The 72,089-nt window shown below is 46.6% G+C and overlaps 2 protein-coding genes and 3 pseudogenes across 2 annotated transcripts; 3 read left to right on the forward strand and 2 right to left on the reverse strand.

Annotated features, from left to right (window-relative positions):
- Positions 1-14,552: 14,552 nt before the first annotated feature.
- LOC135887988 (olfactory receptor 14A16-like) lies at positions 14,553-15,467 on the reverse strand (annotated as a pseudogene).
- A 9,982-nt stretch (positions 15,468-25,449) lies between these two features.
- LOC135887471 (olfactory receptor 14A16-like) lies at positions 25,450-26,273 on the forward strand. Its single transcript, XM_065415220.1, has 2 exons — positions 25,450-25,480; positions 25,648-26,273. The coding sequence occupies exons 1-2, from the start codon at positions 25,450-25,452 to the stop codon at positions 26,271-26,273; spliced, it is 657 nt and encodes a 218-aa protein (XP_065271292.1).
- A 6,219-nt stretch (positions 26,274-32,492) lies between these two features.
- LOC135887472 (olfactory receptor 14A16-like) lies at positions 32,493-33,073 on the forward strand (annotated as a pseudogene).
- A 5,587-nt stretch (positions 33,074-38,660) lies between these two features.
- Positions 38,661-39,604, reverse strand: LOC135887473 (olfactory receptor 14A16-like; annotated as a pseudogene).
- A 371-nt stretch (positions 39,605-39,975) lies between these two features.
- Positions 39,976-40,902, forward strand: LOC135888311 (olfactory receptor 6M1-like). Its single transcript, XM_065416123.1, has one exon. It carries the CDS (start codon positions 39,976-39,978, stop codon positions 40,900-40,902), a length of 927 nt encoding a protein of 308 aa, XP_065272195.1.
- The last annotated feature ends 31,187 nt before the right edge of the window (positions 40,903-72,089 follow it).

Raw genomic sequence — 72,089 nt, forward strand, 5'->3', positions numbered from 1 at the left:
GGAATCTGATAATGGAACACACTTCACATCTCAAGTGGTTCAAAAGATATCAAGTGCTCTGCATTCGTGCTCTCCCTAAGGGTAGGATAGGGCTTAGTCCCTTCGAGATTATGTTTGGAAGAGCATGGCCTATGAATGGTACCCCAGTTCTGGCAGGGGAATGGGAAGTGGGGTATGGTTTCTTGTCTCAGTACATGTGCCCTCTGTCTGCTGTTCTTTCTTTTCTTCACAGGTACACCAAAGATTCACAGCCTCTTCTGCTGGATACTCGGGTCCACTCCCTGCAGCCTGGTGACTCCGTTCTCGTGCGGACCTGGAAGGACGAGCCTCTCCAAGAGAAGTGGAAGGGACCCCACACCGTCCTGCTTGTCACCCATACAGCGGCAAAGGTCGAAGGACACAAGAACTGGATTCATCACTCTCGACTGAAAGCAGTGCCCATTCCTAAACAGTGGACTGTCCAGCCTGCGGAGAAGACTGCTAACGACGATTTGGGACTTAAGCTGCTATTCAAAAGACAGTAAGGATCGCTGGGAATGCGTTGTGATCTTTCTGAACAGTCACAGCATACTCCCCGCGAAAACCCTGAGCATTGGTTTTATTTTCTCACAGAAGGCCGACCTGGCCTATGTATTTGGTCTTGTTATTTTTTGACTTACTTGTTTAGTGTCAATAATTCTTTTTGTCTTTTGGGTATTTGGGTTTGTGGTACTAGTGCCTACAAATGGCTTCCTAATGGTTGGCATGGTAGCTGTTACAAAGGCTATCTTGCTCCTCCCCTCCGCATTCTACCCAAGGCTCCCTCAGGTCGTCCCAGGTACTATCGGTCCTTGAGAGCTACCTTAGAACCCATCAGTGAAGGAGACAGGTTTGGGATGATAGCCCTCCCTTCCTATGGGGTGGGACGACTAGCCCAACTCTACAGAACACTGTCTAAATTTCTCACCCAGTTTGCCAATGATACCCTGGCCATAGAGAAAAGCATAAGTTCTGAGCTGTACCAGCTTCGACTGCTGGCTTTGCAGAACCGACAGGCCCTAGATTATGTGTTAGCCTCACGAGGCGGGGTCTGTGCCCTTATTGGAGAAGAGTGTTGTACCTATGTCCCAGAGTTTTCACAGGACATTAACCAGCACATCTTGTCAGCTGAACGGGCCTTTAACCAGTGGAAGGCCCAGGAAGGGGAACCCACTATTTTGGATTCCCTTTGGGGTTGGATACCTGGTTTAGGGGAACTAGGGGATATAGGGGGAAGCATTGTTCGCATCTTGCTCACAGGTGTGGTGATATGTTTTATTCTTGTTCTTTTGCTCATTTGCTGTAAGGTGCTCATATGTAAGATTTGTACCTCCCCCTCCCCAGAGGTTCCTTTATACCCTCTTATTGATAATCCTGATTGTATGGAGCTTAATCACATTTTGTCTTTAGAGTATGAGAAAACTCTGACAAAGGTTTGTTGAGTGTTCTCAAAGGGGGGATTGTTGGGGGCCACTAGGCATAGCTACCAGGTAACTCAGGAGAGTGGAAGACCAAAGTGTCGATGAAGCTCTTTTGCTCTGGGCCTATCTGAACCCCCAGACCCCATCTTGTGAACTCTCACCTACTTCTGTGCTCACTGCTTACAGGCTCTGTAGCAGGCCAAAACAGAAATGTATTGGTCAGCTTTTCTAGCAGGCAGACTGCTGTAAACAGGCCTTGCAAGGCCACAAGATAAGCAGGCGTATGGGAACTTTCCTAATTGTAACTGCTAGAGAAGGGAGGGGTGGGAGGTGTAAGAGGGAGTAACAGACAAAGGCTTACACAGAAACAGTTTGGGGTATAAAAGGTAAAAGTTATTTGTATTTGTTGCACTGGATTTGAGACATGCTGGTCTCCTAGTGCCATTTCAGAGCTCTGAAATAAACTTGGCTTGCTTTCTCCCCTCGGTGTCTTTATTGGTGCCAAGCACACCGGGCGACGGACCATTTGAAGTCCGCCTCGAGCACTTGGGCGGTAACAGAAGGACAATGGCCTTTGGCTCACCGCCCCTGGAGGATGTAGTGCCAGCAAGCCATGGTCACATCACAGCTGAAAATACAGCAGGAATGCTCTCCCACCACCCTCAGGGCTCTGAGCAGAAATGTCCCAAGTCAGCTCTGCCTGTGGACGGATTTCCTGTCTCTGTGTGTGGGCCCTGGAGAGCCATACAATGAACCGGCAGGGTCTGAGCTTGGTGGCGACCAGGACACTCAAGATAGAAACTTTAAAACCAATTAAATGTCTTGATAATGGGCCAAATGCTCAGCTGATGTAAATTAGTGCAACTCCATTGCCTTCAATGGAGCTAAGGTGATTTACATCATCTGGGGATCTGGCCCCATTGACTCCTATGGAGCTAAGACCTATTCACAACAGCTGGGGATCTGGCCCCATTGGTTTCAGTGAAGCAATGGCTATTTAAACTAGCTGGGAATCTGGTCCATTGCCTTCAGTAAAATGACACCAATTGACACCATGTAGGAGGCTGACCCTTCACAGCTATTCACTCTCTCTGACATACCTGCAACCAAAGGGAATTCAACCTGCTAAAAACACCATGCAGCATTGCATCTGCAGCCAAAGGAGTCTTTTGATTTACTATTGTCTACTGTCAGAAAAAAAAGAAAAAAAATTGCAGAGAAAGGAAGGAAGAAAGGAAGGAAGAAAAGTTGGGCCATTCATCCCATTCATAGGAGCTGAAGATCAGATTGAGAAAATCTTAGCAATGGTGATTTCCTCCCAAGCTCTGTCCCCAGTGGGAATGAATCGCTCCATCACCATTAGAAGTTACACTTGTAATTAATCCTCAAGGACAAAGAGCTAGGAATGTGCAGACTGGTTAGGAACTTTTGACTCATCTTCAGATCAGTTACACAGGCAAAGAATATGAATTTGAACCTGTGTAATGGGCCAGATCCTCACGTGATGTAAATTGAAGTAACTCCATGGATGTCAATTGGTCAGATACACCATTGATGTAAATAGCGCTAGCTTGCTGAACTCAACGAAACTGTATCAATTTACACCAGCTCAGGACTTGGCCCTTAGTTTTTAGTCGTTGCTTCTGGGTACCAACTTCAAGCAGCCGGAGCAGCCTGAGCTGTGGGTTCCTCTCATGGCTGCATCCCAGGAGCTGCTGCTGCAAAGCAGGAGAAAAAGAATCTCTGCTCCCCCAGAGCTAATTGTGTGATTTGTTAATGAAGGAACAGGCTATTCCAGGCCAGCTGAGGTTCTGGTGCCACTGGGCTCTTAGCTATTGTAGGTCACATGTCTGTGCTACAAACACATATTTATTTCTACAAACCCCTGGGGACGCCCATTGGGCATCAGCTGTAGATAGCAGTGGATATGGATGACGAGAGAAGCAAAAGGCTCTTTTCAGAACCACCATGTTTTTTTCTGGACAGGAGCTGTATTCTATGCCTGTCTGGGTTCCCCTCACATCCACCCCCAGAACCTCTCCATAAGTGCAGCACAAAGCCGAACTCGTCCATCTGCCACATAGGAGGCTCAGTGAAGTGGCCTGTCCATCTTAATGAGCTATTCTGAGCTGAGTGAGAATCCCTCCAGGAGATGGTACAGCCTGAAACAAGTGCTCAGAGAGGTGTGAACTGTTTCACTCGTACCAGCCACGCCAGTGCCAGCAGGGTTTCATGGTGTTGTCGGTGCACGCTCCACATGTGCCTCTTCTCAGCTTCACACTCCAAGGGGTGGCGCTTCCCTAGACCCGGCACACATGGGGAAGGGTTTAGGGAGATGGGTTCAGCCCCCAAGAAGGGCAAGGACAAAGCCCCCAAGATCATATGAAGGGAGCAGGGAGGGTTGGACCCCCATAGATGGGTGAATGAACTTGTGAGTGGCGAGGTCCTGACACCCAATCACACCCCTGCCACAATGGGGCGGTGTGGTACCAAGCCCGCCACATCCCCCCTCCCATGTCCCAGAGTCAATTCCCCACCCGGAGTTCCTGACTCAGCTTCCTCAGAGATCCCTGCTGAACCCCTCTGCCCACCAGTCCCCTCCTCTGCTCAGCTCCACTCCTCTGACATGACCCCAGTCCCAGGAGAAAAAACCCCATCCCTGCTTCCTTCTGTCCCACCTCCAAACACCAGACATTCTCTCCTGCTTCTCTCCTTTGGCCAGCCCTGGCCACCACTTCATTCCCACCCCACTCTCCTCCTTCCTCTGTCTGGCCCTCTCTGGAGCTGAGAGGGGCAGAGGAGGGCTTTCAGTCTCTCATCCCATTTAGTTCATCACCTCTCAGCCAAGCCTTCCCAAGGAGGGGAGCAGGGAGCGCCCATCTGTGGAGTAGATCCCTGTCTGCTAGGAACTGCAGAGAGATCCAGCAACTCAGAACATGCAGAGAAGGGACACAACAATGACCGCTGGATAATACGGTGATGGGGGCATGAGAGAGAGAGAGAGAAAAAACCAAGCAATCCTGGCAATGGGTGCATAGGTAGATAGATGAACAATGATTGCTAACACTGGAGACTCGAATGCATTGCAAGCTGGGAAAAATTCCTCAAAGACCAGCACAGTACGTTTGCCATTTCAATTAAATATGTTAGAATATTAATATACAGGGCTAATTTAAGAACATAAATTTGAATTATGTTTGGAACTCTTTAAGACCTTTGCTATCAAGTCAACCAAACATTTAGAGCCTATCAGATTTTTTTTTATCAAAAAAAAAATTGGGCTTCCATAGAATTCCCAAAAATCTCTGATTGTTCATGTTTTAGCAAGTGAGAAACAAACATTTTCAGCTAAAAATTGCAGAAAACTGATTTTTTTCTGCCTAAATCAACCCCAAAAAACATGGGTTTTCAGTTCTCCTATGTATATATATGACGTATCAGTGTGTTGCCGTCATTAGGCCTATGTGAACCAAAGTTCTTCCATGTTTAAACTCTGTCCTTCCATGTTTAACTCTAATCGACCTCAAAAGCCAAGGACAGAAATTGGAATGTGTAAACAGCCAGTTATCAATTACGACCTTGTTCATACCAGGTACCAAGCGATAATGATGAGGTTTGCATGTTTCTAGCTGGAGAAGGGGTAATAAACTAACGGTAAACAGGACCAAATAACTGTTTAGAGGAGTGTTACTAACAAGCTAGATTTATAGCCCTAGAATGATTTAATTGCTTAAATGTATAAACATGCCTTCGGTAGAGAGGGGGAGAGAGGGGGGGCTCAGTTGTAAAATGTATAAGAAGAGAGAAACTGTTTTTGCTGGTGTGCTTGATTTGAGACTTGCCTGTCTCCTTGCACCACTTTGAGATCTCAAATAAACTTTGATTGTTTCTCCACCCCGGTATGTTTATTGGCGCGAAGCACACCGGGCAACGAACCCCGCTGTTGCTGTCCTCGGGCCTCTGTGCCGGCAACAGTCTTGGCGTCCCTGGGTGGGCTTGAGGCTGAAATTTAGCCTTGCCCGGACCCCTCTCGGAGGTCGACGGATTGCGGCGATGACCGACGCCCAGCGCGCACCGGTGACTTCATCGGGGGCCTCGGCGGAGACGTGGTTTGGTCGATCCCGGAGGGTACAACGGTGCAACGCGCTCGAGTAGTGGAGAAGCAGCTGCGGGCGACAGTGCAGAACCGGACCCTTGGATAAGGTAGGAACAGTCCAGTGGGGACTTTACCTGTTTTGACCTGGGGACGCCCAGTGTCTCCCTAGAGTATGGGGCAGGGGCAGAGTACTGCAGGCAGGGCAAGGTGTACGCCCTTAGAATGCATTCTGGTGAACTGGAAAGTCTTTGGATCCGTTGATTAAAAGTAAACTGAAAAGATTCTGTACAGTAGACTGGCCTCAATATCAGCTAGAGGACCAGGAAAGGTGGCCACCGGAGGGATCACTTAATTATAATACGATCCTTCAATTGCTTTTGTTTTGTCAGCGTACGGGTAAATGGAATGAACATATGTATGTACAGTTGTTTATGTTGTTAAGAGATAGGTCAGATCTTTTGCAAAAGTGTAATTTGACTCCGACAGGTTTGGTAGTAACTACTGTTAGTCCCCAGAACCCTCCCCTGGTTGTGATGGCAGAGTCGGTGTCCCCTTCGGCTCCAACACCCCCACCATATAAAGACAGGGTGCCTCAGGTCCCAGAGATTGCCCACTCGGTGCGATTCTATCCATTGATTACTGAGACTCGGATAGCCCATACTGGAACAGAAAATCGCCCAGCCACTACAATGCAGGTTTATACCCATGTGCCTTTTAACCCAGTGGACCTAGCAGCCTTTAAGGCACAGGCAGGGGAATTTTCTACGAATCCAAGCAAGTTTATCTCGGTCTTTGAAGGGTGTCTGGCTAGCCATAAGCCTGACTGGGATGACTGTAATGTCCTTATGCGGACCCTGCTGTCTGAGGCGGAGCGTAATCAGGTTGTGTCTAAAGCACGGGAGGAGGCACAGCTTAGACATGAGGCAGACGCAGCAAACGTCCCTGTTGCTGCAGTCCAGTTCCCTACAGCAGACCCCCGGTGGAATCCCAACATGCCGGCGGATCTCACCCGTCTTACTGTATACAAGGACCTCCTATTACATGGTCTCCGACACTCAGCTGTCTGACATAACAATTGGGCTAAGCCATATGAGCTAGTACAGGAACCAAAAGAGAGTCCGGTTGCTTTTCTGCAGCGTATTCGGGATACCATCAGCCAAACTACTAATGCAAACCCCGATGATCAGGCAACTGAGGCAATTATAAAGGGTATCTTTACCAGCCGTGCTGCCCCTGATATTAAAAGGAAACTGCAGAAAAAGGAGGATTTGATGGGCATGACAATGGCACAGATTCTGGAAACTGCAAACAGGGCTTACAGCCTTAGGGAGGGAGAAAAGGAAAAGAGGCAAGTGAAAATGATGGTTGCAGCAGTACAGGCTGGTGGCAGGGGAAAATTTCAGGAAGGTGGAAGGGGCCGGGGAATGAGAGGACGTGGGCGCCCTGGCACACAGGAAAGGCGTCTGGGTCGCAACCAGTGTGCCATATGCCGAAAGGAGGGACATTAGAAAAATGAGTGCCCCGAAAGGGAAGGTACCCCTATGATGGTAGCAGAGGATCAAGAATAGGGGTGTCAGGGGAGACGGACTATCCTGCCCCCGGAACCCCGAGTAAACATGCGGGTGGGAGATTTGGACATAGACTTTTTAATAGACTCTGGAACTGCACGAACTGCTGTAAACCAACCCCTTCAGCTGCCTGTGGCAGATTCCCTCACTGTGGTGGGAGCCACAGGGAAAGGAACTAAGTGCCCAGTATATGCCCCAGTGGAATGTGCTTTGGGAAACAGAACTCTATCTCACAGACTGGTTTACTTCCCCGATTGTCCAACGCCACTATTAGGACGGGATCTGCTTTGTCGCTTAGGTGCCACCCTGCATTTCACTCAAGATGAAATAAGCCTCACCTTACCCCCAGAGAATGCCTGGATAATGACACTTGCAATTGAGCCCTCAGCTATGCAAGCCCCAGAGTGGAGTCAGTGGGAGAAGCGGGTTTTTCCTCTGATATGGGCATCAGGGATCCCAGGAAAGGCAGCCCATCATACTCCTATTACTGTTCAGCTCTTGCCAGGAAAAGGTCCGGTGCGAATCAAGCAGTATCCGATCAAAAGGGAAGCCAGAGAGGGATTGCAGGAAACTATAGACCAGTTCCTAAAGTGCGGGGTACTTCAAGAATGCCAGTCAGCTTGGAACACTCCTATCTTGCCTGTACAAAAGCCCAATGGCACATACCGGCTGGTCCAGGCCCTGAGGGCAGTTAATGAGCGGGTTAAGACTCTACACCCCCTTGTTCCAAATCCGTATACATTGTTGGCCTCTATAGGGGGGCAGTACACCCATTTTTCAGTCCTGGATTTAAAGGATGCTTTCTTCACGATTCCGGTTGACCCCCAGTCTCAGGAGATTTTCTCCTTCGAGTGGGAGGACAAAAGGAGGGTTAGAAAGCAGCTTTGCTGGACAGTGCTGGCTCAGGGATTTAAAAATTCCCCCACCCTTTTCAGCCAGGCCCTGGCTAGAGACTTGGAGGAGTGGGACAACGAGGACAAAGTCCTCCTCCTGCAATATGTGGATGATTTGTTAATTGCTGCTGTGGGTCTAACCTCTTGCCTTAAAGCCACTGTGAGCCTCCTGAACTTTGTTGGACTCGGAGGATATCGAGTAGCACAGAGTAAGGCTCAGATTGCTCCCCCAGTGGATAGAATCTGACAATGGAACACACTTCACATACCAAGTCGTTCAAAAGATATCGGATGCCCTACAGATCCCCTGGAAGCTTCACACGCCATGGCGACCGCAGGCCAGTGGGGTAGTGGAGCATACAAATCAGACACTTAAGCGGCACCTCTCAAAGGTTTGCCAAGAGGCTTCCCTTAAGTGGCCTGATGCTTTGCCCCTTGTTTTGCTCCGCATTCGTGCTCTCTCTAAGGGCAGGTTAGGGCTCAGTCCCTTCGAGATTATGTTTGGAAGGGCATGGCCTATGAATGGTACACCGGTTCTGGCAGGGGAGTGGGAAATGGGGTGTGGCTTCTTATCTCAGTACATGTGCTATCTGTCTGCTGTTCTCTGTTCTCTCCACAGGTATACCAAAGATTTGCAGCCTCTCCCGCTGGATGCCCCGATCTACTCCTTGCAGCCAGGCAATTCCGTACTCGTTTGGACCTGGAAGGACGAGCCTCTCCAAGAGAAGTGGAAGGGACCCCACACCATCCTGCTGGTCTCCCATACAGCAGCAAAGGTTGAGGGACACAAGAACTGGATTTATCACTCTCGCCTGAAAGCAGTGCCTGCTCCTGAACGGTGGACCGTCCAGCCTGCAGAGAAGACTGCCAGCGACGATCTGGGACTTAAGCTGTTATTCAGACGACAATAGTGTCTGCTGGGAATGCCCTGTGATCTCTTTTGACAGTCACAGCGCACTCCCTGCGAGACCTCTGAGCGTTGGTTGTGTTTATTTTCACAGGACCAGCCTAAGCTGGTGGCCTGGTCCCTTTTGTTTTTAATCTGCTTGCTATTGGTAATTGTTATTTTGTGGGTATTTGGGGAATTGTGATTGTTAGGCCCTAGGGTCACCTGCCCAGTATGAGTTCAGGTCCAGGGTCTGCCACAGTGGTGCTCTATGCCATAGGGACACTCCTCTTGTTAACTCCCGTTTCCCCCCAGGCACATGCGGGATGGAAAGGAATCCCTACTAACTTAGAGACAAACACATATGAGTCCCTGAAGGTTTGCTTTGCCCAAGAGTTTAACCTCTCCAACTGCTGGGTATGCTCCCAAATCCTGCACCATGCTGCAGGGTTACCCTGGAGGGTAGTTCCCCAGAATTGGTCAGATATCTGTTGGGGATGGTTCAGTAGGGGGGGAAATGCCTCGGGTACCCCCTTGTCACAAAACTGTACCATTGAGTCCCAGTATGTGTTAAGGGATGACCCCTGGAAGCCGCAGGCCAACTCAACATATATCCCTTCCCCTATTAGGTTGCTGCCAGTGGCCCCTGGTTTGGTGTGCTATCGACAGTTTAAGTCCAGCAATCACACCTGGTTTGCTGGGAATAGCACCTGTCAGTATTATTTATCCCCTGACAGTGATGCTTCCATCCCTGTCTATGTTAACGGCAACTCCGACTCACCGCCCGGTTCGGATCGTTTAATGACAGACAAGCAGATAGGTGGAGTAGCGGTTATAATGGCTTGGTAGGGAATGGCCACTCCTTTTATATTTGCGGTACCTCTGCCTATAAGTGGCTTCCGCATCGGTGGTATGGAAGCTGCTATCTAGGATATCTTGCCCCTCCCCTTTGTGTCCTCCCTAAACTGCCCCCTGGCCGGCCCAGGCAGCGTAGATCTTTGTATGCCACCCCAGAGCCCATTACAGAAGGAGACAGATTGGGTATGATCTTTCTCCCATCCTATGGGGTAGGACGACTGGCTCAATTTTATCGTAGGCTCTCTGTGTTTCTCACCAAGTATGCCAATGAGACCTGGGACATAGAGAAAAGCCTTAACTCAGAACTTTACCAGCTCCGGTTCCTGTCCCTGCAAAACAGACAGGCCTTAGATTATGTTTTAGCCTCCCAGGGCGGGGTGTGTGTCCTTATTGGGAGTGAATGTTGTACTTATGTCCCAGAAAACTCACAGGACATTAACAAGCACGTCCTGTCAACCGAACAGGCTTTTGAGCAGTGGAAGGCTCAGGAAAGGGAACCCACAGTTTTTTATTCCCTTTGGAGTTGGTTGCCCAACCTAGGAGGACTGGGAAATAGCCTTGTGCGTCTCCTCCTCACAGGTGTGGTACTGTGCCTGGTCACCCTCCTCCTGATTGCTTGTTTTAAATTGCTCCTCCGTAAGCTTTGTGCCCCCCGTTCCCCAGAAATCCCAGCATACCCTCTCATTGAGAACCCCAGCTCCATGGCACTCAATCGTATCTTGTCTACAGAATATGAGAAAACTCAGCCAAAAGCTTGTTGAGTATTCTCAAAGGAGGGAATTGTTGACGTCATTAGGCCTATGTGAACCAAAGTTCTTCCATGTTTAAACTCTGTCCTTCCATGTTTAACTCTAATTGACCTCAAAAGCCAAGGACAGAAATTGGAATGTGTAAACAGCCAGTTATCAATTACGACCTTGCTCATACCAGGTACCAAGCGATAATGATGAGGTTTGCATGTTTCTAGCTGGAGAAGGGGTAATAAACTAAGGGTAAACAGGACCAAATAACTGTTTAGAGGAGTGTTACTAGCAAGCTAGATTTATAGCCCTAGAATGATTTAATTGCTTAAATGTATAAACATGCCTTCGGTAGAGAGGGGGAGAGAGGGGGGGGGGCTTAGTTGTAAAATGTATAAGAAGAGAGAAACTGTTTTTGCTGGTGTGCTTGATTTGAGACTTGCCTGTCTCCTTACACCACTTTGAGATCTCAAATAAACTTTGATTGTTTCTCCACCCCGGTATGTTTATTGGCGCGAAGCACAACGGGCAACGAACCCCGCTGTTGCTGTCCTCGGGCCTCTGTGCCGGCAACAAGGGAAATATATTTGAAGATGCCTGAGACTTTCTATGAAAATTTGATGAATTGAAAACACAATTTTCCTTTGAAAACAATTTAAGCAAAAAATTTCTGACCACCCTTAATTGGAAACTGAGCTTTAAGAAAGACCGGCTAATGCAAATATTGTCCAATAATATGATAATTTGAAACCCATACACTCTATTGCATCCCTTCTTATTTCTGTTTCAGAGGGGTAGCTGCCAGATAGTAAAACTGAGTAAGCAGGAAAGTTAATAGCCCACAGAATTTGTTTTGTAGACTTGTGCCTTTAAATTCAGGGTGAGAGTTGAACCAAGCAGCCATGGAGAATAGGTGGACTTCAAGGAGCTCAAGAACAGCAGACCTTGTGTCCAAATGGCAGCCAGTACCTGGATCAGTGGGGTTCTCAATTCTGCACTGCACACTGGGAACACGTTTGCAATAATCTTCTGTGGAGACCATGAGATGGATCAGTTCTTCTGTGAAATTCCCCAGCTCCTCAAACTTGCTTCTTATGACTCATATCTCAGTGAAACTGGGGCTATTGCCTTTAGCGTGTACTTTGCCTTAAGCTGCTTTGTTTTTATAATTGTGTCCAAATCCCCTAGGGACCTTTAAAATTCTAAAGACTGTTTTCAGTATCTTGTTAGTTTGGTCCTTAATTGAGAGCCCTGGAGAACTAAATCCTTCTTTTCACCTATAAAGCAAGTGTACTTGTCCAAGGCAATGTGTCTGTCATGTAACCTGGAGGTGCCATGTCTAGGGAAAAGACAGGAGGTTGGTCTAATACCAGAGCTGTGATTTTCTAAGAGTCCTGAGGTGTTAAACGCAAGTTCCCAAGGACTCCTTTAATTCCATTAGGCCCTACTCCAGAAAGGAGACACAATGTTCACTGTTAGACAATATACCCGCCACCAGTGCATCTGGGACAGAATGCAAGAGATTCAGTTTGTTAGAACATATTTCTGGTAGAGGAGGTATCTAGGAAGCCGTGAAGAAGCTGTTCGGAGGGGTGAGCATGGTGGGTTGGGGTAGATGGCCATTCATTTGGTTTTAAGCCAGATAATCCCCTTTTGGTGTGGCTTGTCCCATCTGGTATTGAGAGAAAACCAGACGTGGTTTTGTCCAGTATCACGGACTAGGGAGGCATGCAAGGTCACACTGGTGGGTGGGGCCATGCAGGCAGGGGCGGGGCCACAGCTTTCCCAGAAGTACCAGAATGTCCGGTATTCTGGGAATGCGTCAGTGGCCAACCTAGTTGAGAGCAGAGTTGGGCAACATTTTTCCAAGCCATTGGCAGATTGTTTAACTCAGCTAAAAACATAGCAGCAGCTGTCACGAATAGGTTGAGGAAACCATTTTCCAGTGACAAGTTACTTGGACCAGCTCTACCAACCTGAGCTGAGAGCAACACACACACCCCTGCACATGCCATGCATCTGCGGTCTCCAGGGTGCAGAGGGACTAGGAATGGGTATGTCTGAGATGATCCAGGAATAAACCTGCCCCTTCTCTCACTAGGGAGTCCCTCCCCTCTTCGGTCTCACTCACACTGCTGTTCTCCAGTAGCTTGGTAGGCAACATCAGCCTCTGATGAGTGCAGGAATAAGGTCCCCTGAAGTTCTCAGGCCACTTGCACGTATGCGAGGGTCACCATCTAATCTAGGCTGGCACCCGGGGGACTCAACCAGATACATCTAGGGCCCAAATTTCGAGCTTCTACAGCTTGAGCTGAAAAGCCAGGCTGCCTGACGGCCACTGGAACAGGCTCCGATCCTCAGGTGCGGCACAGAGGGGCCTCATAACATGCACTGCCCATGGGTGGTGTTTATACAGCGACACTGCACAGCTGCAGGGGTCAAAGGCTTCATCTGAGCTAGAGTCACCTCCCTCAGCCAGGAGGACAGGGCCTCACAGACAGTTGTACTAATGCAATGCCATGGACTCTACTAGTGTTTATTTTCTGTGTGGTCCCTTCTCCTCTCCCCTGTCCCTGCACATCCATAAAGTCACAGAGTCATAGAGTTCAAGGCCAGAAGGGACGACTAGATCATCCAGTCTGATCTGCTGTACTCCAACACCACCGGGCACCCGCACACCAAACCCAACAACTGAAATTAGACCAAAGTGTCACAGCCCTCAGGAGACTAGACGGTTCTGTGCCACCGGCAGAGAATAGGAGAGACTGAGGTGCACAAGTGCCCGAGGCCCCCACAATGGCATGGAAATGATTGAGATACACCCAAAAAATCCTGGCAAGTGACCCGCACCACATGCTGGAGAGGAAAGCGAACCCCGCCTCCCCCAAGGTCCCTGCCAATCTGACCGGGGGTGGGGGGGAGAATTCCTTCCTGACCATCACATGATGATCAGTTAGACCCTGAGCTTGTGGGCAAGAACCAGCCAGCCAAACACCTGAGAGAGAGAGAGAGAGAGAGAATGCCTCAGTGCCACCTCAGAGCCCTGGCACATCCCACCCAATGTCCCATCTCCAGCTAGGGCCACCCCGATGCTTCAAAGATTTAAAAAAACACCCTCCCAGAATACAGTGGGGGGGGGGAAGAATCCCTTCCTGATCCCTGCCAGTGGCCAGATGAAACCCGGAACCATGAACTTTTAGAAACATAAGACATACGCCGCAAGTGAGACCCAGGGTTGCTGAGCCCTGCCCTCCACCATCACAAGCAGCCCCATCTTACAGTCCCACTCAGACATGTGTCCAGCTCTCTCTTAAAATGAATACGGTCATTTGCCCCCCACAACTTCTATTTGGAGGCTGCTCCAGAACCTCGCCCCGCTGGTGGTTAGCAACCGCCCTGTAATTTCTAGCCAGTCTCTCCATCACTCACACGCCCAAATGTACACGTGAGCCATGCTAACACAGTCTGGCTCCTTGTCCCCCACCTAGTGGTTAGGCCATGAATGGTGGTTTATAAGACAATGGGCCCAGTCCCCAGCTGGTGGCAATGGTTATACAGCTCCTTGGAGATCCACAGATGCTGAAAATTGCTTTAGGGCCACCAGATTCCATGGAACTACACGGATGTGCTGATGATCTACCACAAACATTTTCTCTCACATACCCCAGTCTTACACCAGTCTGCCTCCTTTGGTTCCAATGAAGCCACTCCTGATTCATACACACAAGCAAGACAACTCCCATCATTGTTTTCAGTCGCCATGGAACAGGTGCTAGTGGCCAAGCAGTGTAACAGGTATTGTTTTGGCACAGAATGAAAGTCTCATTCCTCTTGTGCACAAAATTTACACCCATTTAACTCCACAACTGGACCAGATTTTCTACTGGTGTAAATCACCCCAGCGGCAGTGACAGCAGTGGAGTTAATCTGAATTTGCATTGGTGCAACTGAGATCAGAATCAGACCTGTTTGTGTGCAAGCTGTGCGGTCACAGAAATAACTGACATTAATGAACAGATACTAAGTAAGCAAACTTTAATTAGAGAAATACAGAAAATTAATTCTTGTTGAATTACCTACACCCAGTCAATCTCCTCAGGGCAGCTTTGATCTCCTTGTTCCTAATGCTGTAGACAATTGGATTCATGATTGGTGGCAATACGGAATAGAGAACACCCACCACAAGTTCCAGAGTAGATGGGGAGCTGGAGGTGGGTTTCAGATAGGCAAAAATGCCAGTGCAAACAAACAAGGAGACCACAGTGAGGTGAGGAAGGCAGGTGGATAGGGCTTTATGCCGTCCCTGCTCAGAGGGGATTCCGAGCACTGATTTGAAGATCTGAACATATGACACAATGATAAAAACAAAGCAGCCTAAGACTAAACACACACTAAATGCAAGAACCCTAACTTCACTCAGATATGAGTCAGAGCAGGTGAGCTTCAGTAGCTGGGGGATTTCACAGAAGAACTGATCCACCATGTTGCCTCCACAGAAGGTCAATGCAAACGTGTTCCCGGTGTGTAGCACAGAGTAGAGAAGCCCACTGATTCAGGCACAGGTTGCCATTTCAACACAAGTTCTGCTCTTCATTATTGTCTCATAGTGCAGTGGTTTGCAGATTGCGATATATCGGTCGTATGCCATGACGGTGAGAAGGGAAAAATCTGCTCCCACCAAGAAGAGGAGGAAAAAGACTTGGGCAACACATCCAGCATAGGAAATGGATCTGGTGTTCATGAGGGAGTTTGCCATGGATTTGGGGACAGTGACAGAGATGGAGCCAAGGTCTAGGATGGACAGATTCATCAGGAAGAAGTACATGGGAGTGTGAAGGTGGTGGTCGAAGGCTATGGCCATGAAGATAAGAAGATTCCCCACCAGGGCTGCCAGGTAGATCACTAGAAACCCCACAAAGTGCAAAATCTGCAGCTCCCGAACATCAGAGAATCCCAGGAGAAGGAACATGGTGGTTCGGTTGGACATTTCCTTTCTCAGGACATTGTGTGATGGTTGCAGAGGGAGGGACAAGAGCAAGGGCCAGGATTAGATCAGTAAAATAACTCTCCTTTTGTGAAAACCACCTTAATTTCCTTGAGTCAGACCCTTAGCTTGTGAAGATTGGTGTAATATCGGAACAAGGATGGGGAAAACAGTTCCACTGACTCCAATGGTGTTATTCCTGATTTACACTGGGGTGAGAGAAAGTAGAATCAGCTCAATGGACTCCAGTGCAGTGACTCCTAATTTACACCAGGGTGATGGAGAGGAGAATTAGGTACAACAGCTTTTGAGGTATTTGTTTACCTCTCTCACCCAAAGGTGGGTGAACTCTTGATAATGTTGTATAAATGTTACTATCCTCAGTTTACTGAGGGGAATCGGGGGTCTGGCTGGACAGATTCTGCTGTCAGGGGCACTGCTGTGAATGTGGGGTAATTTCACAGCATCCCATGGAATTACTCACCATTTATATTGCCTAAATGGGAGCAGCATCTCAAATGGAGGTGACCAAACCCAGCCATAATTACACAGTGAACTCGAATCATGAATACAGCTCAAGAGTCCTGATGACTCATCCCCAGTTCCAGCAAGATTTCCATGCTCGCTGCGAGAGACAGATGTTCCGGCTCCCCTCCTGCTTCTCTAACCACTCAGCTAAACTCCCTCCCAGAGCTTGGAAGAGAACCCAGGAGTCCTGACTCCCATTTCACCCCTGCTCTAAACTACTAAATCCAACACCCCTCCCGGAGCTGGAAATACAGGCCAAGAGTTCTGGCTCTACCCACTGGATTCAACTCCCTCCCAGAGCTGGGAACACGAGTGAGGTGTCATGACTCCTAGTCCCCTCCACAAACCACTACGTCAGACTGCATCTCAGCCTCTATCACAGTGACTCTCCACTGCCATCAGGAATGATTGCTGCGAGTGACAATGGAGAGCCATTGGGCCAGGGTAGGGACATGAGAGTGATTCTCCAGCATGGTAGTTGGGCACTCACCTGGTGTCTGGAAGAGCCAAGTTCAAGTCCTTGCTCCAATGACTATTTAATTATTGATACAACGTGGAGAAGCTTCAACAGGAGAGACTGAGACAGTCTCATTTCAGAACAGCCCATAGCCTAGCGGCTCAGGCACCCTCCTTTAAATTGGGAATTCAAATCCCTTCTCATCATCAGTCAGAAGGAGGGATTGAACCTGAGTTTGTCACAGGCCAGCCAAGTGCCCTAACCATTCAGCGTCAAGCTTTGAGGGGTGCCAGTCCCACAGTCCTTATGAGAGACAGAAATGGAACTGCCCAATTCTGGCTCCTCTACACACTGGACTGAACTTCCTGTCAGAGTCACATATAAAACTCAGGAGTCCTGGCTCTCAGTCCCTGCTACTCTGAGCCACTTGACCACACTCCCGTTCCAGAGCTGGGGATAGAACACAGGAATCCTGGCTCCTAGTCCCCACTACTCTAACCCACTTGACTCAACTACCCTTGCAGCAATCTAATAGACAGACGAAACAATAAACTGAGAACTAGACACAAACTGATGCTAGATAGATAGATAGATAGTTTGGTAGATCTAACAACAAACTAACAGAGAGACACAAGTAAGAAAAGAACAGATACAGAAAGTGAGAGAGAAACACAGAACTAACCCAAACTAACAGGTAGATCGAGAAGTATAAACAAAGTAATATATAGAGAAAAATATAAACAGATAGATAGACAGCAATAACAACAAACTAATGTATACACAGAGAAAAGCAACAACGAGCCGATAGTCACAATTTTTGGACAATTTTAATGTAAACTCCTCGATCCATTCTAAAAAATATGTGTGTCAATTTGATCAATTCCCTCACTCCCAATAGAATGAAACTGAGGCATAAATATTCTGCCCCCTCTTTCCTAAGGTAAATGCTTTGGACTGCCTCCATTTCCCATGCCCAAAATGAGGTTAGAGTGAAACTATGAAAAAAAATCTATTGTCACTTACAATTTCATCCTTAAAGTGCCTCTCTGTAACCCACAAATATATTTCATTGTAAGAGCAAACTTACGGTGCCGGTCTGTGTGGAATCCTCCCAGACTGAGATGACTTTTCTCCTCCAGCTACAGACTGCAATTGGTTACCCCTCTCTCTCTAGGGTGACCAGACAGCAAGTGTGAAAAATCGGGACGGGGGTGGGGGGGTAATAGGAGCCTATATAAGAAAAAGCCCCAAATATCAGGACTATAAAATCGGGACATCTGGTCACCCTATCCCTCTCTAGCCCCATGCACACCGCTCTATTGATCTATCTCTCTATCTAATTCCCCGATCACTGTATTATGAGAGGCCGTTCCCCCACCACACTGAGGCTGAGCTGCAGGAAATACACTGAGATCTGTGCTGTTTGAAGATGAGCTGTGGGTCCAAAACGTTGGTGCTGCGGGAAGGTGATTTATCCATGTCTGTTTTCTACGGGCTTGTTGGACTCACTCCCTGGAGCCCTCAACAGCCCAGAGGCAACAATTAATGTCTCTTGCCCTCTACTTCCCTGAAGAGTTTCCAGAAACTAAAATAATCACAATTAAAACAAAGCAGCAGGGTCTAGAGGAAAGATTGTGATGCAAACACTAAGGGCACACAGGACTTAGCCCTGCTGCTGACCTGCTGTGTTACCTGGGAAAGTCATTCCCTGGGGCTGTCTTTTCCCTCGCACCCTTTGCTTATCTTTTCTACTGTAGGCTTCTTGGGATGGAGACTGTCTTACCTAATATAATGGGCCTCTCATTTTAGGTGCAACTATCAGATAATTAATTAATGAATTAATTAATAAAAAGCTAAGGTCCAAGGTGCCCTGAGATCTGATCCCAACTATTCCTCTGGCTTTGTTCAGGCCCTTCACCGCTCCTTTCCTCAGTTGTCATCCGTCCAATGGGGATAATAGTTACTTGGAGGATAATTCATAGTGAGTGGCGATGGTGGGAGGAAGTCGTTTTTGGTTTTGGTTTTATGAAAACCTGGAGATGGAAAACATTTTTGTATATTTTTTCAGGTTTGGGGGGGAAAGTTTTCAATATCAGAAATCTTTTCCCAAAACTAGAAAATGTTTACCATAAACTTGCATTTTTACTAGAGAAGTTTATTGAAAACCAAACACTTTTCAGTCTCCAGTTTCATTTTTTTGTCCACCCCCATCCACAAGCAATACTATGGGATGTTATAAAACAATGAGATTTTCCACAAAAATATAATTTTCATTTTTGAGCAGCTTTAATAATGAATAATTAAAAATATATTAAATACATTTGAGTTGATGTGGGTGCAACATTCATTGCAATTTTATTTGACAGCATCTGCTTCTCATAGGAACTGTCTAACTAGGTTAGACATTTTGATCATCCAGTCCAGTATTCTATCTCTGACAGTGGCCAGTACCACCTGATTCAGAGGAAAGTCTAAGAGGCCCTATAGAGGACAGGTCTCGAATAACCTGCCCATGGCGCAGGAGTGCCACCAGCTTTTTTGCCGCCTTAGGCGGCGGAAGGTCCCGCCCCGAAATACAGCCGATGACCGGGGCAGCCGAAGATCCAGCTGCCGCGGTCACCGCCCCCCAAATAATAGCACCCTAGGCGACCGCCTAGGTCACCTAATGGGTTGTGCCGGCCCTGCCATGGCGGAGTCTCGTCATCATCAGTTTGTGAATGGTCTATGGCATGAGGAAGGTGAATTTCTTCCCATCATAGAGTTTAATCTACTACAAAGTAACTGCATGCTCTCGTTATCCAGATAGGCTGGAATATTTAAAGGAACCTACTGGATGTGTGTGTCTAAATCCCATTTTGACAGGAGAGGAGTGCCCAGCTCCATTATTCCTCTTTGAATATCTCGATTAGTTTATTATTAATTACTTATTTTGTAGATTCCATCACTGAAAATTTTCAGATCAAGATAGGATGTTTTACTAAAGGATCTGCTCTAGGTATTATTTTGGGGATGTTCTGTGGGCTGGGTTATACAGGAGGTCAGACTAGACAGTCACTATGGTCCCTTCTGGCCATGGAATCTATCAATCTAATTTGATCTCCACCAAAAATAGGAACACAATTTCTCCAAAAACCTCACAAAATGGTAGATTTTTAAAAAAGATTCTAAATTTCTATGAATTAAAAAAAATATTTTTTGCTTTAAATAGTGGGGTAGAAGGATTCTGATCCTCTCCCCTGTTTTTGACCAGCTCTATTAAAATTAATTCCGGGAGATTTTAGCTGAATTAGGCAACACCTCAGAGTAACACAACTCCACCTCTCTCTAGGCGATGTAGGCTATTTTGTGTTCATGGAGGGGTCAACATGACCAGTGATGGGATTTTCAAGGTGGCCTATAGATATTTGGCCACCAAAATTCCAATTAGTTTTAATAGGAATTTGACATCCTAGTCCCCTAGGTGAAAATCTCCACCGATAGTTTTACGATCAAAACCTGCAACTCTTTTCTGGTGGGATTTTTAAGGCCATTATTCAATATTTTTATTAACGACTTGGATAACGAAGGATAGCATATGCTTATAAAACTTGCAGATGAAACCAAGCTGGGAGGGGTTGCAAACACTTTGGAAGACAGGATGAGAATTCAAAATGACCTTGACAAATTGGAGAATTGGTTTAAAATCAACAAGAGGAAATTCAATAAATACAAGTGCAAAGTTCTTCTCTTACCAAGGAAAAATCAAATGTACAACTACAAAATGGGGAATCACTGGCTAGGTGGTGGCATAGCTGAAAAGGATCTCGGGGCTAGAGTGGATCACAAATTGAATATGAGTCAACAATGTGATGTAGTTGCGAAAATATCATTTGGGTGTATTAAAAAGAGTGTCATATGTAAGACATGGGAGGTAATTGTCCCGCTCTACTTGGCACTTGTGAGGCCTCAGCTGGAGTACTGTGTCCGGTCCTGGGTGCCACACTTTAAGAAAGATGTGGACAGACTGGAGAAAGTTCAGAGGAGACCAACAAAAATGATCAAAGGTTTAGAAAACCTGACGTATGAGGAACAGTTAAAAAAAACTGGCATGCAGAGGAATGTGGTTTGATCTGGAAAAGAGGACCAGCAATATATATATATACATATATATATATATATATATATACACAGACTAAATGGGGATAAATGTTAGAGAAATTGTGGTGAAAGAGGAGATTTGATGCATTGGACATGTCCAGTCATTAGTGAGTATTGGAAGCAATCCATAAAGAAATGACCCAATTGTTGGATATTTATTTTCTAATAACCTTCTGGTGATCCTCCTGGGGCTTCCTGATGGAAATGGTCTCACAAAAGGAAATGAAAAATTAACCTCTGATCTGCTCAGCTATTAGTAACCTCTCAATGGGAAAAGAAAAATAGTCCGACCATTGAGGAATGGTTCAAAACAATATGGGAGGTTGGTTATGGAAAAATTAACACAACAATTACGTATTCAGCAAAATAGACAGAGGACAGATAGGTACTTAAATATTTGTTTACCTCTTATTCAATGCTCAAAGTATATTCACCTGAAAAAAAAAATCCCAGCACACCTGTCCAATTCTTTGCATATGAACATTTGATAGACATACCTGGTCTGTTAAATATGCGAATACAGAGATTTCACTCACTTTAATAAAATCACCAGAAATGACATAGGAGTTGTAATGATCCTCACTCTGTACTATGGTATCACCCTGTTAAATAGAAAGATCTGGTGAGTATATTCCCGTATGATGTCTCTTTAAACCAAAGTTCACTGTTGTAATGATTGTTTTGTTTCTGATATTTACATGGCAAGGATTTGTAAACTTGTTAAAACTTCCTAAATAAACAGTTAAAAATTCCTGGGCATGTTGATTAAGCTGCCAGAGAAAAGTTCAGCTCCTAGTTTAGACTGATATAAATTTGCAGTAAGTCCACTGACAGTCAAGTAGATTCAGTGGAAATAATCAGGATTTATATCAGTGTGAGAGAAGAATTAACCCATTCTTAAAATGGACCACAAAATTTGTGCTGATCAGAGGTTAAAAAAGTGGCATTGTCAGTTGAAGTGTAAAACAATTGACCTTTTTGGAATGAAACATTTTGATTTGATTTTTAAATGAAAACGACTTTTCATTTAAAAAATTTCCTTAATTTTACTTCAAAATGTGGTCAACATTGAAAGAAAATGTTTAGATTTTGTCAAAATGGAACCTGAAACAAAATTGTTTTTGACTTTTTGATTCACCTGAAATTTAGAAAATACCATTTTCAGTTTGACCCACAATTATTTTTTTTCTGATTTTTCAAAATTGCCAGTGAAATGAAAAATCTATTATTCGCCCAGCTCTATTTGGATGTTGCCTCCCGCATATCATGGGGAATTTGATGTTCTAGATTAGGAGCAATAAAGAAGGAGGAAGGTAACTTTTATTGTGTTCAATTGTTGCCATTTAAACACAGGCAAACACACACACAAACATCCACGCAGTATCGTCCATAGAGTGATGCACACACACACCGTGATGCTCACTCACACTTCACACAAGCAGGCACACATACATTATACAACATGCAAACACTCACTCTAACACACCAACATAAATGCACCGAACACACTCTTCCCCCATCACAAAACCAATCATAGACACACACTCACTAGCTCTCACACACAAACACAACACCTTTATGTCCCATATATCTCACTGGTCCCAGTTTAGATGGTGTACTGTGTATAGTGATATTACAAAACAAGGAACCAGATCTGAGTTTGGCAATGAGAACAAAACACTTTGTGGGCCAAGGCATCAGTTCCCACACTTGGGAATATGAACTGAGAATTGGCAATGCACAGAGTGGAGGGGGTGCCTACAAACCCCTCCCACAACCAGCTCCCCATCACTGAAATGGAAACATGGGAACCCATCGGAAATCTGCTGGCTTCTTGGTGCTGAGGCACGTGCATGATCTATCTCTTTATTCCTGTACATAATCTGTTCTCCCACTATCTTGAACCTTCTGTCTGAACTTTATCCATCACTGTGACATTTGAGGAATGTGTAGGGCTGCTGTCATTTCTCCTACATGAGAGTATTTATTTATATTGCCCCCAGAACACACCCAGTATTATTATTACCTATCTTTGGTGGAAAATTGGCAGCTCTGCAAAATCTGCACAGGGTCTGCTTCTCCCAGAGTGAGGCCAAAGCAGTGTGGTGGCTTATTTTTCTTACCACCTTTGAGATGCTTTGGGGTCAGATGCGTGTTGTGAATGAGAGGAATATTCACACCGTGTATTGGCTCCAGGTCCGTATCTCTGGGTAGCATTTTTGCCTTTCTCCAAGGTACGTGAGAGAAGACTATTGGGTTTGGAATATCTGCAGCTGATGTATTGATCTATAGTTATAAATTGCTGAACAAGCCTATTTAGGAGCCACATTTTGAGTTACTTATAAGTGTTTAATCAAGCCAGACTCTGGTTGGGCCAGACTGGGATCTCAGTAACACCAGAGTAAAGCTGAAGTCATTGGACTTATTTTGGCTTCATCCCTGAGATGAGAATTTCCTCCACTTTGAGTTTTGCCTGAATAAAAACAGAATAAAAACTGTCATAAGAACATAAGAATGGCCGTACTGGGTCAGACCAAAGGTCCATCTAGCCCAGTATCCTGTCTACCAACACTGGCCAATGCCAGGTGCCCCAGAGGGAGTGAACCTAACATGTAATGATCAAGTGATCTCTCTCCTGCCATCATCTCCACCCTCTGTCAACAGAGGCTAGGGATACCATTCATTACCCATCCTGGCTAATAGCCATTAATGGACTTAACCTCCATGAATTTATCCAGTTCTCTTTTAAACGCTGTTATAGTCCTAGCATTCACAACCTCCTCAGGCAAGGAGTTCCACAAGTTGACTGTGCGCTGTGTGAAGAAGAACTTCCTTTTATTTGTTTTAAACCTGCTGCCCATTAATTTCATTTTGTGGCCCCTAGTTCTTGTATTATGGGAATAAGTAAATAACTTTTCCTTATCTACTTTCTCCACATCACTCATGATTTTATATACCTCTATCATATCCCCCCTTAGACTCCTCTTTTCCAAGCTGAAAAGTCCTAGCCTCTTTAATCTCTCCTCATATGGGACCCGCTCCAAACCCCTAATCATTCTAGTTGCCGTTCTCTGAACCTTTTCTAATGCCAGTCTATCTTTTTTGAGATGAGGAGACCACATCTGTACGCAGTATTCAAGATGTGGGCATAGCATCGATTTATATAAGGGCAATAATATATTCTCCGTTTTATTCTCTATCCCCTTTTTAATGATTCTTAACATCCTGTTTGCTTTTTTGACTGCCTCTGCACACTGCGTGGACATCTTCAGAGAACTATCCACGATGACTCCAAGACCTTTTTCCTGATTGTTGTAGCTAAATTAGCCCCCATCATATTGTATGTCCAGCCATTGTACCAGTTTTGCAGTGGTGTAAACCCATTGAAATCAGGGGAGTTATGGTGGCATAAATCTGGTATAATGGAGAGGACAATATAGCTCAAGGACTTCAAGATTTTTTTTAAAAACACTCTGGTTATTATTTCTTGTTCACGTGCAACATTTTAATGAGAATTATGCACAATGCAGATCGCTGCTTTAATCTTTTAGGAAAACTAAACTAATAGTTCATTGTTATGGTCTTGTCTTGCCTATGCAATCCTCTTTCCATTGCTACCTCTGTAAGAAGTCTTGGAAGGATTAGATTTTTATCAGTAAATATTTGCAAATGTTGATTTCACCATACACACACAAACCAGGGAAAAATATTTCTTTCAACAATCAACATTTCCAGCGAGGCAAAGTAAGAAAAATGCTGTTTGAGAACTTATGAGTGTTTGATTTAAGGATATTGACTTTGTATATCTTCACGTCATGTTGAAACATTGTGCTTTCACAGTTCTCAAGTTTTAACTTTTTGAAACTCAACATGTACTATCATTAAATAACTATTGTCTGATCCCTCCATAATTTCCTGCAACTGTGAAAATTTAAACTGATAAAAATAAAAAAAATGCTTAATTATAAACATCAATATTATCAGTCAAAATTATTTAGATAGATAGATAGATAGATAGATAGATAGATAGATAGATAGATTAAATACTGCTAAGCCTAAGTATAAGATAGTATTGTCTATGGTCAGGAGTCCTATTTGCATTTTATTTTGAAAAGTAGTATTTAAAGTTTTTTTTTAAGGAATAAATGTCATCCCTAGTTCAGCCCTCTTCTGCTGGGGAAAAACCTACTTCTCATCTCCAGCCTAAATTTACTCATGGCCAGCTTATCCGCATTAGTTCCTGTGCCAGCATTGTCCATTAGCATCAATAGCTCTTCTCCCTCCCTGGTGTTTATCCCCCTTATCTATTTATAGAGAGCGACCACATCCCCTCTCAGCCGACTTTTTGCTCGGCTAAACAAGACAAATTCTTTTAGGCTACATCTACATTACAAGCTAGGGCTGTGCTTCCCCAGCTCACGTGCATGCGCTTGTGCTAGATTGATGAGTATATATCAGAGTGCAGCTGCAGTAGCATGGGCGGCACCATAGCTTCATCATGCCATGTACAAGCTTGTCTGAACCTCAGGGCCACCTACTCAGCGTGGCTGCCCATGCTAGCATGGCTATACAGGATTTATACTTGTGCCAGCTCTCATCGAGCCATCTCAAGGACATGGACCCGAGCCGGGAATCAATCCCCTGTTTCATAGTTTAGATGTAGCCTCACTCTCCTCTCGTAAAATAGCTCTCCATTGTCGCAATAGGAGGATCGTCGTTCCTAAGATTGTAGGGTTTGGATTGTAATTGGTTCCATATTTACATGGCATTTTATCAAGCCGCATCTGGGACCAGATCCTCAGATGGTGGAAATGGACACTGCTCGACTGTAAGGGAGCTGTGGCAATTTACACTGGTGTCACAATGCAGTTCACTACTGGTGTGATTGTTAGAGGTGAGGAACGCTCTCTCCTGACATTGCCCTTGTCCTTCCCCCTCCCCAGGGAGCACATGATGTACTGAGAAAGAAAATGTCCAACTGAACCTCCGTGACTGAGTTCTTTCTTCTGGTATTCTCTGATGTTCGGGGGCTGCGTATTTTACACTTTATCCTGTTTCTAGGGATTTACCTGGTAGCCCTGAAAGGGAATCTCCTTGTTATCATCCTTGCACTGCTTGACCATCACCTTCACACCCCCATATACTTCTTCCTGATGAATCTGTCCGTCTTAGACCTCGGATTCATCTCCTTCACTGTTCCCAAGTCCGTGGCCAACTCCCGGTTAAACACCTGGTCAATTTCTTATGCTGGATGTGTTACCCAAGTCTTTCTCTGCATCTCCTTCACTGCGGTTGACTTTGCTTTTGTTACCATCATGGCGTACGACCGATATGTCGCCATCTGCCAATCACTGCACTATGAGATGATAATGAACAGGAGAGCTTGTGTCCAAATGGCAGCCAGTGCCTGGATCACTGGAATTCTCCTTTTTATACTGTACACTGGGAACACGTTTGCAATAACCTTCTGTGGAGGCAACATGGTGGGTCAGTTGTACTGTGAAATCCCCCAAATACTCAAGCTGGCCTGCTCTGACCTTTACCTTGGTGAAACTGTGGTTATTTCCTTTAACATATTCTTAGGCTTAAGCTGCTTTGGTTTTATAATTGTGTCGTATATTCAGATCTTCAAAACAGTGCTGAGAATTCCCTCTGAGCAGGGTCGGCATAAAGCCTTCTCCACCTGACTTCCTCACTGCACTGTGGTCTCCTTGTTATTTTGCACTGCTGTTTTTGCTTACATGAAGCCCATCTCCCGCTCTACATCAGGTCTGGATCTTGTGGTGTGCTTTTTTCCGTGGTGCCTCCTCTGATGAATCCGATCATCTACAGCATGAGGAACAAGGAGATCAAAGGTGCCTTGAAGAAACTAACTGAATGGAGGTTATTCACCAAAAATAAAATTTCCAGATGTCTCCCATGACCATGGTTTCATTCTGTGTTTCCTTACAGATATAATCAAATGATGACATTATTGTCTCCATGGGAAGGTGATGTGCAATCTTTTTTATACTAAATGCTGTGTTTACAGTGGTAATAATCCAGACTAAATTCACTGAAGTCAGTGGAGTTACTCTAGGTTTACGAGTGTAAATCAGATGAGAATTGATTGATCGATCTAGCTATAAATGGCAAAAAAACAACAACACTTTATTAACACAGAGTTAAGGTTACCCCCAGTTCAAACCCTACCAGAATATTGTGTTGTACAGCAAAATTTAAACTTTGGAAAGCCAAGAAATAGAGTTAAGATACAAGCTCATACAAGCTTAACTCTGCCCCCAGGAGCTGACAATAGCCCCATGGACTTCTCTGCATTAAACTCCTGCTGCATTCATTGTGTTAGCTGTATCTCACTTGAATGGTGAAGGGAGAAGGGTGGTGTGTTTGTGATATGAGGAGCTCTGGGGATTAGTTGAGGAGCATCATAGAGCTGTGTTTGTGATATGGGGAGATCTGGTCTCACCCTTGCACCCCATGTGTGTGACCAAAGGGAAGAGGTGCACTTGTCCCTTGAGGGTCCCATCTTCATCATTTAAATACAGAATTGTGTAGGTCATGTCAGTAGGTTCATCTTGTCAGTGGTGAGGGGGGATAGGAGAGCAGGCTGTGGGTTTAATGAGGAGTAGGGGGAAGTAGAGGTTTAGGTGGTCTCCTGTGTGCAAGTGTGAAGGGGCTGTAAAAGGGGATGTAGTTAAATTGTACCAATGTGGCATTCTGTGGGGGGAGCAGGCCCAGTGTTCGAGAGCAGGACAAGCTTAGGTAGCATGTGTCCATCACAATGACAAGGCAGAGCAGGAGTTTGGGTGTTACGGGTATTGCCCAAAGGGGGCAGAGTTAAGGTTATGTGAGCATTTACCTTAATTCTGCATGTCCTGGTTTTCAGAAGCTTGAGTTTTGCTGAACTGGACCTTCTGTATGGGCACGAGCTCTCACTGGGAGACCTTAACTCTATTTTAATGAAGTTTTTGGGTATTTAATTTCCTAGCTGTTTGAAGAGAAAGAAAAATGTTGGTAGGAGAAAGTGGTCCTTGTGGCGGCTGTAGATAGCAGTGGATATGGATGACGAGAGAAGCAAAAGGATCTTTTCAGAACCACCACGTTTTTCTGGACAGGAGCTGTATTCTATGCCTGTCTGGGCTCCCCTCACATCCACCCCCAGAACCCCTCCATAAGTGAGCACAAAGCCGGATGCATGTATCTGCCAGTGAAGTGGCCTATTTATCTTAATGAGCTATTCTGAGCTGAGTGAGAACCCCTCCAGGAGACGGTGCAGCCTGAAACAATCGCTTTTAGAGGTGTGAACTGCTCCACTTGTACCAGCACCCCAGTGCCAACAGGGTCTTCACGGTGTTGTCGCTGCATGCTCCATATGTGTCTCTTCTCAGCTTCACACCCCAAGGGGCGGCGCTTCCCTAAACCCGGCACACATGATCCCAAAATTATGTGAGGGGAGCAGGGAGGGTTGGACCCCTATAGATGGTTTGAGAACCCCCAGATATTGGCACAGACATGGTAGGGCAATATGGGGCTGTCAGGTGCTCCCATCCCCATTTTCCCCCAGGTTGCTGTCACTCACCCTCATGTTACCCTCCCCATCTCCTGACCCCCAACCTGTCTCCTGACCCCCAACTCGTCTCTTATCCACCCTCCTCATTTATCCTCCTCCCCATAATCACCCCTCCTCTCACTGACCCCAAAACTCCTCTCTTCCTTTCCCACCAACTCTTCCGCCCCCAATCATCCCCCCCTCCCAGTGAGCATGTGCATGGGTTATTTATATTCATTTCAAAAATAGTTTCAGCACCTTCTCAATATTTGGTCATGCTCAAGTGACAGTTCCCCAAGATTAGAAACCCTTCAACAGAGGCAGATGCCTCCTGTTTTTAGGCACAGATTTCTGCCCAGGGTTAGATTTTATGTCACAAGGCCTAGGTTTGTTGGCCAGAACATTTTCCTTTCAGCAGCTATGGGGCTGCGAATTATAAACAGCTTTCAACCAGCTCCTCCTCTCTTGCCATGCACTTGCACAATGCAATCCGTTTGGCACGAGTCCAAGTACTTCAAAGGCTGACACGCCTAACTTTTATTAGCCAATAAAGTGGCTAATAACGCTGTCACTTTATTTCCCCCTGAGGCCCAGTGGGTGGACTGCACTCTGGTGAGTTGGCCCTTGAGCTTTGGAGACTCTGGCATGAGGATCTGAGCCCCGGTTTGATCTCTAGCTGTGCACAATAAATCACCATAACACACCAACTGTAAGAAAAGTTAGAAATACTCCACTGCAGTCAACTGATTTCCCTCTCAGTCATCCTGGTGTAAATCAGGAGTAACCCCACTGGAGTCAATGGGGCTGATCCCCCCATCACTCATCTCAGGGGTAGTCCATGGTGTTACACTGGAGTATGTCTGGTTTCAGGGAGAGGAGATTCAGGCCCTTTGACTCCAGCCTCTGCCACATCCTCCACTCCCTGAATGTTCTTACTCTAGTCCCCTAGTTTCTCCTTCCCTCTGCCTCCCACAGCCCAGACCCCCAAACAACCCCCCTAGCACTTAATCCCCTCCCTCCGCTCTCACAACCCTCCAACTCACGGACGCTCTCGGTCCCTGTTCTTTGAGATTCCCCCTCCCATGGCCAGAGCCAATTCTCCACCCAGAGTTCCTGACTGAGCTTCCTCAGAGATCCCAGCTGAACCCCTCTGCCCACCAGTCCCCTTCTCTGCTTAGCCCCACTCCCCTGACATGGCCCCAGCCCCAGGGAACAGCCCCCCATCCCCGCTTCCTTATATCCCACCTCCAAACACCAGACATTCTCTCCTGCTTCTCTCCATTGGCCAGCCCTGGCCATCAGTCCTTCCCACCCCACTCTCCTCCTTCCTCTGCCTGGCCCTCTCTGGAACTGGGAGAGGCTTTCAGTCCCTGTCATAGGTTTCACCCCCACTCTGAACTTTAGAGTACTGATGTGGGGACGTGCATGTGAACCCCTAAGCTCAATTAACAGCTTAGATCTGGTCTGGCTGCCACCACCCAAATGTTATTGAGTTATTTGGGAAACTCTGTCTTCCCCCCAAAACCTTTCACTCCCTGGGTAGTCTTGAGAGACTCCTCCACCAATTCCCTGGTGAACACCGATCCAAACCCCTTGGATCTTAAAACAAGGAAAAATCAATCAGGTTCTTAAAAATAAGACTTTTAATTAAAAAAAGAAAGGTAAAAGAAAACCCTCTGGGAGAGATTAGCATACCAGCTACTCTCACAGACAACAGATTCAAAACACAGAGGATATTCCCCTGGGCAAAAACTTAGTTATACAAAAAATACCCAATTTGATTATTCCTCTAATTTCACAAGACAAGTTACAAAAGAAAATAAACATAAACCTATTTATTCCCTTCACTAATACTCACTACTTGATAAGAGGCTGAATTCTGGAGCTTTCCCACTCTGGTCAAAAGTGAAACTGACCCAGACAAAGGGAACTTCTCTCCTTCCTTTTGAAACATTTTGTCCCCACATTGGTTCCTCTGGTCAGGTGTCAGCTAGGCTAGGTGAACTTCTTAACCCTTTACAGGTAAAAGAGGCATTAACCCTTAACTCTCTGTTTATGACAGTCCCTCATCCCATTTAGTCCATCACCTCTCAGCCATGCCTGCCCAAGGAGGGGAGCAGGGAGAGCCCATCTGTGGAGTAGATCCCTGTCTGCTAGGAACTGCAGAGAGACCCAGCAACTCAGGACATCCAGAGGAGGGACACGACAACGACTCCTGGATAATACGGTGATGGGGGCATGAGAGAAAGGCATAACCAAACAATCTTGGCAGTGCATGCATAGATAGATAGATAGATAGATAGATAGATAGATAGATAGATAGATAGATAGATAGATAGATAGATGATTCCTAACACTGGAGGCTCGAATGCATCGCAAGCTGGGAAAAATTCCACAAAGACCAGCACAGTAAGTTTGCCATTTCAATTAAATGTTAGAGTATTAATATACAGGGCTAATTTAAGAACATAAATTTGAATTATGTTTGGAACTCTTTAAGACTTTTGCTATCAAGTCAATCAAACATCTAGAGCCTATCAGCATTTTTTTAATAAAAAAAATAGGGTTTTCATAGACTTCCCAGAAATCTCCAATTTTTCATGTTTTGGCAAGTGAGAAACAAACATTTTCAGCAAAAAATTGCAGAAAACTGATTTTTTAGGCCTAGATCCACCCAAAAAACATGAGTTTTCAGTTTTCCTATGTATATATATGAAGTATCCATGAAATATATTTGAGGATACCTGAGACTTTCTATGAAAATTTGATTAATTGAAAACATAATTTTCCTCTGAAAACAATTTAAGTAGAAAATTTCTGACCACGCTTAATTGGAAACTGAGCTTTAAGAAAGACTGGGGAATGCAAATATTGTCCAATAATATGATAATTTCAAACCCATACATTCTATTTCATCTCTTCTTATTTGCAGCCTTTGGTTCATACTGTTAGTTATGCCTAGGGCTCCTGCAAGGCCTATACTGACTGCAGCCGAACCCTGGTCATTTCCCTTGTCCTTCCATTCACAGGCATCACATGATCAGGGCCGGATTTAGCAAGAGCGGGGCCCGATTCCTGGGGGCGGGGCTTGCTGCAAGCCCCGCCCCCAGGAATCAAGACACCCTCCGGCCGGAGCTCCGGCCGGGGTCGCGGGGCTTGGGTCCGGCCCGGAGCCGGTCGGCGGCTGGAGCCGAGCCGGGGGGCCGGAGCCGAGCCGCGGGGGCCTGGCCTGGGGGCCAGAGCCAAGCCGGGCCGGACGCGAGCCGAGCCGCGGGGGCCGGGCCGGACCCGAACCGAGCCGCGCTGCGGGGGCCGGGCCAGACCTGAACCGAGCCGAGCCGTGCCGCGCCGCGGGGGCCCAGCCAGACCCGAGCCGCGCTGCGGGGGCCGGGCCAGACCTGAACCGCGCCGCGCCGCGGGGGCCGGGCCAGACCCGAGCCGCGGGGGCTGGGCCCGAGTCGAACCGAGCCGCGCCACGGGGGCCGGGCCCGAGCCGAGCCAGACCCGAGCCGCAGTGGCCAGGCCCGAGCCGAGCCAGACCCGAGACGCAGGGGCTGGGCCAGACCCTTGCCGAGGGGGCCGGGCCAGACTCAAGCCATGCCGCGGGGGCCGGGCCGGAGCCAAGCCAAGCCGCGGGGGCCAGAGCCAAGCCAGGCCGACGCGCTTGGCCGGAACGGGGGCCGGAGGGAGCTGCTCAGCCGGGGCTGGACTGGGACGCGCCGTGCCTCCCCGGAGCCCTTCTTGCGCCCCCCCGCCACCCCAGCTTACCTGGTGCTGCCTGCCTGCCCCTGCTTCTTTTCAGACTTCCTGTGAACCTCTGATTCACGGGAAGTAGGGGAGGGGCAGGAGCAGGGGGCCGAGCGTTCAGGGGAGGGAAGGAGGGGGAAGTGAGCTGGGGGCGGGGTGGAGAGCTGCGGCGCAGGGCCCTCTTAGCGCGGGGCCCAATTCAGCCGAATCGGCTGAATCGGCCGAAAGCCGGTCCTGCACATGATGTACAGAGGAAGAAAATGTCCAACCAAATCATTGTGACCGAGTTCCTTCTCCTGGGATTCTCTGACATTCGGGAGCTGCAGATTTTGCATTTCATGGTGTTTCTAGGGATTTACCTGGCAGCCCTGACTGGGATTCTTCTCATCATCACAGCCATAGCTCTCGACCACCATCTTCACACCCATGTATTTCTTCCTGATGAATCTGTCCATCCTAGACCTTGGCTCCATCTCCATTGTCGACCCCAAGTCCATAGCCAATTCCCTCATGAGCACCAAGGCCATTTCGTATTATGGATGCGTCATCCAAGTCTTTCTCTTCCTTTTCTTCGCTACAGCTGAGCTTCCCTTACTAATAATCATGGCGTATGACTGACGTTGCCATCTGCCAACCACTGCACTACAAGTCAATAATGAACAGGAGAACTTGTGTCCAAATGGCAGCCAGTATCTGGATCAGTGGGGTTCTCAATTCTGCACTGCACAATGGGAACACGTTTGCAATAATCTTCTCTGGAGACAATGAGATGGAGCAGTTCTTCTGTGAAATCCCCCAGCTCCTCAAACTTGCTTGGTATGACTCATGTCTCAGTGAAACTGGGGCTATTGCCTTTAGCGTGTACTTTGCTTTAACTGCTTTGTTTTTATAATTGTGTCTTATGTTCTGATCTTCAAAACAGTGCTGAGAATCCCCTCTGAACAGGGCCAGCATAAAGCCTTCTCCACCTGCCTCCCTCACCTCATTGTGGTCTCTGTGTTTGTTTGCACTGCTAGTTTTGCCTATATTAAGCCCACCTTCAGCTCAATCTCATGTCTGGATCTCATGGTGGCTGTTGTGTATTCCGTGGTGCCTCCCGTGATTAATCCGATCATTTATAGCATGAGAAACAAGGATATCAGTGCTGCCCTGTGGAAAATGATTGGGTCAAGGCTATTCTCCAAAAAATAAAATGGCCATATTTCTCCCATGACCATCATCTCATTCTGTGTTTTTTATAAATATAATCAACTCTTGACATTATTGTCTCCATGAGAACATAACATGCAATCCGTTTATGCACACTGAGGTATTTACACTGGTAAATATCTAGAAAAAACTGCACTCAGGTCAATGGAGTTACTATAAATTGACACATATATACATATCCTGTCTTCACACAGTGGCCAATGTCAGATGCTTCAGAGAGAATGAACAGAACAGGGCAATTATTGAGTGACCCATCCTGTGATGTCCAATCCCCGCATCTGGCAGTCAGAGGCTTAGGGACACCCAGAGCACAGGGTTGCATCCCTGACCCTCTTGGTTAATAGCCATTGATGGATCTATCCTCCATGAACTTATCATGTCTAGCTATCCATCCATCCCCATACATACCCCTCCATCTATTGATCGATCGATCCGTCTGAGGCTTTTGTCCTGCCACCCATCGCTATGGTATCAGTGCACTTTCCACATAAAATCAGTTACCATATCAAAGTCACACGTGGGGTCTCTGCCTCTTCTCCTTTTTTCAGAGTGGGGAGTAAAAATTCTGCCCCCGCTGCGGCCTCAAGGCCAGAGGAGCTCTCTGACCCCACTACCGACCCAGGGCTGGAAGAGCTGTCAGCCTCTGCCATAGCCATGGGGCTCAAGGTGTCAGACGCTGCCCCCAGAGGCAGGGCTCTTTTTCTACAATGAACCTCTGGCTTTCATGAACAAATGGCTTGGATCCCCAGAGGTTCGTTATAGCAAGGATGTACTGTATTTTGTTGGTTGGTTGATTTGTTTCTTGGTTCCAGATGTTTTTGCTGGGTGGGCGTTTGGGAGGGCGAGGTGTGTTTGATTAGATGGGAGTATCCATTTGATGTCATCAAGTATCGGGTACTACCAGATCAGGCCCCGGACCGAGCATGCGCCTATCTTCCCCTGGTTCGTGGTTTGCTAGCAGACACAGGGGCCTCCCTGATTGGACTTAAGCATCTCTCTCTGAGCTAGCACACACTCCTCTCCTCGGCATCTCCCATCGGCTAGCTCAGGCGCCTCCCCTCCTAGCGTGCTCGATTTTGTGACTCCCATTCTTAGGTGTCTGTCTCTCTCTATCCGTCATATAGGGAGCCCAGGGGGCTGACTCAGGCTGTGTGTGACCCTATTGTTGCCCCAGTGATCTTCTAGGTGCCTAAACGTTAGGTGTTGCCGCACTGCGGGTCACCATGCCTGGGTCTCTTTATGGATCCAGGCCCCAGGGGATATTTAGGCACCTAGTGGGTTTTTCAAAAGCAACTAGGCAGCTAACTCCCATTTAAATCAATACATTTTGGACACCTAGAGGCTTTAGAAAAACCTACCAGGCACCTAAACACCTTTGAAAACCGGGCCTTAGGTGATGAAGTGCAGGTGTCTATACTGGGCAATGATACCCTGGTGTGCAGCTATGGGTCCATTGACTCATGATCTTCGATATCCACCAGAGATCCTCAAATCACAGAAATGCCAGGCTGGGAGGGACTGGAAGCCAAGGGGAATCAGGTGCCTGGCTCTTTGAAAATCCCATCTTAAATTCCTGGAAAGAATAGTCCACCCCTTTGAAGAACATTCCCATATCTCTGCTGATTCTGCGGCTGGCGCCAGCCCACCTAATAGAAAAAAAATGTCTTTTATTGATATTTTATAGAATCACAGCACCATAGAAATGTGAGGCTGAAGCTGAAAAGCTTGAGAAGCTGAGGCAGGACCTAGTAAATCTAGACCAGCACTGACAGTTGCTTGTCCAACATGTTCTTCATAAAATCTCCAATGATGAGAATTCCACAACCTCTCTTGGCAGCCTATTCCATTGACGGGACCTATGGTCTAAACCCCCTAGGGACCTTTAAAATTCTAAACTAAAGCCTGTTTTCAGTCTCTTGTTTGTTTGGTCCTTAATTGAGAGCCCTGGAGAACTAAATCCTTCTTTTCACCTATAAAGCAAGTGCACTTGTCCAAGGCAGTGTGTCTGACACCTAACCCAGAGGAGCAATGTCTAGGGAGAAGACAGGAGGTTGGGCTAAGACCAGAGCTGTGATTTTCTAAGAGGCCTAAAAAGTTAAACACAAGTTCCCAAGGACTCCTTTAACTCCATTAGGCCCTACTCCAGAAAGGAGCCACAATGTTCATTATTTGGACAATATACCCACCATCAGTGCCTCTGGGACAGAATGCAGGAGATACAGTTTGTTGGAACTTATTCCTGGTAGAGGAGATTTCTAGGAAGCTGCACAGAAGCTGTTTGGGAGTGGTGAGCATGGTGGGTAGCTGGCCATTAATTTGGTTTTAAGCTGGATAATCCCCTTTTTGTGTGGTTTGTCCCCTGTCTGGTACTGAGACAAAACCAGACATGGTTTTGTCCAGTATCACGGATGAGGGACGCATGCAAGATCACACTGGCAGGCAGGGCGATGAGGTAGGGGCGGGGCCACAGCTTTCCCAGAAGTACCAGAATGTCCGGTAAAGTTCTGAGTCATTCATGGACATGTGACTTGCCCATGTGACTCCAAAACTGTATCTTGCAGCTGGCTTCTGCATAGGAGAGGAGAAGGGATTTCCACCCAAAAGAGAAAGTCTATTTAAGCCCCTGGAAACTCCTCCCTTTTGTTTTCAGCTGGCTCAAGAGATAGCTTCTCCACCCCCAAAGGATACCTGAAAAAAATTGGAACAAAGGACTGTAACCACAGGGGTGTGAGTAATTGCTGGACCTAGACTAGAAGGAGGCTAGTCTGTAAAAGAAGCTTACTGGAACATCTCTGAGAGTGAGATTTCATCTTGAATCACTTTCTTACTGTATTAGGCATAGACTTGCGTGTTTTATTTTATTATGCTTGGTAATTCACTTTGTTGTGTCTGTTATTACTTGGAACCACTTAAATCCTACACTTTGTATTTAATAAAATCACTTTTGACTTATTAATTAACCCAGAGAATGTATTAATATCTGGGGGGAGGGACAAACAGCTCTGCATATCTCTCTATCAGTGTTATAGAGGGTGAACAATATATGAGTTTATCCTATATAAACTTTATTCAGGGTAAAATGGATTTATTTGGGGTTTGGACCCCATTTGGAGTAGGATACCTGAGTGTTGGAGACAGGAACACTTCTTAAGCTGTTTTCAGTTTAGCCTGCAGCTTTTGGGGGACGTGGTTCAGACCTGGGTATGTGTTTGTAGCAGGCTAGCGTGTCGGGCTCAAACCATGCAAGGCTCTGAAGTCCCAAGCTGGCAGGGAAGACAGGCTCAGAAGTAGTCCAGGCACAACAGGTGGCAGTTCCCAAGGGGGTTTCTGTGATCCAACCCATCAGATCCGGTATTCTGGGAATGCCTCAGTGGCCAACCTAGTCGAGGGAAGAGCTGGGAAACATTTTTCTAAGACACTGGCAGATTATTTAACTCATCTAAAAACATAGCAGCATTTGTCACAAACAGGTTGAGGAAACCATTTCCCAATGACAAGTTACTTTGACCAGCTCTACCAGCCTGAGCTGAGAGCAACACACACACCCCTGCCCATGCCATGGATCTTCGGTCTCCAGGGTGCAGAGGGACTAGGAGTGGGCATGTCTGAGATGATCCAGGAATAAACCTGCTTCTCTTCTCACTAAAGAATTCTTCCCCTCTTAGGTCTCACACCTGCTGCTGTTCTGCAGTAGCTTGGTAGGCAACATCAGCCTCTGATTAGTGCAGGAATAAGGTCCCCTGAATTCTCAGGCCACTTGCGCGTATGCGAGGATCACCATCTAATCTAGGCTGGCACCCTGGGGACGCAACCAGAGACAGCCAGAGTACGAGCTTCTACAGCTTGAGCTGAACAGCCAGGCTGCCTGACATCCACCAGAACAGCCCCCTATCCCCTAGGTGGGGCACAGAGGAGCCTCATAACACGCACTGCCCATGGGTGGTGTTTATACAGCAACACTGCGTGGCTGCAGAGGTCAAGGGCTTCATTTGAGCTGGAGTCACCTATCCCCAGCCAGGAAGACAGGGCGTCACAGACAGTTGTACTAAAGAAATGCCATGGACTCTACTGGAGTTTATTCTCTGTGTGGTCCCTTCTCCTCTCCCCCATGCACGCACATCCATTAAGTCACAGAGTTCAAGGCCTGAAGGGATGACCAGATGATCCACTCTGACCTGCCGTATGCCAACACCACCCAGCATCTGCACACCAAACCCAACAACTGAAATTAGACCGAAGTGTCACAGCCCTCAGGACACTAGATGGTTCTGTGCCATTGGCAAAGAATAGGAGAGACTGAAGGGCTCCAGTGCCCAAGGCCCCCACAATGGCAGGGAAATTATTGAGATACACCCAGAAAATCCTGAGAAGTGACCTGCACCACATGCTGCCGAGGAAAGTGAACCACCCACAATGTCCCTGCCAATCTGACCAGGGGGAAAATTCCTTCCTGATGCCCACATGTTGATCAGTTAGACCCTGAGCATGTGGGCAAGAACCAGCCAGCCAAGAACCTGAGAAAGAGAGAATGGTTCGGTGTCACCCCAGAGCCATGGCACATCCCACCCAATGTCCCATCTCCAGCCAAGGGTGCCCGATGCTTCAGAGATTTAAATAAAATCTCCCAGAATACACTGGGTCGGGGGGAGGAATCCCTTCCTGACCCCTGCCAGTGGCCAGATGAAACCCTGAAGCATGAGCTTTTAGGAACATAAGACATACGCTGCAAGTGAGCCCCAGGGTTGCTGAGCCCTGCCCCCCACCATCACAAGCAGCCCCGTCATACAGTCCCAATCAGACATGTGTCCAGCTCTCTCTTCAAACTAATTCAGTCATTTGCCTCCCACAACTCCTACTGGGAGGCTGCTCCAGAACCTCGCCCCGCTGGTGGTTAGAAACCTCCCTTTAATTTTTAGCCAGTCCCTCCATCTCTCACACGCCTGAATGTTCATGTGAGCCAGACTGACACAGTCTGGCTCCTTGTCCCCCTCTAGTGGTTAGGCCATGAATGGTGGTTTAGAAGACAGTGGGCCCAGTCCCCAGCTGGTGGTAATGGATATACAGCTCCATTGGAGGCAGTATCTCAGATCTACAGATGCTGCAAATTGCTTTAGCGCTACCAAAGTCAATGGAACGTGTTGAGGATCTACCCCAGTCTTACTCCAGTCTGACTCCTTTGGTTCCAGTGAAGCCACTACTGATTTATACACACAAGCAAGCAAGACAACTCCCATCATTGTTTTCAGTGGCCATGGAATGGGTGCAAGTGACCAAGCAGTGTAATGGGTATTGTTTTGGCACAGAATGAAAATCTGAATTCCTCTCGTGCACACAATTTACACCCATTTACTCCACAACTGGACCAGATTTTCTACTGGTGTAAATCACCCCAGCGACAGTGACATCAGCAAAGTTAATCTGGATTTGCATTGGTGCAATTGACGTCAAAATCAGACCTGGTTGTGTGCAAGCTGTGTGGTCATGGAAATAACTGACGTTAATGAATACTTAAAGATACTATGTAAGCAAACTTTAATTAGAGAAAGACAGAAAATTGATTCTTGGTGAATTACCTACACCCAGTCAGTCTCCTCAGGGCAGCTTTGATCTCTTTGTTCCTCATGATGTAGATAATTGGATTCATGATTGGTGGCAATATGGAATAAAGAACAGCCACCACAAGATCCAGAGCAGATGGGGAGCTGGAGGTGGGTTTCAGGTAGGCAAACGCCCCAGTGCAAACAAACAAGGAGACCACAGAGAGGTGAGGGAGGCAGGTGGAGAAGGCTTTATGCCAGCCCTGCTCAGAGGGGATGATTTGAGCACTGATTTGCACTGATTTGCACTGATTTGAAGATCTGAACATATGACACAATGATAAAAACAAAAGGAGCCTAAGACTAAACAAACAGTAAAGTCAAGTACCCCAACTTCACTCAGATATGAGCCAGAACAGGTGAGCTTCAGCAGCTGGGGGATTTCACAGAAGAACTGATTCACCATGTTGCCTCCACAGAAGGTCAATGCAAATGTGTTTCCGGTATGTAGCACAGAGAAGAGAATCCCACTGATCCTGGCACTGGCTGCCATTTGGACACAAGTTCTGCTGTTCATCATTCTCTCGTAGTGCAGTGGTTGGCAGATGGCGACATACTGGTCATACACCATGACGGTGAGAAGGGAAAAATCCGCTGCCAGCAAGAAGAAGGGGGAAAAGACTTGGGCAACACATCCAGCATAGGAAATGGACTTGGTGTTCATGAGGGAGTTGGCCATGGATTTGGGAATGGTGACAGAGATGGAGCCAAGGTCTAGGATCGACAGATTCATCAGGAAGAAGTACATGGGGGTGTGCATGTGGTGGTTGAAGGCTATGACCATGAAGATAAGAAGATTCCCCATCAGGGCTCCCAGGTAAATCAGTAGAAACACCACAAAGTGCAAAATCTGCAGCTCCTGAACATCAGAGAATCCCAAGAGAAGGAACTCAGTCACGGTGGTTAGGTTGGGCATTTTCTTTCTCAGGACATCATGTGATGGTTGCAGAGGGAGGGACAAGAGCAAGGGCCAGGATTAGATCAGTTAAATAACTCTCCTTTTGTGATAACCACCTTAATTTCCTTCAATCAGACCCTTAGCTTGTGAAGATTGGTGTAATATGGGAATGAGGATGGGGAAAGCAGCTCCACTGATTCCAGTGGAGTTACTCCCGACTTGCACTGGGGTGAGAGAAAGTAGAATCAGCTCAATGGACTCCAATGCAGTTACTCCTAATTTACACCAGGGTGATGGAGAGGAGAATTAGGTACAATTGCTTTTGAGGTATTTGTATTTGTATACCTCTGTCACCCAGATGTGGGCGAACTCTGGATAACGTTGTATAAATGTTACTATCCTCAGTTTACCAAGGGGAATCAGGGGTCTGTCTGGCCAGATTCTGCTGTCAGGGAACTGCTGTGAATGTTGTGGTGGCAATGATTGGGAACTCCATCATCATCACCTTGGTATGCACTGACTACCACCTGCAGTCACCCATGTATTTCTTCCTTTGCAATCTGTTCCTCATTGAAATCCCCATGATTATGACTGTGGTCCCAAAAATGCTTGAGAACTTCCTATCAGGGAGGAATACCATCTCCTTTTATGGCTGCCTGGCTCAGTCCTACTTCTATTTCCTGCTGGGCATTTCAGAGTATGTCTTGTTGGTCAGGATGTCCTATGATCAATATGTGGCCATATGTTACCCACTGAACTACAGCACCATCATGAATAGAAAGGTCTGCGTCTGGCTGGTGGTGGGATCATGGATGGGGGGATTCTTCTCCATCTTGGTCACTACCGTGATCAAACTTGGATTGCCCTACTGTGGCCCCAACATCATCAACCGTTTCTTCTGCTACCGCGCACCCTTGTTATACCTCGCCTGTGCCGACATCTGGCTGGTGGAATTCATCAACTTCATCATCTCGCTGCCTGTGTTGCTAGCCTCCCTGATGCTGATCGTCATCTCCTACGTGTATATTATCTGCACCATCATCCGTATCCCATCCGCCAAGGGCAGGGAGAAAGCTTTCTCCACCTGTGCCTCTCATTTCACTGTGGTCACCATTGGCTATGGCACTTCCATCTTGATCTACATCATGCCCTTGCAAGTCAGCTCCATGAACCTCAACAAGGTCGCCTCTTTGATGACCACAGCAGTGACCCCAATGCTCAACCCACTCATATTCAGCCTCAGGAACCAGAAGGTCAAGGAGGTGTTGAGGGTCTCAATTGACAAGTGCCTGGGGCTCATCAAACACACACTCTGAGCTGGGCTAAGAAGGAGACAGTGCAGAAGTACTGAGGTTTTGTATTCCCTGGTGCTGCTGCTTTAGTTCCAGTGGAAGATGTCCATGGTCATGATTCTTCAGGGTGCAGACAGCCTCTTGGAGTTTGCTGAGCACCCACAACTCCCATTGCAGTCATTGAAGATGTTCGGCATTTCCCAAGAAGCACCTGGCAGGATCAGAAATGAAGGCCTAAGTGTTCTTTTCAATGCTGCCCATGTGTAGTTTAGCTGCTCCTTGTGTTTGCTGTGCTGATGGCTTGGTTATAAACTGACAAGTGATTTATAAGTGCCCCACAGCAGCAGCATCCACTGATCCACCATTTAGGATTATAGCATCTCAGCTAGGGACGAAGACCATGCTGAAGATGTTGATTGTTTCCTATTGTTTTCTGTGACCAGTGCAGAAGAAGTGGGTATTTTAGGAGGGAGGTATGACAACATATACCAATATGAATAAAAGAAAAGTTTTATTTAATAGTTCTTTCTTTCTTTCTTTCTTTCTTTCTTTCTTTCTTTCTTTCTTTCTTTCTTTCTTTCTTATTTTTAAATCACTCCTTTCATGTCAGTACTGCAGAAGAAGCTACCTTTAGAAGGGAAATATAATAAAAATATTCCAATCAGAATATAGAAAATAAAATATTCTGAATTTAAAAAGGAAAATACAATGTATGCATTTATTTGGACACAGTATATCTCTTGTGTGAAAGTGAGACTCTTCATAATCAGCATTTTACAGATGTGTAAACTGAGGCACGGACAGGTGAATCAATTTTCTCAAAGTCATACAGTGAGTCAGAAACAGAATCCAGGAGTAATCACTCTCAGTCCTCTACTCTAAACAATTAGACGTTTCTTCATGCCAGAGCTGGAAATAGAAGCCAGAACACTCAGGGCCCCCTTGCTTTAACCACTAGATCCCACTCCCCTCCCTGAGCTGGGAATAGAAGACAGAAGTAGAGCTGAGTGAATCATTGATTTTTTTGGTTCAATGGCCAACCCCAAAACTATGGAAAAATAAAAATAAAATTGGGTCAACCAGAAATGGATTTTTTTCTTCCCCAAAATGGAAAAACCCAAAACAATTGGGTTAAACAAAAACAAAACATTTTGGTTAACCTGAAATGAAACATTTAATTTTGTTTTGGTCAAACAAAACACTTCATTTGACCAAAATTATTATTATCATTATTTTGTTTGTTTCATTTTGTTCTTCGGGGTATGAGGGTTGGCTTTTTTTGTTTTTACCATGTTGTTTGTTTTTAAAATAAAGCTAGTTAACCATCTAAAAAAAGTCATTTTGGGGAAAAAAATCAAAATATTTCATTTAGTAAATGTTAAAATGAGCTGATTTTTTTTTCAGACAAAACTATTCACCAAATTTGATCTGAATTCATGAATAGTTTTGGTTGCCCTGAAACTGCGTTTTTTGACTAATAAATTATTTGTCATTAAAATTTTGCCCACCTTTACCCAGAAGCCTAAACTAATAGGCCTCCCTGATGTAACATGTAGAGCTTAAACCTTTTAGTTCACACAGTCAAAGGAGCAGTTAGGAAAAGAACACAGAGCTCAGTTCTTCCTTATCTCCATTCTGTAAACCCAGCTTGGACACTTATTATCTGTCATTACCGCCTATAGCTGATGCTTACAGATGATCTAAGCCTCTGACTGCCAGATAATGGGACTGGACAACAGGGGATGGATCACTCAAAAATTGCCCTGTTCTGTTCATTCCTTCTGAAGCATCTGGCATCAGCCACTGTCGGAAGACAGGACACTGGGCTAGATGGACCATTGGTCTGACCCAGTATGGCCATTTTTATGAGACAAAATACTACAGAATCAACAGTCTGACCTCTCACAAATAGAGATGAGTGATTGTTTTGAATAGTTTATACACCAAAAAATGCAGTTTTGGTTGACCCAAAACTGTTCTGCCATGAGTGTCAAGTTTGCCAAATAGTTTTGAGCAAACTAAAAAAAAAATCAAAATGTTTTGGTAATGTTGAAGTTAAATTTTTCATGTCAATCAAACTCAACAAATTTTGCTTTGATTTCAGTCATTTAGACTAAAGGAAAGGAAGATGAGATTCACAAAAATGTCATGTGAGGTAGAGGGGAAAGGAGACCTCCCTTTTAATCTTTCCATGACGGAAAATGTCTAAATTTCTGTTAAAACCGCAAAATGTACCCAAGCTAAAATTTGTGTGCATTGCTTGCTAAATAACTGATAACTATGTGTTTGTAAGAAGCGTCCCACCCATACTGGTGACCACAAGGCCAGGGGAGTTAAGATAAACAAGAAAGTACAGTTAAGGACAAAAACAGGGAAGCTGAGGCAAAAAGGAAAGTATAGTAGAGAAAAACAACTTTGCGCTAAAAGTAGCCAATAGATGAAGCGGTCACCTTATATAGGTTAGGTATAATTAATAACAATTAACCCATGGAAAGGCTAATATTGTGTGTGTTTTATATTAATTGGAAGCTGTGTAATGCTTTTTGCTAATTGGAAGAAATTTATTGAATATGTATAAATATGCTACTGTGTAAGGGGGTAATTGGAACATTATTGGAGAAATTCATCATGACCTGCCTATGCCACAGGAGAAGTTAACTGGTCCTAACCTTTTTCTGCCTATCTGTCACTATCTACTGCTTTAACAGTGGCTGTTAACCTCAAGAAATGCTTTTGGTTCAAATAAAGGTTTGACCCAATCCGAGTGTGTTGGCCGAAATGTGCTATAGAAAACCCAACAGTTCCCCCCTCTATCTCATGTGGAGATCTGTGAAGTTGGGTCTTCTACACTACAAAAGAGCGCCCTAATCATTGGATTACGGGATGGTCTGGTGTAGGGCTCTCTTTCAGTCTTTGATGTTGAAACTACTCCACTATGTATAAATAATAAACAGAGACATGAACTTAGCTCTTCAACATCCTAGGTGAACACTTGAAACACTAGGCTTTAGAGTCATCCTCATGCTCTTGTCCCTGGCCCAATCACTATTCATTGTTATTCATAGTGGCAATTCTTAGCCTATCTCACCTGCAGGGCCTGATCCAGTAGGAGTGCTCTGAAGTAGCCCAACTCCACACAGGGGGCAGCAGGAGGAACTCCATTATAACCTTTAGCTCAATTGTTAGGGTGCTCACCTGGGATGTGAGATGCCCTGGTTCAGATTCCCTCTCCACATTGAGTAGAGGGTGAAATTAAACCCAGGTCGCTAACGTACCAGGTGAGTGTCCTAACAAGTGGGTGTGACAGGTTGGATCACAGAAACCCCCTTGGGAGCTGCCACCCGATGTGCAAAGACTACCCCTGCTTCTGTTTTCCCTGCCAGCTCAGGATTCCAGCACCCTGTCTTGCTGAGCCAGACACTCCAGTCTGCTCTAACAAAGACTCAGGGTCTGAATCACTTGTCCCAAAGCTGCAAGTTTACCTGAAAACCAGCTCACAGGAGTGTGCTTGTCTTTAGCACTCAGATGCCCAACTCCCAATGGGGTCTAAACCCAGATAAATCCGTTTTACCCTGCATAAAGCTTATGCAGGGCAAACTCATAAATTGTTCGCCCTCTATAACACTGATAGAGAGATATGCACAGTTGTTTGCTCCCCCAGGTATTAATACATACTCTGAGTAAATTACTAAATAAAAAGTGATTTTATTAAATACAGACAGTAGGATTTAAGTGGTTCAAAGTAGTAACAGACAGAACAAAGTAAGTCACAAGCAAAATAAAATAAAATGCGCAAATCTATGTCTAATCAAACTAAATACAGATAATCTCACCCTCAGAGATGCTTCAGTAAGTTTTTCTCAGACTGGACACCTTCCAGGCCTGGGCACAATCCTTTCCGCTGGTACAGCTTTTGTTCCAGCTTAGGTGTTAGCTAGGGGATTCTCCATGATGGCTCCTCACCCTCTCTGTTCTCTTCCGCCCCTTTATATATCTTTTGCATAAGGCGGGAACCCTTTGTCTCTCTGGGTTTCCACCCCCCTCACTGGAAAAGCACCAGGTTAAAGATGGATTCCAGTTCAGGTGACATGATCACATGTCACTGCAAGACTTCATTACTCACTTGCCAGCACACATATACAGGAAGACTCACAGGTAAACACAGTCATCTGCAGACATTGGTCCTTGTTAATGGGAGTCATCAAGATTCCAAACCATCATTAATGGCCCACACTTTACATAATTACAATAGGCCCTCAGAGTTATGTTTTATATTTCTAGTTTTAGATACAAGAGTGGTACATTTATACAAATCGGATGATCACACTCAGTAGATTATAAGCTTTGTAATGATACCTTACAAGAGACCTTTTGCATGAAGCATATCCCAGTTACATTATACTCACGTATATTTTTATAAAACCATATAGACTGCACAACGTCACAGTGGGCTAAAAGCTATAAGGCATTGCTTCTTCTACCCAGGCATGTCTTGCAAAAAAATGGCATAGGTACCTAACTCCAGGAGAGGATTCACAGCTGAAAATCCCAAATAGAGCTAGGTGCCTACCCCCAGCCCAGATTTAGGAGCTGAACTCCATGAGAGGCGCAGGCTTAAGACACATCCCTCTCATTGGCATCTGGCTTTGGCTAAATTAAGCATCTCCATGCCTAGCATGATGGCTTCTGTGGATCCCATTCTTAGGTGCCTATCTCTTCCCATTCATTGTATAGGGAGCCTGGGTGCCTAAATCAGGATTTGTTGATTCCACTGGCTGTCTTGGTGTCTTAAAATTAGGTGTTGCGACACATTGCAATGCCTTAGTCTTTTTGTGGAGCTGGGCCTTGGCCACCCAGTGAAAACCAGAAACAAGAGGTTAGGAACATAGGGTCCCTCATCCCCCGTGTGTGTCCCTACCCCTGGGTTACAAGTTATAAGTCGGGTTGGCAGAATTCATTTATTAAAAAATAATTTTGAGCAATATTATTGATGTTTATTTTTCAGCTCCCCCCCCCCACCGCAATTTTTATTGATTTAGGATTTCACAGTTGTGAAAAATCAGGGGTTTTAAGCTCCCCCTCCCATCCCCGCAATGTTTATCAATTTAAATTTTCACAGTTGCAGGAAATTATGGTGGAGGGGATCATACAATAATTATTTAATGACAGTAGATGCTGAGTTTCAAAAAGTTAAAGCTTTATCAAATGTTATAATACACATTGTCACATCACATGTGAAAATATACAAAGTAAATATCCTTAAATAAAACTGTAATAAGTTCTCAGGTTTTCCTTACTTTGCCTGTCAGTTTTGATTATCGACGGACATATTTTTTCGTCGGTTTGTGGGTGTTTGCTGAAATCGACATTTATTAATATTTACCAATAAAAATTGAATCCTTCATAGCCTAGTTATGAGGGAAATCCTCCTTCCCCCCTCCACTGTTTTGTGTGGATTTCAGCGTGCTCAGAACCCACCTACCAGATCAAGTTCCACAGGAGAAAGAAGTGCAGTAATGTCTATGTTCACCTGGGTTTGAGGATCCAGCTGGGACTTAGGGTATGTCTACACTACGAAATTAGGTCGAATTTATAGAAGCCGGTTTTATAGAAATCGGTTGTATACAGCCGATTGTGTGTGTCCCCACATAAAATGCTCTAAGTGCTCTAGTCAGCGGACCACGTCCACAGTACCGAGGCTAGCGTCGACTTCCGGAGCATTGCACTATGGGTAGCTATCCCAAAGATCCCGCAGTCTCCGCCGCCCATTGGAATTCTGGGTTGAGATCCCAATGCCTGAATGATGCAAAACAGTGTCGCGGGGGGTTCTGGGTACATGTCGTCAGGCCCCTCCCCCTCCGTCAGAGCAACGGCAGACAATAGATTCGCGGCTTTTTACCTGGGTTACCTGTGCAGACAACATACCACGGCAAGCATGGAGCCCGCTCAGCTCAGCTCACCGTCACCATATGTCATCTGGGTGCCGGCAGACGTGGGACTGCATTGCTACACAGCAGCAGCAGCTAACTGCCTTTTGGCGGTAGACGGTGCAGCATGACTGGTAGCCGTGGGGCTGGCAGCCGTAGGGCTGCATTGCACCAGCCCCTTGCCTTTTGCCTTTTGGCAGTAGATGGTATATTACGACTGGTATCCATCGTCATCATATTGCGGTTCGATCAGAGGCACCTGGGCAGACATGCTCAGTCCTATTGAACTGTCTTGACGATGATGGCTATCAGTCGTGCTATTTTCTGCCAAGTGCCCAGTATTTTCTGCTAAGCACCCAGAAGAGGCCGAGGGCGATCTGGGTGCTGGCAGACATGGGGCAGGCAGACGTGGGGCTGCATTGATACACAGCAGCAGCCCCTTGCCTTTTGGTAGAAGATGGTATATTACGACTGGTATCCATCGTCATCGTACTGCAGTGGCTATCAGTCATGCTGCACCGTCGGCTGCCAGCTTAAGATGTAAAAAATAGATTTGTTCTGTATTCATTAGCTTCCCCCTCCCTCCATGAAATCAATGGCCTGCTAAACCCAGGGTTTTGAGTTCAATGTTTGGGGGGAGGGCATTCTGTGTGACAGTTGTGTGTGTTTCTCCCTGATGCACAGCCACCTTTGTTGATTTTAATTCGCTGTACCTGTATGCCATGTCATCACTCGCCCCTCCCTCCCTCCTTCCCCTGGTCCGTCAGATACTAGTTTCGCGCCTTTTTTCAGACCAGGCGCCATAGCTAGCACTGGGATCATGGAGCCCGCTCAGATCACCGCGGCAATTATGAGCACTATGAACACCACGCGCATTGTCCTGGAGTATATGCAGAACCAGGACCTGCCAAAGCAAAACCAGGACCAGCCGAGGAGGCGATTGCAGCGCGGCGACGAGAGTGATGAAGAAATTGACATGGACATAGACCTCTCACAAGGCACAAGCCCCAGCAATGTGGAAATCATGGTGTTACTGGGGCAGGTTCATGCCGTGGAACGCCGATTCTGGGCCCGGGAAACAAGCACAGCCTGGTGGGACTGCATCGTGCTGCAGGTGTGGGACGATTCCCAGTGGCTGCGAAACTTTCGCATGCGTAAGGGCACTTTCATGGAACTTGTGACTTGCTTTCCCCTGCCCTGAAGCGCCAGAATACCAGGATGAGAGCAGCCCTCACAGTTGAGAAGCGAGTGGCGATAGCCCTGTGGAAGCTTGCAATGCCAGACAGCTACCAGTCAGTCGGGAATCAATTTGGAGTGGGCAAATCTACTGTGGGGGCTGCTGTGATCCAAGTTGCCAGGGCAATGAAAGACCTGGTGATATCAAGGGTAGTGACTCTGGGAAACGTGCAGGCCATAGTGGATGGCTTTGCTGCAATGGGATTCCCAAACTGTGGTGGGGCCATAGACGGAACCCATATCCCTATCTTGTCACCGGAGCACCAAGCCACCGAGTACATAAACCGCAAGGGGTACTTTTCAATGCTGCTGCAAGCCCTGGTGGATCACAAGGGACGTTTCACCAACATCAACGTGGGATGGCCGGGATAGGTACATGATGCTCGCGTCTTCAGGCACTCTGCTCTGTTTCGAAAGCTGGAGGAAGGGACTTTCTTCCCGGACCAGAAAGTAACCGTTGGGGATGTTGAAATGCCTATTGTGATCCTTGGGGATCCAGTCTACCCCTTAATGCCATGGCTCATGAAGCCGTACACAGGCAGCCTGGACAGGAGTCAGGACCTGTTCAACTACAGGCTGAGCAAGTGCCGAATGGTGGTGGAATGTGCATTTGGACGTTTAAAAGCGCGCTGGCGCAGCTTACTGACTCGCTCAGACCTCAGTGAAAAGAATATCCCCATGGTTATTGCTGCTTGCTGTGCGCTCCACAATATCTGTGAGAGTAAGGGGGAGACATTTATGGCAGGGTGGGAGGTTGAGGCAAATCGCCTGGCTGCTGATTACGCGCAGCCAGACACCAGGGAGGTTGGAGGAGCAGAGCAGGGCGCGTTGCGCATCAGAGAAGCTTTGAAAACGAGTTTTGTGACTGGCCAAGCTATGGTGTGAAACTTCTGTTTGTTTCTCCTTGATGAACCCTCCGCCCCCCCACACCCGGTTCACTCTACTTCCCTGTAAATCAACCACCCCACCCTCCCCTCCCCCCTTCGAGCACCGCTTGCAGAGGCAATAAAGTCATTGTTACTTCACATTCATGCATTCTTTATTAATTCATCACACAACTAGGGGGATAATTGCAAAGGTAGCCCGGGATGGGTGGGGAGGAGGGAAGGAAAAGGACACACTGCAGTTTAAAACTTTAACTCTTATTGAAGGCCAGCCTTCTGATGCTAGGGCAATCATCTGGGGTGGAGTGACTGGGTGGCCGGAGCCCCCCCCACCGTGTTCTTGGGCTTCTGGGTGAGGAGGCTATGGAACTTGGGGAGGAGGGCTGTTGGTTACACAGGGGCTGTAGCGGCATTCTCTGCTCCTGCTGCCTTTCCTGCAGCTCAGCCATACGCTGGAGCATATCAGTTTGATGCTCCAGCAGCCGGAGCATCGACTCTTGCCTTCTGTCTACAAGCTGACGCCACCTATCATCTTCAGCCCGCAACTTGCTCTGTTCATCCCGCGATTCAGCACGCCACCTCTCCTCTCGTTCATATTGTGCTTTTCTGTAATCAGTCATTGACTGCCTACGCGCATTCTGCTGTGCTCTGTCAGTGTTGGAGGACATCTGGAGCTCTGTGAACATGTCATCCCGCGTCCTCTGTTTTCTCTTTCTAATCTTCACTAGCCTCTGTGAAGGAGAAACATTTCCAGCTGGTGGAGGAGAAGGGAGAGGTGGTTAAAAAAGACACATTTTAGAGAACAATGGGTACACTCTTTCACGTTAAATTTTGTTGTTCACATTACACAGCACATGTGCTTTCATTTCAAGGTCGCATTTTTCCTCTTATATTGAGGGCCTGCCGGTTTGGTGTGAGAGATCACTCAAGCAGTGCCAGGACACAGATTTCGGCTTGCAGGCAGCCATGGTAAGACACAGTCTTTTGGCTTTTTTAAAATTCTTAACATGTGGGAATGGTTTCAAACAGTAGTGCTCTCATTTCCCATACCAAGCACCCATTCGGTTGGCCATTTAAAATGGGTTTGCAATGTAAAAGGAGGGGCTGCGGTTTCAGGGTTAACATGCAGCACAAACCCAACTAACTCCCCTCCCCCACACACCCAATTCTCTGGGATGATCACTTCACCCCTCCCCCCCACCGCGTGGCTAACAGCGGAGAATGTTTCTGTTCAGCAGAGCAGGAACGGGCACCTCTGAATATCCCCTTAATAAAATCGCCCCATTTCAACCAGGTGACCGTGAATGATATCACTCTCCTGAGGATAACAAAGAGCGATAAGGAATGGATGTTGTCTGCATGCCAGCAAACACCGGGACCATACGCTGCCATGCTTTTTTATGCAATGATTCCACACTACGTGCTACTGGCCTGGCGTGGTAAAGTGTCCTACCATGGCGGACGGGATAAGGCAGCCCTCCCCAGAAACCTTTTGCAAAGGCTTTGGGAGTACATGAAGGAGAGCTTTCTGGAGATGTCCCTGGAGGATTTCCGCTCCATCCCCATACACGTTAACAGACTTTTCCAGTAGCTGTACTGGCCGCGATTGCCAGGGCAAATTAATCATTAATCATTAAACACGCTTGCTTTTAAACCATGTGTAATATTTACAAAGGTACACTCACCAGAGGTCCCCTGTGTGCCCTCAGCATCTGGGAGCATGCCTTGGGTGAGTTCGGGGGTTACTGGTTCCAGGTCCAGGGTGATAAACATATCCTGGCTGTTGGGGAAACCGGTTTCTCCGCTACCTTGCTGCTGTGAGCTATCTACATTATCTCCATCCTCATCTTCCTCGTACCCCGAACCCACTTCCCTGTGTGTTTCTCCACTCAAGGAGTCATAGCACACGGTTGGGGTAGTGGTGGCTGCACCCCCTAGAATGGCATGCAACTCCGCGTAGAAGCGGCATGTTTGCGGCTCAGCCCCGGACCTTCCGTTTGCTTCTCTGGCTTTGTGGTAGGCTGGCCTTAGCTCCTTAATTTTCACGCGGCACTGCTGTGCGTCCCTGTTATGGCCTCTGTCCTTCATGGCCTTGGAGACCTTTTCTAATATTTTGCCATTTCGTTTACTGCTTTGGAGTTCAGCTAGCACTGATTCATCTCCCCATATGGCGAGCAGATCCCGTACCTCCCGTTCTGTCCATGCTGGAGCTCTTTTGCGATCCTGGGACTCCATCACGGTTACCTGTGCTGATGAGCTCTGCGTGGTCACCTGTGCTCTCCACGCTGAGCAAACAGGAAATGAAATTCAAATGTTCGCAGGGCTTTCCCTGTCTACGTGCCCAGTGCATCTGAGTTGAGAGTGCTGTCCATAGCGGTCAAAATGAAGCACTGTGGGATAGCTCCCAGAGGCCAATAACGTCGAATTCCGTCCACACTAACCCAATTCCGACCCCCTAAGGCCGATTTTATGATCTAATCCCCTCGTCGGAGTTGGAGTAAAGAAACCGGTTTAAAGGGCCCTTTAAGTCAAAAGAAAGGGCTTCGTCGTGTGAACGTGTCCAGGCTTAATTCGATTTAACGCTGCTAAAGTCGACCTATACTCGTAGTGTAGACCAGGCCTTAGATGGGGAGTTATTCTGGAATAGCTATTCCTGATTAACTCCCTGTATGGATGCTCTTATTCCAGAATAAGAGTGCTTTATCTGAATTAGCTTAATCCATTTAGGGTATGTGTACACTACGAAATTAGGTCATATTTATAGAAGCCGGTTTTATTGAAATCGGTTGTATACAGCCAATTGTGTGTGTCCCCACATAAAATGCTCTAAGTGCTCCAGTCGGCGGACCGTGTCCACAGTACCAAGGCTAGCGTCGACTTCCGGAGCATTGCACTATGGGTAGCTCTCCAACAGTTCCCGCAGTCTCTGCTGCCCATTGGAATTATGGGTTGAGATTTCAATGCCTGAATGATGCAAAACAGTGTCGTGGGGGGTTCTGGGTACATGTCGTCAGGCCCCTCCCCCTCCGTCACAGCAACGGCAGACAATAGATTCGCGCCTTTTTACCTGGGTTACCTGTGCAGACAACATACCACGGCAAGCATGGAGCCCGCTCAGCTCAGCTCACCGTCACCATATGTCATCTGGGTGCCGGCAGACGTGGGACTGCATTGCTACACAGCAGCAGCCCCTTGCCTTTTGGTAGAAGATGGTATATTACGACTGCTATCCGTCGTTATCGTACTGCAGTGGCTATCAGTCATGCTGCACCATCAGTTACCAGCTTAAGATGTAAAAAATAGATTTGTTCTGTATTCATTAGCTTCCCCCTCCCTCTGTGAAATCAACGGCCTGCTAAACCCAGGGTTTTGAGTTAAATCTTTGGGGGGGGCATTCTGTGTGACAGTTGTGTGTGTTTCTCCCTGATGCACAGCCACCTTTGTTGATTTTAATTCCCTGCACCTGTACGCCATGTCATCACTCGCCCCTCCCTTCCTCCTTCCCCTGGTCCGTCAGATACTAGTTTCGCGCCTTTTTTCAGACCAGGCGCCATAGCTAGCACTGGGATCATGGAGCCCGCTCAGATCACCGCGGCAATTATGAGCACTATGAACACCACGCGCATTGTCCTGGAGTATATGCAGAACCAGGACCTGCCAAAGCAAAACCAGGACCAGCCGAGGAGGCGATTGCAGCGCGGCGACGAGAGTGATGAAGAAATTGACATGGACATAGACCTCTCACAAGGCACAAGCCCCAGCAATGTGGAAATCATGGTGTTACTGGGGCAGGTTCATGCCGTGGAACGCCGATTCTGGGCCCGGGAAACAAGCACAGCCTGGTGGGACTGCATCGTGCTGCAGGTGTGGGACGATTCCCAGTGGCTGCGAAACTTTCGCATGCATAAGGGCACTTTCATGGAACTTGTGACTTGCTTTCCCCTGCCCTGAAGCGCCAGAATACCAGGATGAGAGCAGCCCTCACAGTTGAGAAGCGAGTGGCGATAGCCCTGTGGAAGCTTGCAACGCCAGACAGCTACCGGTCAGTCGGGAATCAATTTGGAGTGGGCAAATCTACTGTGGGGGCTGCTGTGATCCAAGTTGCCAGGGCAATGAAAGACCTGGTGATATCAAGGGTAGTGACTCTGGGAAACGTGCAGGCCATAGTGGATGGCTTTGCTGCAATGGGATTCCCAAACTGTGGTGGGGCCATAGACGGAACCCATGTCCCTATCTTGGCACCGGAGCACCAAGCCACCGAGTACATAAACCACAAGGGGTACTTTTCAATGCTGCTGCAAGCCCTGGTGGATCACAAGGGACGTTTCACCAACATCAACGTGGGATGGCCGGGATAGGTACATGATGCTCGCGTCTTCAGGCACTCTGCTCTGTTTCGAAAGCTGGAGGAAGGGACTTTCTTCCCGGACCAGAAAGTAATCGTTGGGGATGTTGAAATGCCTATTGTGATCCTTGGGGACCCAGTCTACCCCTTAATGCCATGGCTCATGAAGCCGTACACAGGCAGCCTGGACAGGAGTCAGGACCTGTTCAACTACAGGCTGAGCAAGTGCCGAATGGTGGTGGAATGTGCATTTGGACGTTTTAAAGCGTGCTGGCGCAGCTTACTGACTCGCTCAGACCTCAGCGAAAAGAATATCCCCATGGTTATTGCTGCTTGCTGTGCGCTCCACAATATCTGTGAGAGTAAGGGGGAGACATTTATGGCGGGGTGGGAGGTTGAGGCAAATCGTCTGGCTGCTGATTACGCGCAGCCAGACACCAGGGAGGTTAGAGGAGCAGAGCAGGGCGCGTTGCGCATCAGAGAAGCTTTGAAAACGAGTTTTGTGACTGGCCAGGCTATGGTGTGAAACTTCTGTTTGTTTCTCCTTGATGAACCCTCCGCCCCCCCCACCCGGTTCACTCTACTTCCCTGTAAATCAACCACCCCACCTCCCCTCCCCCCTTCGAGCACCGCTTGCAGAGGCAATAAAGTCATTGTTACTTCACATTCATGCATTCTTTATTAATTCATCACACAACTAGGGGGATAATTGCAAAGGTAGCCCGGGATGGGTGGGGGAGGAGGGAAGGAAAAGGACACACTGCAGTTTAAAACTTTAACTCTTATTGAAGGCCAGCCTTCTGATGCTAGGGCAATTATCTGGGGTGGAGTGACTGGGTGGCCGGAGCCCCCCCCCACCGTGTTCTTGGGCTTCTGGGTGAGGAGGCTATGGAACTTGGGGAGGAGGGCTGTTGGTTACACAGGGGCTGTAGCGGCGGTCTCTGCTCCTGCTGCCTTTCCTGCAGCTCAGCCATACGCTGGAGCATATCAGTTTGATGCTCCAGCAGCCGGAGCATCGACTCTTGCCTTCTGTCTGCAAGCTGACACCACCTATCATCTTCAGTCCGCAACTTGCTCTGTTCATCCCGCGATTCAGCACGCCACCTCTCCTCTCGTTCATATTGTGCTTTTCTGTAATCAGTCATTGACTGCCTACGCGCATTCTGCTGTGCTCTGTCAGCGTTGGAGGACATCGGGAGCTCTGTGAACATGTCATCCCGCGTCCTCTGTTTTCTCTTTCTAATCTTCACTAGCCTCTGTGAAGGAGAAACATTTCCAGCTGGTGGAGGAGAAGGGAGAGGTGGTTAAAAAAGACACATTTTAGAGAACAATGGGTACACCTTTTCACGTTAAATTTTGCTGTTCACATTACACAGCACATGTGCTTTCATTTCAAGGTCGCATTTTTCCTCTTATATTGAGGGCCTGCCGGTTTGGTGTGAGAGATCACTCACGCAGTGCCAGGACACAGATTTCGGCTTGCAGGCAGCCATGGTAAGACACAGTCTTTTGGCTTTTTTAAAATTCTTAACATGTGGGAATGGTTTCAAACAGTAGTGGTCTCATTTCCCATACCAAGCACCCATTCGGTTGGCCATTTAAAATGGGTTTGCAATGTAAAAGGAGGGGCTGCGGTTTCAGGGTTAACATGCAGCACAAACCCAACTAACTCCCCTCCCCCACACACCCAATTCTCTGGGATGATCACTTCACCCCTCCCCTCCACCGCGTGGCTAACAGCGGAGAATGTTTCTGTTCAGCAGAGCAGGAACGGGCACCTCTGAATATCCCCTTAATAAAATCGCCCCATTTCAACCAGGTGACCGTGAATGATATCACTCTCCTGAGGATAACAAAGAGCGATAAGGAATGGATGTTGTCTGCATGCCAGCAAACACCGGGACCATACGCTGCCATGCTTTTTTATGCAATGATTCCACACTACGTGCTACTGGCCTGGCGTGGTAAAGTGTCCTACCATGGCGGACGGGATAAGGCAGCCCTCCCCAGAAACCTTTTGCAAAGGCTTTGGGAGTACATGAAGGAGAGCTTTCTGGAGATGTCCCTGGAGGATTTCCGCTCCATCCCCATACACGTTAACAGACTTTTCCAGTAGCTGTACTGGCCGCGATTGCCAGGGCAAATTAATCATTAATCATTAAACACGCTTGCTTTTAAACCATGTGTAATATTTACAAAGGTACACTCACCAGAGGTCCCCTGTGTGCCCTCAGCATCTGGGAGCACGCCTCGGGTGAGTTTGGGGGTTACTGGTTCCAGGTCCAGGGTGATAAACATATCCTGGCTGTTGGGGAAACCGGTTTCTCCGCTACCTTGCTGCTGTGAGCTATCTACATTATCTCCATCCTCATCTTCCTCGTACCCCGAACCCGCTTCCCTGTGTGTTTCTCCAGTGAGGGAGTCATAGCACACGGTTGGGGTAGTGGTGGCTGCACCCCCTAGAATGGCATGCAGCTCCGCGTAGAAGCGGCATGTTTGCGGCTCAGCCCTGGACCTTCCGTTTGCTTCTCTGGCTTTGTGGTAGGCTGGCCTTAGCTCCTTAATTTTCACGCGGCACTGCTGTGCGTCCCTGTTATGGCCTCTGTCCTTCATGGCCTTGGAGACCTTTTCTAATATTTTGCCATTTCGTTTACTGCTTCGGAGTTCAGCTAGCACTGATTCATCTCCCCATATGGCGAGCAGATCCCGTACCTCCCGTTCTGTCCATGCTGGAGCTCTTTTGCGATCCTGGGACTCCATCACGGTTACCTGTGCTGATGAGCTCTGCGTGGTCACCTGTGCTCTCCACGCTGAGCAAACAGGAAATGAAATTCAAATGTTCGCAGGGCTTTCCCTGTCTACCTGCCCAGTGCATCTGAGTTGAGAGTGCTGTCCATAGCGGTCAAAATGAAGCACTGTGGGATAGCTCCCAGAGGCCAATAACGTCGAATTCCGTCCACACTACCCCAATTCTGACCCCCTAAGGCCGATTTTATGAGCTAATCCCCTCGTCGGAGTTGGAGTAAAGAAACCGGTTTAAAGGGCCCTTTAAGTCGAAAGAAAGGGCTTCGTCGTGTGAACGTGTCCAGGCTTAATTCGATTTAACGCTGCTAAAGTCGACCTATACTCGTAGTGTAGACCAGGCCTTAGATCCAAAGTCTTCTGACTCCCACTGCAAGTCAATTGTGGTGCTTAAGACCCTTAGGACTCTGAAACTCACAGAGTAAACCTTCACCTTCCATCTTCTGCCTGACAAGAGCATCTAACTTCCCACAGGTGTATCCTGTTATACTGACCTCTCAAGTAATTATAGGCCAGTGGCAGAAACAAAGTTACTTGTTATTTAATGTGTCCCATCGAGGGCCATTAGAATGGAAAAGTGCTGGGAAATACAGGTCTCAGTGGCAGTCCCCTCACGTTTGATTAGAAAAGAAAGTCAGAGGCATTGATTAAAGTTAGACAAAGGAATGGGTGTGTCTGTTCCTATGTCAAGTAGCCCCCGATGGTTAAAGTGAAAGGGGTCAAGCCATTCATTCCCAGCCCTTTCAATGGTGATCCCTTCCTTCGTGAATTCCATCACACCCTCAGGTAGGCTATTACAGGCCAGCTGAGGTTCTGGTACCACTGGGCTCTTAGCTATTGTAGGTCACATGTCTGTGCTACAAATACATATTTATTTCTGTAAACCCCTGGGGACGCCCTTTGGGCCTCAGCCCTGTCCTGTTTTTAGCCAAACTCCTTCGACTCCTTTGAAAATTGCCAGCCTTAGTGGCTGAATGAATTTATAAACCAAGAATGGACAAGTGTGTTTAATAGAGCTGTTAAAATGTTTCGTGTCCCAAATTTTGCCATTGAAAAATATGGTTTCATTGAAATTATCCATGGTAATATGTCAATTGTGGATATTTTTTTTTAATTCTTGTCAGGGAATCAAAACAAAAAATAAAGTTTGATTAATCATGTGACATTGCATTCTATATGATTTTATGAAAATATGCTAACGAGTGTGATTATAATGTTACTGAGATATACGTCATGCAAACGGTCTCTTGTAAGGTATCATTAAAAAGATTATAATCTACTGAGTGTGGTCATCCTATTTATATAAATCTATCACTCTTGTACCTGAGACAAGAAATATAAAATATAACTCTGAGGTCCTATCGTAGTTATGCAAAGTGTGGGCCATTAATCGTGCTTTGGAATCTTGATGGCTCCCATCAACCAGGACAATTGACTCTGGATGGCTCTGTCTGCTTGCAGGCCTTCCTCAGAGTCAGGCTGGGAAGAATGAGGGCTTGGAGTCTTACAGTGACATGTGATCATGTCACCTGAACTGGAATCCATCTTTAACCCTGTGCTTTCCCATTTAGAAGGAGGGATGGGAACCCAGAGAGACAAAAGATTCTTGCCTTGTGCCAAAGCTATATAATGGGGTGGAACAGAACAAAGGGGTCTGCAATCATGAGAAATCCCCTAGCTACCACCTGAGCTGGAACAAGGGCTATACCAGGGGAAAGGATTGTGCCTAGATTAGGAAGGCATCCAGTCTGTGATAGAAGCTTATTGAAACATCTCTGAGGGTGAGATTTTGTCTCTATTCAGTTTTCTTACTGTATTAGGCATAGACTTGCATGTTTTATTTTATTTTGCTTGGTAATTCACTTTGTTCTGTCTGTTATTACTTGGAACCACTTAAATCCTACTTTTTGTATTTAATAAAATCACTTTTTACTTATTAATTAACCCAGAGTATGTATTAATACCTGGGAGGGGGCAAACAGCTGCGCATATCTCTCTATCAGTGTTATAGAGGGTGAACAATTTATGGGTTTATCCTGTATAAGCTTTATAAAGGGTAAAACGGATTTATTTGGGGTTTGGACTCCATTGGGATCTGGGCATCTGAGTGTTGGAGACAGGAACACTTCTTAAGTTGTTTTCAGCTTTTAGGTGGTGTGGTTCAGACCTCGGTGTGTGTTTGCAGCAGGCAAGCATGTCTGGCTGAAACAAGGGAAGGTTCTGGAGTCCCAAGCTGGAAGGGAAAACAGGTTCAAAGGTAGTCTCAACACATCAGATGGCAGTCCCAAGGGGGTTTCTGTGATCCAACCCGTCACACATCATTTCAAGAAAAAAATTGTCTTTCACTTTTCGTCAACTTTTTAAATTGAAAAGTTTTGTTTCAAAACAATATTTACAAATGAAAAAAAATCTTTTTGTAATGTCAACACATTTTCTTTTAACTCAATACATTGACATTTTTCTTTTTGACAGTTTCATATCACATTTTTCAGAACTTTTTATTGCATCAACATATTTGTTACTTTGATTTTTTGTCTTAATTCATTATGAAAAGAAATGTTGAAATACCAGAATTTCCCACAGGCTGGAAATTCCATTTTCTAACCAATGCTAGGTACTAACTTTCACTGGGGTAAAATAAAAACGTTTATTGTGTCTGTGATCATTTTTCTCTTCACTCTTCACTCACTTCAAACACTCAGGGCTTGTTCCATTTTAACTGCTTCTGCTAAACACAGGGCAAATTCTACTTGGTGAAATAACCCATCTTGAACAAACATTCTGAAGTTGTAAAAACACCGAGCAAAGCTGAGACGTTTGCGGATATGGACACCCAATACGAAGTAATTGTAATGGGAAGCAGGTAGACAAATCATTTATGGGGTTTTGAAAACCTTAACCCAAATGAGTTGACGGATGAAATAAAAAACCAGCGTGTTTCTGCTGTCCTTAAAAAAAAAAAAAAAAAGAAAGACACTGGGACATCAGAAGACAAACTGCGATGATACTGGGACAATGTATGAGAAACTGGGACTATCCTGGTAAAATCAGGACATATTTTAACTTTGGGTGGGCTAAGGTTTTTCAAGCCACCTATTGGATTGGATTACCCAAGCCCCTTTAAAATTCATGGGAACTGTGGACTGGAATCCCTAGGGCAATAGTGAAAGTCTCAGTCAAGGAGTCTAGACACTGTTGTGGGGCCACAGATGCAGTCAATAAAGTTCAGTATTTATATACCTTGCTCCTGAGTCTTGGTGTCTGTATATAAGGGTCTTCCCAGGAATTTGAGCATGAAGTTTCCAAAGACATTGTTAGTTTTGGGTGCTCAACTTGAGGCAGCCTGAATCTATTCACGGATGCGCTTTCAGCAAAGCTCCTGAGTTCAGAGGCCAAACCACCTATCCTCCCATGGGGACAGGGATAGAGATTGGGGAAGCCTGTCTTCCATGGCAAAAATCTCTGGAGAAAACTCTTGTGCCTGTGTCATTTCCCAAGGTTTTTTTTTCCATAAGAGAGGAAGGGATCTGAGCCCACATTATGAACTGCTAACACCAAGCTTGTCTCAAGTTGGGTGCCGAAAAATGGAGATACCCCAAATCTCTGGTCACTTGTGGAAATGTTGGCCCTAATGCAATGAGCCATGGAGTGCCGGCCAGAGCACGGCCAGACCCCCGGACCCGCTCCCATGGCCAGAGCCCCGGGCAGTGGGCAGCAAAACCCCCGGAACCCGCTCCCCCTTTCCAGCGCCCGCCAGAGAGCAGCCAGACCCCCGACCCCGCTCCCTCGGCCGGAACGCCTGGAGGAGCGCGGCCAGACCGTCAGCCCCAGACCCACGGCCGGAGCGCCGGGCAGAGCGCGGCCAGACCCCCGGCACACCTTCCCCGGCAGAGCGAGGCCAGACCTCCGTCCCCCTTCGCCGACCGGATAAAAACGGGGAGGGGGTGGGGGGCCTAGTTTGCCACCCCTGATCAATATAGTTGCTGCTTTGGAGATTTGGGGGTTCTTTCGCAATAGGAGTCATTAAAAACTTCATAGAATGTTTCAGTCTCTTTGTGTTTATTCTAGCCATGCAAACATTGGAGGCTTTGACAATTCCTTCCTGTGCTGAGATGGCACAAGGAGGCTATTTGGGAAAGAGAGGAAGATGTGGACATTTGACTCGTCTCCAAAGCAGATGAAATCCCATGACTGCTGGATTTTGGTTCTGGCACTGAGATGGAAGAGCTAAGCCAGGAGTTAGAGCAGGAGAGAAATATTCAGGGCTTCTTGGTTCCATGTCAATTCTAGGTGGGGAGCAAACACAATGATTAAAACAGGGGATAATTGTATTTGTGGATCCCTCATGCGCACCTTTGACATATATTGTCCAAGAACTCTACTGAAAGACTTGAACTTTTTGGCGAGATATGATTAAAATATCAAAGTTGGTTTGCTTTAGGAGTCAACAGCCAGTATACAATCAGAGACCTGAAACTTCAACACTGACACTCAGCAGGCACCTGGGAACTTAATGTATCAACGACGTATAACATCTCATTTAGAACATCCTTCTTCCTAATTTTATCAGGCACTTCAGCAACAACAGGGATGGGATCTTTTTTAGTGCTTAGAATAGAATAGAATAGAATAGAATAGAATAGAATAGAATAGAGATCTAATCTGTTAGGTTCTGACTGGCCAAGTCATTATGGGTAGAGTTGGCTGAATAATGGACTTTTTCTGGTTCAATGGCTATTTAAAAAAAATTGAAACTAATGTTTAGTTTCAGGTCAAATTGAAAATAACATTTTTAAAACAATTTTTAGTGATAAAAAAGTCAAAGAAATTTTGACCTTGAAATGAACCAATACATTGGTAATGTCAAGGCTAAGTGTTTCATTCTGTATCATCCTGAAAAAAATTGTTTAGACTTTCAGGCAGTTTGCAAAAAGCCAAGTAAAGATTCCCAAAGCCACAGAAGGCGAACTCCATGATGGTAGTGGTAGGGTGCTCCCTCATAAGCCATACCCAGTGGTCAGGGCATTCACCAAAGATGTAAGAAACCTGGATTCATTCCCCTCAGCTGCCATCTGATGAGGATAAAGAAATTGAATGTTGGTCTCCCCCATTACAGGAAAACATCCCTGACATTGGACTATGGGATAGTCTTTGTTGAGTTCTTCTCAGTCTCTCCTCTTGAAGATGTTCAACTTTTAAATAAATAATTAAACAGTCAATAGAGAAGGAACTTGAGCTTGGGTCTCCAACATCTCAGGTGACCCCCTGGCAGACACGAAGTAGAGCAATACCCACTATCACCCAGGCCGAAGACTATATATTGCAATTCATAGTGGCAATTCTCAGTCTTTCATGATGACACTGGATAGTCATTGGGCAAGGGAAAGAGAGTGAGGCATCCTTATAGCTCTCTGCCCATTTTAAACACTGGGCATCCTCTTACCCTTCAACCTCTGCCCTCAGTGACCCCTCTAGAACCCCGTGCCTTTCAGACTCTGCCTTCAGTGACCCCTGTGCAGTCATGTACCCTTCATATCCTGCCCTCGCTGACCCCAGTGCAGCCCCTCCCCTTCACTCTCTGTCCCCACTCACCTCTGTTGAATACCATTCCTTTTATTTTTTATATTCCTGTTGACTTCATTCATTATATATAGGTGTAACTGATCTGAAATTCATTGAGAATATTATTAAAAAAAAATACTGTCAGAACTAGCTTTTCACTCTTCTGTCAAAGTAGTGTTGGTTCAGGAGATCTTACAGGACTATAGAGAGTTATAGTTTATTTTTCGATCTGAAAATCCAATTCTGATACACAGGGAGTACAGATCTGTTCAGGAAGACGTATCCATTTGTATTGAAATATTTGTCAGTGTAGAAGAGCCTCATTAGTACTTAAACTTTGGAAATATAGAACTTGTTGGGAAAGAAAAAAGAATCACAATATTTTTGAATATTTACAAAAATATTTCTATTTTCAAATTTTTGAAAAGAACTTTTTTTTCTCTTGTAGTAAAATTTCATAAACATTTTTTCTGTTTATCTAATTTTTTTTCTCATGGAGAAAAAAGAAGTAAGTCTGAAAAAAACAAAATCAAAGTCTATTTAGGAAAGTTATTTGTTCTTTTATTTTTCTTGAAATTTAAGATCTGGAAAATATGCTAAGGGATTTTTTAGAAGATGTTATTTATCTATTACAAATAAAAAAGCCAGTTTAGAAAAAAATCTTTGCAACCTCTATTTATAATTGTATATTTTATCCTCATTAGTTGAAATCATTCTTAGAATAATTTTGACTAGCGATTCTTGGTGCCAAAGCCCCAACTGATGGAAGCCGTGTAGTAAGATGCAACCACTTCTGCCAGCTGGGGAACTGGCCCATTTACCCTCAGGATTTTCAAGAGAGAGGAAGATAGGTGCCCAATTCCCATAGAACTTCACTGGGAGTTTGAGGTCTGAGCCCCCCCAGATCCTTTGAATATCCCAGCTTCCGTGATTCGGTTCCCCGTCTCTGAAATAGGGTAACATAGTTTCCCTACTTTGCAGGAGTGTGGTGAGGTTAAATGCTTTAAGGATCGTGAGGTGCTCAAGTACAATCCTGACAGGTGTGGTATCAGCACTTATGCAGAGAGCTTGGAGGAAAGCCAATGCAGATGCCCCCCATGGCCTCATAGAGACCACCTCAGAGATTCCCTAGACTTGTGGAGTGCTTAAGTTGCAGAAGTTCTAGCAGGATGTCTGTGAGGATTGAACTCGTCATCTAAAAGGTAGTTGCACTAATGGAACAGAGGCCTTAGCTTAAAGGCCTGGAGCAGCCCCATAAATGGCTATCTGAGGTACAGCCAATAGAAGGGAACAAAGAGACACATTAGGTTTTGCTACACGTCGATCTGTGTGATGGAAGCTGATTTTAAAGAGTTACGGATCTTAGGGCTAGATTCACAATGGACTTTGGCTTTTAGACACTTAAAAATCACTCAGCATAGATGAAGATGCTGGGTATGAAGTGTAAACATACCATGGAAATCTGGGCTCTTCATTTGGACAGAGCCTTGCATTTCCCTTCTGTGATGTGTCCTGATCTTCACTAAGATGATGGTATAGGAAATAAGCAGAACAATTAATACTATTATGAGCAGCACTCCACCATTGAAGACCATCTGCAGTTCTGCCATGTCGGTGTCAGCGCAGGCCAGTTTGATGACCTGTGGGACATCACAGCAGAAATTGTCCAGGACATTTGGACCACAGAACGGTAGCTGGAGGAGCAGTCCAAGCTGAACAGTAGAGTGAGCCAATCCACCCAGCCATGCCAGCGAAACTAGCCCCATGCACACATCCTGGTTCATAATACTCAAGTACCGCAGTGGTTTATAGATGGCCACATACCAAGCAATTGTCATTCCCACAAAACAAATTAAGTGGTAGAAGAACATCTGGAGGATGCACTCACGGAACAAGATGCTTTTACACTGGGAAAGGAGACCTGCATATTTGGAGCATTTCCTGATGATTCACTGACATCCAGGAAAGCCAAGTTCAGGACGTACATGGGGGTATGGAAACTGTGGTTGGTGATCACGGTGGTGATGATGATGAAGTTTCCCACCCAGGTGTTCACGTAAACTATGAGGAAAACCACAAAGAGGAAGCGCTGCAACTCAGGATTCTGGGTGAGGCCCAAGAGGACAAATTCTGTCACTGGGGTGGTGAGGTTCTTCTCTTCCATTTTGTGTTCTTAAAATCTACCAAGAAAAAAGCCCAGAAATTTACTGATATTAAATCAGTGTTAACTCCACCTTCACAAAGACGTTGGATTTAGAAATTTCTTTAGTTTTCTAAATTCAACACTGTGTTCTCAGTTCTGCTACAGGAAACCCTGCTTCATCTGACCCTAGGAACTCCACCAGTGGGGAGCTGCAACCATGGGGTGCTTGTGAGAGAAAAGGAGTGGTCTGCTCACCAAAAAGAGGCCCTTGCTAGTCACAGTCTGCATTCATCTACATGCAGCCCGGATGGTGCAGTCTTCCAAAGGTCCATAGAGTCATCTTGGGGCCTAGAGATTCTGGGATGGGAAGGATGTGGGATGCAGGGGTACATATAGCCAGAGATTCTCAGAGTCCAGGATTTCTCAACAAGGGGCTGCTAGGAAGTCACGATGACTAAACCTACCTACCGACATTGCTGAATGGGAGAGAGGTCCCAGTTAGATCCTTGCTAGAAGGGAGGGGAATTGGAATGGAAAAGCTTGAGAACCACAGATTTCATGGATTTGGATTCTTGGACTGGCTATCAGAGATGTGTAGCACCTGTAACCCCCATGAACACATTGAGGAACATTGTCCCTTTGTAGTGGCTCATCCACTGAAGAGGGTGACTCTGACTGACTGATCAGGGAGGAGTCGGTGCTAAGAACCACTGGAACCAATTTGCTGTAGTTTGGTGCCTACAGATTCTGGTACTTACATTTAAGCACCAGCACTGGAAAACTGACCACATAAAGATTTCCATCCATGCACTCAAGCTGAGATGTTCACTGCCACTGAGTGATTATCAGTGGTTCACTGTCATGCCGGAAGGGCATAATGAGTGGGGTCCCACTGGGATCATTTCTGTGTCCGGTTATGTTCAATATCTTCATCAATAATTTAAATAATGGCATAGAAAGTACATTTATAATCTTTGCAGATGATACCAAGCTGGGAGGGGTTGCAAGTGCTTTGAAGGATAGGATTATAATTCAAAATGATCTTGACAAACTGGAGAAATGGTCTGAAGTAAATAGTATAAAATTCAATAAGGACAAATGCAAAGTACTCAACTTAGGAAGGAACAATCAGTTGCACACATAGAAAATGGGAAAGGACTGCCTAGGAAGGAGTACTGCGGAAAGGGATCTGGGGGTCATAGTGGATCACAAGCTAAATATGACTCAACAGTGTAATGCTGTTGCAAAAAAAGCAAACATAAATCTGGGATGTATTAGCAGGAGTGTAGTAAGCAAGACACGAGAAGTAATTCTTCCACTCTACTCCACACTGATTAGGCCTCAATTGGAATACCGTGTCCAGTTCTGGGTGCCAAATTTCAGAAAAGATGTGGACAAATTGGAGAAAGTCCAGAGAAGAGCAACAAAAATGATGAAAGATCTAGAAAACATGACCTATGAGGGAAGATTGAAAAAAAATTGGATTTGTTTAGTCTGGAGAAGAGAAGACTGAGAGGGGACGTGATAACAGTTTTCAAGTACATAAAAGGTTGTTATAAGGAGGAGCGTGAAAAATTGTTCTTCTTAACCTCTGAGGATAGGACAAGAAGCAATGGGCTTAAACTGCAGCAAGGGAGGTTTAGGTTGGACATTAGGAAAAACTTCCTAACTGTCAGAGTGGCTAAGCACTGGAATAAGTTGCCGAGGGAGGTTGTGGAATCTCCATCATTGGAGATTTTTAAGAGCAGGTTGGACAACACTTGTCAGGGATGGTCCAGATAATACTTAGTCCTGCCTTGAGTACAGGGGACTGGACTAGATGACCTCTCGAGTTCCCTTCCATTTCTATGATTCTATGATTAGAGTTTTGACAGTAAACACTGTTTTCACTATACAAACACAAATTGAGGATTTTTTTCCCCATCAATGATAATCACATTATCGTGGTGATGCTCTTTTACGGGAGCTCCATCTTCATCTATGTTCGACCCAGGATAAGCCACTCCTTGGACCTCAACAAAGTGGCCAGCACCTGAACTCATTAATCAACAGCCTGAGGAACTAGAAGGTCAAGGAGACCCTGAGAGACACCCTCAAGAGGAAGCTGTATTCCTTCAAGGAACCCCAGTGAGTTTCTAAGAGGGGAAATTGTGTAAAAGGTGAGAGGTAAAATTTTCAAAATCAGCTAAGTGACTTAGAAGCCAAAGTCCCATTTTCAAAAGTTTTTTAGTCACTTAGGCCAGATTTTTAGAGATATTTAGGCACCTAATGGGATTTTCAAAGGTATCTAGGAACCTAACACCCTTTGATTTCAGTGGGTGTTAAGCACCTAGGTTATTTAGGCCTGGTCTACACTACGAGTTTAGGTCGACTTTAGCCGTGTTAAATCGAATTAAGCCTGGACACGTTCACACAACGAAGCCCTTTCTTTCAACTTAAAGGAGCTATCCCACAGTGCTTCATTGTGACCGCTCTGGACAGCACTCTCAACTCAGGTGCACTGGCCAGGTAGACAGGAAAAGCCCCGTGAACGTTTGAATTTCATTTCCTGTTTGCTCAGCGTGGAGAGCACAGGTGACCACGCAGAGCTCATCAGCACAGGTAACCGTGATGGAGTCCCAGGATCGCAAAAGAGCTCCAGCATGGACAGAACGGGAGGTACGGGATCTGCTCGCCATATGGGGAGATGAATCTGTGCTGGCCGAACTCCGAAGCAGTAAACGAAATGGCAAAATATTAGAAAAGGTCTCCAAGGCCATGAAGGACAGAGGCCATAACAGGGACGCACAGCAGTGCCGCGTGAAAATTAAGGAGCTAAGGCAAGCCTACCACAAATCCAGAGAAGCAAACGGAAGGTCCGGGGCTGAGCCGCAAACATGCCGCTTCTACGCGGAACTGCATGCCATTCTAGGGGGTGCAGCCACCACTACCCCAACCGTGTGCTATGAGTCCCTCACTGGAGAATCACACAGGGAAGCGGGTTCGGGGTATGAGGAAGATGAGGATGGAGATAATATAGATAGCTCACAGCAGCAAGGAAGCAGAGAAACCGGTTTCCCCAACAGCCAGGATATGTTTATCACCCTGGACCTGGAACCAGTAACCCCCGAACTCACCCAAGACCCTGTGGGCACACAGGGGACCTCTGGTGAGTGTACCTTTGTAAATATTACACATGGTTTAAAAGCAAGCGTGTTTAATGATTAATGATTAATTTGCCCTGGCAATCGCGGCCAGTACAGCTACTGGAAAAGTCTGTTAACGTGTATGGGGATGGAGCGGAAATCCTCCAGGGACATCTCCAGAAAGCTCTCCTTCATGTACTCCCAAAGCCTTTGCAAAAGGTTTCTGGGGAGGGCTGCCTTATCCCGTCCGCCATGGTAGGACACTTTACCACGCCAGGCCAGTAGCACGTAGTGTGGAATCATTGCATAACAAAGCATGGCAGCGTATGGTCCCGGTGTTTGCTGGCATGCAGACAACATCCATTCCTTATCGCTCTTTGTTATCCTCAGGAGAGTGATATCATTCACGGTCACCTGGTTGAAATGGGGCAATTTTATTAAGGGGACATTCAGAGGTGCCCCTTCCTGCTCGGCTGAACAGAAATATTCCCCGCTGTTAACCACGCGGTGGGGAGAAGTGGTGAAGTGACCATCCCAGAGAATTGGGTGTGTGGGGGAGGGGAGTTAGTTGGGTTTGTGCTGCAAGTTAACCCTGAAACCGCAGCCCCTCCTTTTACATTGCAAACCCATTTTAAATGGCCAACCCAACGGGTGCTTGGTATGGTTAATGAAAGCAGTACTGTTTGAAACCATCCCCACTTGTTAACAAGGTTAAAAAAGCCAAAAGACTGTGTCTTACCATGGCTGCCTGCAAGCTGAAATCTGTGGCCTGGCACTGCATGAGTGATCTCTCACACCAAACCTGCAGGCTCTCAATATAAGAGGAAAAATGCGACCTTGTAACGAAAGCACATGTGCTGTGTGATGTGAACAGCAAAATCTAACGTGAAAGAGTGTACCCATTGTTCTCTAAAATGTATCTTTTTTAACCACCTCTCCCTTCTCCTCCACCAGCTGCAAATGTTTCTCCTTCACAGAGGCTAGTGAATATTCGAAAGCGGAAGCGAAGGACGCGTGATGAAATGTTTACTGAACTACAGACTGCCTCCCATGCTGACAGAGCACAGCAGAATGCGTGGAGGCAGTCAATTACTGATTTTAGAAAAGCCCAATATGAGCGAGAGGAGAGGTGGCGTGCTGAATCGCGGGCTGAAGAGCAGAGGTTGCGTGCTGAATCACGGGCTGAAGAGGAGAAGTGGTGTCAGCTTGTAAACAGAAAGCAAGAGTCGATGCTCCGGCTGCTGGAGCATCAAACTGATATGCTCCTGCATATGGTTGAGCTGCAGGAAAGGCAGCAGGAGCAGAGACTGCCGCTACAGCCCCTGTGTAACCAACAGCCCTCCTCCCCAAGTCCCATTGCCTCCTCACCCAGATGCCCAAGAACACGGTGGGGGGGCCTCCGGCCACCCAGTCACTCCACCCTAGATGATTTCCAGAGCAATAAGTTTTAAAGTTTTAAACTGCAGTGTGTCCTTTTCCTTCCCTCCTCCTACACCCATCCCAGGCTACCTTTGCAATTATCCCCCTAGTTGTGTGCTGAATTAATAAAGAATGCATGAATGTGAAGTAACAATGACTTTATTGCCTCTGCAAGTGGTGCTTGAAGGGGGGGAGGGTAGGGGAGGGTGGGGTGGTTGGTTTACAGGGAAGTAGAGTTAACCGGGTGGGGGGGGGGTGGAGATTTCATCAAGGAGAAACAAACAGAAGTTTCACACCGTAGCCTGGCCAGTCACAAAACTAGTTTTCAAAGCTTCTCTGATGCGCACCGTGCCCTGCTGTGCTGCTCTAACCGACCTGGTGTCTGGCTGCGCGTAATCAGCGGCCAGGCGATTTGCCTCAACCTCCCACCCCGCCATAAATGTCTCCCCCTTACTCTCACAGATATTGTGGAGCGCACAGCAAGCAGCAATAACAATGGGGATATTCTTTTCGCTAAGGTCTGAGCGAGTCAGTAAGCTGCGCCAGCGCGCTTTTAAACGCCCAAATTCACATTCCACCACCATTCGGCACTTGCTCAGCCTGTAGTTGAACAGGTCCTGACTCCTGTCCAGGCTGCCTGTGTACGGCTTCATGAGCCATGGCATTAAGGGGTAGGCTGGGTCCCCAAGGATCACGATAGGCATTTCAACATCCCCAACGGTTATTTTCTGGTCCGGGAAGAAAGTCCCTTCCTCCAGCTTTCGAAACAGAACAGAGTGCCTGAAGACGCGAGCATCATGTACCCTTCCCGGCCAGCCCACGTTGATGTCGGTGAAACGTCCCTTGTGATCCACCAGGGCTTGCAGCAGCATTGAAAAGTACCCCTTGCGGTTTATGTACTCGGTGGCTTGGTGCGCCGGTGCCAAGATAGGGATATGGGTTCCGTCTATGGCCCCACCACAGTTTGGGAATCCCATTGCAGCAAAGCCATCCACTATGTCCTGCACATTTCCCAGGGTCACTACCCTTGATATCACCAGGTCTCTCATTGCCCTGGCAACTTGGATCACAGCAGCCCCCACAGTAGATTTGCCCACTCCAAATTGATTCCCGACTGACCGGTAGCTGTCTGGCGTTGCAAGCTTCCACAGGGCTATCGCCACTCACTTCTCAACTGTCAGGACTGCTCTCATCCTGGTATTCTGGCGCTTCAGGGCAGGGGAAAGCAAGTCACAAAGTTCCATGAAAGTGCCCTTACGCATGCAAAAGTTTCGCAGCCACTGGGCATCGTCCCACACCTGCAACACGATGCGGTCCCACCAGTCTGTGCTTGTTTCCCGGGCCCAGAGTCGGCGTTCCACGGCATGAACCTGCCCCAGTAACACCATGATTTCCACATTGCTGGGGCCTGTGCCTTGTGAGAGGTCTAGGTCCAGGTCCATTTCCTCATCACTCTCGTCGCCGCGCTGCAATCGCCTCCTCCTCGGCTGGTCCCGGTTTTGCTTTGGCATGTCCTGGCTCTGCATATACTCCAGGACAATGCGCGTGGTGTTCATAGTGCTCATAATTGCCGCGGTGATCTGAGCGGGCTCCATGATCCCAGTGCTAGCTATGGCGTCTGGTCTGAAAAAAGGCTCAAAACTAGTATCTGAAAGACCAGGGGAGGGAGGGAGGGAGGGGCGAGTGATGAGATGGTGTACAGGTACAGGGAATTAAAATCAAGAAAGGTGGCTGTGCATCAGGGAGAAATACAAACAACTGTCACACAGAATGCCCCCCGCCCCAGAGATTGAACTCCTAAGCCTGGGTTTAGCGGGCCGTTGATTTGACGGAGGGAGGGGGAAAGGAAATGAATACAGAACAAATCTATTTTTTACATCTTAAGACGACAGTGCAGCATGACTGATAGCCCTCGGCATTTTCTGGGTGCTTGGCAGCAAATACTGGGCGCTTGCCAGTATGATGATGACGGATACCAATCATAATATACTATTTACTGCCAAAAGGCAAGGGGTTGCTGCTGTGTAGCAATGTAGCCCCACGTGTGCCAGCCACATGTCTGCCAGCACCCAGATCGCCCTCGGCCTCTTCTGGGTGCTTAGCAGACAATACTTGGCAGAAAATAATATACTATGACTGATAGCCATGATTGTCCGACGAGGACGGTTACCAGTCGTAATAAACCATCTACTGCCAAAAGGCAAAAGGCAAGGGGCTTGTGCAATGCAGCCCTACGGCTGCCAGCCCTACAGCTACCAGCACCCAGATCGCCGATGAAGGCTACCAGTCATGCTGCACCGTCTACCGCCAAAAGGCAGTTAGCTGCTGCTGCTGTGTAGCAATGCAGTCCCACGTCTGCCGGCACCCGGATGACATATGGTGACGGTGAGCTGAGCTGAGCGGGCTCCATGCTTGGCATGGTATGTTGTCTGCACAGGTAACCCAGGTAAAAAGGCGCGAATCTATTGTCTGCCGTTGCTGTGACGGAGGGGGAGGGGCCTGACGCAATGTACCCAGAACCCCCCGCGGCACTGTTTTGCATCATTCGGGCATTGGGATCTCAACCCATAATTCCAATGGGCGCCGGAGACTGCGGGAACTGTGGGATAGCTACCCATAGTGCAATGCGCCGGAAGTCGACGCTAGCCTCGGTACTGTGGACGCGGTCCGCCGACTTCATGCACTTAGAGCATTTTATGTGGGGACACACACAATCGGCTGCATACAACTGATTTCTATAAAACCGGCTTCTATAAATTCGACCTAATTTTGTAGTGTAGACATAGCCTTAGAAAACCCCATTAAGGGCTGGTCTACACTGGGGGGGGGGTGGGAATCGATCCAAGATCCGCAACTTCAGCTACGCGAATAGCGTAGCTGAAGTCGAAGTATCTTGGATCGAATTACCTGGGGTCCACACGGCGCGGGATCGACGGCCGCGGCTCCCCCATCGACTGCGCTACCGCCGCTCGCTCTGGTGGAGTTCCGGAGTCGACGGTGAGCGCGTTCGGGGATCGATATATCGCGTCTTAACGAGACGTGATATATCGATCCCAGATAAATCGATTGCTACCCGCCGATACGGCGGGTAGTGAAGACGTACCCTAAGTATCTAAATACCCTTAAAAATGATGCTATTAGACTCATAAGGGCTTAGGTCACTTTTGAAAATGAGACTTAAGCTCCTAAATCACTTAGAAAGTTTGAGAAGTTTTCCCAATGGCAGTAAATGGAGGAGACTGGCTGTGTGTGTGTGTGTGCACGTGTGCGCATGCGTGTATGCTTACACTTGTTTACATGAGAGAGAGAGACAATGTACAGCCAAACAATCTATAGCCAGGTCTACACTCGAAAAAGCTTTGCCAATATAGCTATAGCAGCAAACTCTCCTAGTGTGAATGTCCTAGTGCTTTTGCTGGTATAACTTACACCAGCCCATTCGAGTTCACATAACATCCCAGCATAAGCTACTGCAATTGTGCATATGGCAATATGATAGTAGGAAAACATTTGGGGCTGGATTAAGGTTTGAGCACTATAGGCCAGTGTGCAGGGCCCTAGCTGCAGGAGTCATGACATTACAGCAGAATCTCAGCTTTCATTTTTTAAATAAAACTAATTTTTTAGTCCTTGTGGTTGGGAAGCATTTTGTGAATCATTTCAGGTTCTATCAATCAGTATTTTTGGACAAAATTGTTTCGTCAGAAACTTTGCATCCAGCTCTACTTATGAGCTACCTTGTTATTTATCTTGGCCAGAAGCTAGAGT

This window comes from Emys orbicularis, chromosome 13, assembly GCF_028017835.1.
Source record: "Emys orbicularis isolate rEmyOrb1 chromosome 13, rEmyOrb1.hap1, whole genome shotgun sequence".
Taxonomy (NCBI): Eukaryota; Metazoa; Chordata; order Testudines; family Emydidae; genus Emys; species Emys orbicularis.

Coding starts and splice junctions, on each gene's coding strand:
- LOC135887471 (XM_065415220.1), top strand. CDS start 25,450: ATGCAGTTCACTACTGGTGTGATTGTTAGAG. Junction 25,481..25,647: donor TACTGGTGTGATTGTTAGAG/GTGAGGAACGCT, acceptor TCCTGTTTCTAG/GGATTTACCTGGTAGCCCTG.
- LOC135888311 (XM_065416123.1), top strand. CDS start 39,976: ATGTTACTATCCTCAGTTTACCAAGGGGAATCAGGGGTCTGTCTGGCC.